At 40.4% G+C, this 72,089-nt stretch overlaps 1 protein-coding gene across 1 annotated transcript; it reads left to right on the top strand.

Annotated features, from left to right (window-relative positions):
- Nucleotides 1-27,024: 27,024 nt before the first annotated feature.
- Nucleotides 27,025-48,605, top strand: LOC148024891 (uncharacterized). The gene is made up of 6 exons (XM_087694560.1): nt 27,025-27,425; nt 27,510-27,621; nt 46,639-46,769; nt 46,898-46,969; nt 47,975-48,118; nt 48,246-48,605. The coding sequence occupies exons 1-6, from the start codon at nt 27,198-27,200 to the stop codon at nt 48,369-48,371; spliced, it is 813 nt and encodes a 270-aa protein (XP_087550686.1). The 5' UTR covers nt 27,025-27,197; the 3' UTR covers nt 48,372-48,605.
- The last annotated feature ends 23,484 nt before the right edge of the window (nt 48,606-72,089 follow it).

Raw genomic sequence — 72,089 nt, 5'->3', positions numbered from 1 at the left:
ACATACCACTTATTGTTCAAGTGTTTTAAGCAAGCACTAATGGCTACCTCTCACATAGCCAATGCGCTATCCCTCTCTACGAGTGTAGTGAGCTTACCTTGATGCCTGATTGAGTTGCTTCCTCTCTTAAGCACTCCGATAGATCCACAATTCATGATGCAAGCTCAAGTATCCTCAAGCCTCTTCCTCCAAGCTCCATTCTCCATAGCCACACGCGAGAGAAGAAGAAGAGGAGAAGAAGAGAAGAAGAGAAGAAGAAGAGGAGAAGAAGAGAGGAGAAGGTGGAGAGCTTTAGCTCCAAAATCCCTCACTCTCACAAGCTCACTCCCTCACTCTCTCTCACACTCCCCCCCTCAAGCACTCACAAGAAAGCAAGAGAAGAGGAGAGAAGAAGAAGAGTCCACTTTGCCACACACCAAAGAATGAGCTCTCATTCACTTTTTGAACTTTATATACAAATCCCTAAATCCCTTTTGGGTGGTCATCCCCTTATCCCCTTTTTTACATGGTCGGCTGTGGCCATCTTCCATTCCACTTTTGCCTTGGCCTTGTCTTTTGCTTTAGATTTTTTGGATTTTTCACCTTGTTCGTCTAAGGGTTAACACTATTTTAGCATAGGTCCTCTTCCGTTTGGCACCTTTTTACAAAGATTTAGAGTGCGCTTTTATATTTAAAGTGCACCTTTCCTCTTTTGCACTTGCATTGAACTTTTAAGGTTGCCCTTGCACTTTTGGCCTTTTTTTCTCCTATTTCTTTGGTCGAGCCACCTTTTTTCACTTTTTCCTGCGTCCTTTTAATTTTCTTTTTGCTTTCTTTGCATTGGGGTTAACAGCCCCACCAAAGTGTAACTTGCCTATTTAACGAATCCCAATGGCACAAGTTTTTGGTAGTCCATTAAGAGATAATCATGTAACTTTTGTTCTAAAGATCCTTGGAATAACCAAACTCTATAACTTAAAACTACTTAAGCCTACTTCGTACAGGAAGCTCCAGCTTGACCGTAGGAGAAGCTCCATCTCAACTCCACAAGAATCAACCTGAAGGAGGGGACTACCTTATTACTATGGACTCCTATCAACATTATCTAGCATCAACTTAAGGTGATCACTTTGTTGGAGATGACAAGCTCAACATGTGCAAACACTAATGATGGACCGCTTGGTTAGATGGGTCTGCACATATACACTTAGTATGTCGGTGGTCATTATGATCCTCACATGGCCACTAACTTATCACATATCATATTTAGTTTGTTGCACCTACCTATAATTGGCAAATTATATTACTAGTCAATTAGTATAATCAATTATGCATTGTTTGACTTACTAGGTCACTTTTCCTTATGTTGTATCTTATCTATACTTTGTGTACATTGTATCGTGTAAGAAAGAAGAAGAAGAAACTAGCAAGATAATAATTTGGCCTCTATCTCTCTTCCAGATTTCTTGATTGATCTTTCTCTTGTGTGTATGGTATGTGTTTGGTGTAGAAGCTCAAGCAAGTCCCCCCACCATGCAATTCTTGATATGGTATCAAAGTGGTGCCATTGAGATAGGCTAGTTTTGAAGGTTGAAGTGAAGGAAAAGAAGTAAGGATTTGAGCAAGTAAGCAATGGGTAAGAAGCTCTTCCATTCTTCCACTCTTTCTCTTGGATAGAGCCGATGGAGGCACTAAAAGCAGTAGAGCAAAAATCTCAGATGGCTAGTTTTTTGGCCATCAGAAGGTCGTTTCAGACCTCAGTTGAGGCCCCCAAGATTGTGAATAGTAGATTCAAGATATACAGTAGATTCAAGATATACTGTGATTTCAACAGTGTCAATCGAAAGTGGGTACATAGGTTACAAATTTTGAATCTGTAAGTTCTGAGATGTTTGTCAAGAAGCAAACACAAGGTTTATATGAAATAGGTTCTAGATTATATATACTTTTGAGCAGTCAATCAAATAGATACTTGATGTATTATTGTGTACTTGTTGTGAAAGGTTGCAAAAGACTTGCTTGCTATTTTATATCAATTTTGTAATAATGGCTGAGAACAGTGAACGCCCATCATTGAGAAGCTAGACAAGAATAACTACCCATCATGAAAGTTCTGTGTGATAAAATTCCTTATTGGAAAAAACCTTTACAAGTTCGTTTCAGGTGAAGAAAAGGAGCCAGAGCTGAGTGACCTTACAATTGTTGATGACTTAAAAGGCATGGAAAGAATGGAATGCAAAGGGAAAAAATGTGATATATTGGTTATTTGTAGTCATTGCTTGAGAATACTATGTTAGGGCATATAAAAAATGCAAAAACTTAACACGTAGCTTGGACAATCTTTGAGAACATGTTTTCAATCAATGCAAAGGCACGAAAGATTCAACTCAAGGAAGAGTTGGATACTTTGAAGAAAGGGAATATGTTTGTAAATGAGTATGTTTTAAAAGTGAGAAGCATTGCATATGCCTTAGTAGCTATTGATGCAATGCTTGATGATGATGATTTGATTTCATCTACTTTGGGTGGCCTCAATAATGAGAAGGCTTTGGAAATCATTTATTACTTCTGTATATGTATAGAAGCTATTTTCAATTTTTAATGAGTTGGTCTCTCTCATGATCACTGAAGAAATTAACATGTAGGGTGAATCATCAGAAAGAAGTGGTAAACAGATCCAAGCATTTTACTGAAGTTCAAAGAGGAAACATGGTAGATCCTCTTCAAGAGACCATGGTATGGGATGTGCTAGTGATAACCAACAAAACGAGTTGAATCAATGGTTTGGTGAAATGTAGGTTTTAGGAGGGCCATGGAAACTTTAGTGGTAGAGGGAGCTCTACAGGAAGAGGTGGATAGCAAAACAGAGATCCTTGCAATTCTGGTATTGCTTGTCATTATTGTGGCAAAATAGATCTTACTATAGCCCATTGTTATGCTAAGAAGGATGGCATTCGTGGTGGTAAATTGTTGCAATGAAATTATGCATAATCTTCATGATAGAATGAAGACAAAAATGAGCATATGTCTATGATGGAGCATATGATGAATGGTGTTATAGGAAAGAGGACACATTATGATGTATGATATGTTGATTCAGGTGATCTAATCATATGATTAGCCATGCTAAATAGTTTGGAGAGATGCATGATTTACAAAATCTATAGTGAAAGTGATGGTGAGAGAAAGAGAGAGAGACAATGAGATGGAGAAGGAGTCACACACTTTTGTACACTTGCTTACACACTTTGCACTTAGAGAGGGAGTTGAAAAGCTCAATGGAACCAACTATGCCATTTGGAAAGTGAGGATTGAGTCATTTGTCTTCTTTCAAAATTGTTGGGAGCTGGTCTCTATGGATGGTCCAAAAGTAGATGAGGTTAGTAGTGGAGAAGAATTGGCCAAATGGGACAAGGAGGTCATTTTTATTGTCCACATGATGAAGTTGAGTGTCAATGATGATATTCTTAGCCATCTAATGGATGTGACAACTTCTAATAAATCTTAAGAGACCTTGAAGAACATATATGAATCAAACGCATATCAAGGTAAAAAGGCTTGAGATTGGAGCTTACCAACACAAAGAGAAAGGAAGGAAAGAATGCCACATGCTTCATCAAAAGAGGTAAGAATCCACGTCATCAATTAATTTACCCTAGGAGATGAAACGATAGAAGATGAGCTATCCACAATCATCATTCATGGTTTTACGAAAGGATATGAGTGACTTTTACAAGGCCTCATCATTCTGAGGCAAAAATCACCCTCATTTGATAAGATAGAACACATTCCTTTGAAAGAAGATCAAAGGCAAGTAGCTATAAAGTACATTCATAATGATATCTCTACAAGTACCTCTATAAGCACAACTAACAAAGCCTTCTTTTCAACAAGAGGAAAAGGAAGATTCAACACCCAAAGAGGAAGAGGAAGACATCAATCTATCCCAACCACAACAATGATCAGCAATCTCATAAAGATAATCATTTTTTTAATGGAGGAGGAGACCATTTCTCTAGAGGTAGAGGAAGAGGCTATCATGCAAAGAAGAAGGGCTAGATTGCATGTTGGGACTCTGCATGTCACTTCTGGCAAGAAAATAGAATTTGTAGTTAAGCCACTTGTGCCTTTGGCTGTACATGCTATACCTACATTGAAAGAGGATGTCATGGATGAGTTAGTGAAGGAGATACATGACCTATAGCTAAAAGTAACAAAGTTGAATGAAAAGGGGTGGGTTGTAGCCCCTAAGCCTCCTCAAGAGGGCTTTGTTCATCAGCAATATAAAGTGTGATAGCCTTCACCATGAGAGGCGTGCTTGTGACATCTACCATGATGCATTAGAGTGGGATTTAAACTTTTGCAAAGATGGAAAATTTTATGCAAAGGAAATAGGTCTTCCTATTGCTTTGAACGGAGGAATGCAAAAATTATTGAATGATATGGTTACCAAAAATGCATAAACATCAGTGCATGCTACCATGTTTGGATTGAAGATAGAGAGAGTTCATGGGTATGTTATGGCTAGTCAGAAAGCCAAGATATGGTCTCACACGATACATGAAAATGAGAAGGGCAAAGTATTAAGGAGTGAATTATCTAATGCAGGTACAAGCATTCATGACATGATATGATGGGAGTCACTAGTTGATTCCTTCTTAATGTATGCTTATCTAGCTAAATTGCAAAATACAAATATAAGTGTGGAGGATAAGAGAAAGAGGGATGAAGATACTATGGGGGCTTCAAAAAGGGTGACATGTAGAAATCCCAAGCAACCCAAGGCTTCAGTTCAATCTACTCCTAAGCATGTAATGGAGGATGTATACCAGGAAAAGAAACAAGGTGGGAAACAAGATGGGAAGGAAAAGGGTAAATAGCTAGGTTACAAGCTGTAGTTCGACATTAAGACTGTAACATATAAAGAAAGTGCTTGGAGAGCATATTCTCAATAGCATGATAGAATGTAATCTTGGAAAGGTGCTTGGTATTGCAAAGCATGAGTTTCATGATGAAATCGCTGACATTATAAAGAGGAAAATGTAGTTTCTTAGTGATCCGACAAATGATATGATGCAGTTGGAAGGAGAGCTTTGTTTGCAAGGCATACGAGCTAATTAAGGAAAAAATACATATGTTATTTTGGAAAGGGTTTATGCTATAAATGATATAGCTATATAGAACTAATGTATTGGTAGAAAATTTAGTTATTTGCAACACTATGCTTAGGGAATCAAGTAGATGCAACACATTGATGATGAGGCTTCATGATTTATTCCTAGAAGTCATTATACTTGAAACCATTAGGCTTGGGCAACAACAAAAACCATGGTTAAGGTTAGGGAGCTTGATACTTCATGCATTGCACATGGATTAATGTAATTTTCAAGATTTTATATGAAAGTGGTGCATGGTTGATTTATGTTGATCATGGTTAGCAATGCAAGCAGCAAACAACTCATTAAGATATCTATATGCAACATGTCCAAATATTAAGATAACCATTGGTGATGTAGAAGAGGAGTATCATTTCTTTCTCTAGGATAGTTATTATTATCTAGTGATTTTTGGATAGCCATACATCACAACTATTCATATGGAGAGAAAGGTATTAGATGACGAATTGGCCGATCCTAGAGTTAGAAGTAAAGATGGGAAAAGGGTTGTTCAAATTCTCACTGTATGTGTCAATTACCTGAGAAATAGAGGCACATTAAGGGATTATCAATTCCCTCAAAATGCAAAGGAATTTAAAGAATTGGGTTTTCAGTAGGTACTATTGTAATGCAGGGCTATAGTAGTGCTATCTAGAGGAAGATCTCACCTCCTAGTGTGGGAAAAGATGACTTTTTTGTTGGTATTACTTACTGAGCTAACAATACATAGTTATGGACATTTTAGGAAGATGATTCCATGTGCATGGTTGAAAGAGTGTACATATGTAAAGTAAAAAAGAGCCGAAAAAGTATGATTTATTGGCTACAGATGAGGGCATTTTAGGCCTATATGAAGAGCTAGTTTTTCTAAACACTATGGCTGAAATTTCAACAATGGTAAAATTTGAAAATATGGATGAAAACATGTTCCAAGTCATAGAATAGTTTACTCAACATGAAGATTTATGGCCAAAAGAACATGTTGATGCAATCATGGAAACAAAATATAAGATTGTAGACAGAAAGTTCAAGTTGATTGCAGTGCCATTGCCGCTTGACAGTGATGGGATGTATAAGCTAGGATCTAAACAATTGAGTTTGAGAGATCCAAAGGGCATTGGGCATTAAATTATTGTTGAAACATTGAAAGAGATAATAATTAGTTGTAATACATTTATTTTGCTTGCAAAAAGTGGATATTATCGAGACATGGGAAGCTTTTGCATTTTAGTAAACTAAAATAGGTTATGTGGATTTGAATGTAGTGGCTTCAACAAATATTTACTATTCCACATGTCCATGGAATTTAAAGCCAATTTCTATGCCATGATCTTATTTTCCTAAGCTACTAGAGTTGCTTAATGAGAAGATATGGATGAAGATTTTTAAGCCATCCTCAGCACATACTCAAATAGATGGTTTGTTGTGCCTAAGAAGAATGGTGCATTGAAATTTATCCTAGATATACACCCAATCAACAAAGTGATGTTAGTGTAGGTCCTATGGTTGATGAGTTTTCTGAGGCATTTTTTGGTAAAGCAATTTATTCTTTAGGGGATTTATACTTAGGGTATGACTAGTTTGAATTGGCAATGGAGAGCAAGGATATCACTACCATGAAGACACCCTTGGGATTGGTACAAATGTGTACTCTTCCTCAAGGTGCAACAGACTTTGTGGCACCTATGATGAATGTGGTGAACAAGGTCTTAAAGGACTACATACCATAGTTAACTATGACATTCTTTGATGATGTACCAATAAAGGGTTGTGCAGAGGATGAATTGAATGAGCATGGTTGCAAGAGTTTGTTGCCAATCGTATCGCCGACTGTGAAAAGATTTTGGCTCGCTTAGAGAAAGTGCATTTGACTCTTTTGGACCAAAAGTTTGTGTTTGGAGTTGAAGAGGTATTGATTGTGGATCATGTGTATGGGCCCTATGGCAAGAAGCCTTCACCAATGAAGGTAGATGGGACTGATAGGATACAAGATATGTGTTCCAGCATTTCAAAGGCCATAAGGTCTTTAATGGCATGTGTCTTTTACTTCATATGGATACCACATTCTACACATGCGGGTGATAATTTGTATCAATTATTACAAAAGGGAGATTGTTGAATTCTACACTGACATTAAGGAAGGCTAATTATTCAAAGGTAAAGTCAATTATCATTATAGTGGACAGTAGCCCGATTGGAATTGGATAGGCAATTAGGAAAGATGATGAGGAAGGGGATAGATATGCAATCAGATTTGGAGCAAAAGTGTTAAATTAAAGAAAGAGGAGTACCTACAAGTGAAATGACAGTTATGGGTGTTGTGCTAGCCCTTAAATGCGACAAAGAGTACTTGATACGTGCTCACATGGTTGTTGAAATGGATTGTTTGTCATTTTTGTGGAGGATTGCTAATTATGCTAGTCTAGATATTATCATGTTAAGGTGGATTGTGGACAAAAGCCTATTATGCCTATTGATGTGAAGAGATGGCTATTATACATGGAGTGTGTTACCTTGGAAAGAAGGGCTAAGTAGAGAGGAATTGCTTGCTCTGCACATTCGACTATTAGAGCAGAGACCAAAAGACATTGAAACAACAGTTATAAGATTGAAGGCAACAAGGCTTCATGATAAGAAAACATTTGACAAGAAGCATAAACTTAGGCCAAGAGCAATATAGGAAGAAGAATGGATGTTGATTTATGATAGGAATTTAGATAACTAATCTAGCACTATTAGGAAGATGTCAAAATGGTGGTTTGGTTTATATGTGGTGAGATACATGTATGATAATGCTATCTATTCTCTTAGTGAGTTAGATGGGACAACATTGAGGATTCCAACAACATGAAAGTGGATCAAAGTCTTCAAGAGACGTGAGTCTGATGCATATGAAGTAGAAGATTGGATATAGGTACTTTCCAAGACAATATTGGGGAGAATGATGAGGCACTAAGGTGGATGGGGGAATCTAGAGAAGAATGATAGTCTATTGGCACATGCTAGAGGATGTGCAGGTTTGAAGGGGGTGGATCATATGATTTTATGTCCATAATATGAAGACTTATGAGAACTTGTAGTTTCATGCATTTAAGAGTCTGCACACAGGACACGACAACATAGGTTAAATGAGAGTTGGAGACACTATAGAGTCTTGACTCAATGCATTATTTACAAGCAATAAAGTTAAATCCAAGAGGGGAAAGGGAAGTTAAATAAGTTTGTGACTAGGAGTTTGTAATGCAAGCTGAATAGTATTGTGAAATTTCAATATGAAACTTTAATCATTGGACTCAACAATTGTTGCATATGCTTGTCTATATAATATACATGAGCTTGAAGTATATGAACAACCTTCTTTAGGGTGATTTTGGGGTAGCATAAAGGAGGTTTTTTTTTTTGTGGCTATTTATAATAGTGAACTAGGGTTAATTTCATGTAATTAGGATCATATAGGGATTTTAGAGGATTCGGGGCTTATTGTCACTTGATGTCACGCTAGTTGATGGTAATTACTATATGCTACATATTTCCTTGGATTAGAGATGAGATTTGAAGATTTTGTGGTTGTATATGTTGTGACTATGGCAAGTGCTCTTTGAGAGCGAGGAGATTTCTCTCATAACTTACAAGAGAAGAACTTGAAAGTAAAATTGAACTAGAACTTGATTGCAAGATAACTCAACTACAAGAGAACTTGATTACAAGAGAATGCTCACAAGAGCATGGCTTGATTACAATACAAGACTAGAACAAGACAAGAACTAGAAGAGGAATTACCTCATAGGGGCCTCATAACTGGTTTTGGCAAGACTAAAGAGCTTGTAGCCCAAGACCCCTATTTATACAAGAATTGAGGAGGTTAAGGGAAAGCTTCTAGATGATGAAATCATTGATGAAATAAGCATCATTGACACAAGTTATGCCATAAGTAATATTGATGTAGGCATTGGTACAATCCTCGTCTAGAACTTTCTAATGGATTATCTAAACCCTTGTATACAAACCAAGGGATGTCCTTACTTGAGCATTTGTTACATTACCTCCCCTTCCAGCACTGAGTTTTTCGAGGGGCCATGGTGTGCTTTTGAATGGGCCTTGGCTTGGTTGGGTGTTGAAGGTGAAACTCACGAAGTTTAATCGGAGCTCTTTGAAGATGTGAAGCTAGTTTCACATTCATTCACTTGCATCATAGCCCTTTCAATGGACAAGAAGTTGGCTTAGTTGGAATAGGTAATGGTTGACGAAGGCCATGAGGTCAATGATGAGAAACTTTAGCTTGATTATGCATGGCACAAGAATGTACAAAGTCCTTGCCTACTTTTCACATATGTAACCACTAAAAATCCCTTGAAACTAGCTCAATTATCTTGTTAATCCCAAAATGCCATGCTAAGGGGAGATCATGTCTCTTTTTTAATATATCCACTTGCGAAGGACTAGGATGAATATAGAGAAGTCCTTTATAATAGAGCAGCCCATCAATGTCTTGTAAATCCCTTTGATTTTGTTCTTAGCCCCCTGATGTAATTTCCTCCTTATGTCCTTGGCAAATGAGTCTTTTGTAATTTCCTTCTTGACCTTTAATAAGAATCCTAAGTCTTCTTGATATTTGTTGATATAACTGCCCTTAACTTTAGTTACTTGGGTTTCAAGTTTACTGAATTCTATTGGTCATGGACTTCATCACCTTCTTTTGATGCTAGGTAGAATCTTTGAGATAAAGCATCTAGATTCCCTTATTGGTGGCTAGGCCTATAGGTAATGACAAAGTCAAATCTGGATAGGAAACCACTCCATCTTTCTTGGCGACAATTCAAGACACAAGAAGTCATAAAATATTCTAAATTCTTGTGATCCATATATTTAGTGATCTTATCAGTGGCACCTTCAAGTAGGTGTTGCTAGGTCTCCAAGGAGTCCACAATAGCTAGAAGTTCTTTATCATGAATTTCATAGTTGATTTCTGTAGAGCATAGAAATTTCTCAAGTGAAAAGCTATTGGATGAACTTGATTGTCATCATCGATCTAGGATAGAATAGATCCAAGTGCAGAATCTGCAGCATCTGTCCCCAAGATAAAGGGCTTCAATGGATCTGCATATGGATGAGAATGGGCGTTGAGGTGAAGGCTTGCTTTAATACTTGAAAAGCTTGTTTAGCCTTTTGATCCCATGCAAACTTGTCCTTTCTAGTTAGTTGGTTAGAGGGGCAATAATATCAAAGTAATCCTTAATAAAGATTCAACAAAAATTTGCAAATCCGACAAAGCATTGAACATCTTGCCTAAATGAAGAAGTCTCCAATTCTAGGATAGTTTGTACCTTCTCACGGTCCATAGATATTCCCTTCTTAGAGATGACATATCCTAAAAACTCAACTTCAATTTAAATGAAAATAACACTTTTCCAGCTTTGCATACAAGTCTACTACTTCTTGCAATTTATTTAAGACTATTTGACATTATGCTTAGGCTCCTCTTGGTTCTTAAAAAATATCAAGATGTCATCCAAATAGATCACAATAAATTCGTCCAAGGATTCTCGAAATATATCATTCATTCTATGTTGGAAAACTACTAGAGCATTCATGAGGCGAAATGGCATGACCACATATTCAAAACGCCCATACCTTGTGTGAAAAGCATCTTTCATTCATCACATTCCTTGATCCTAACAAGATTGTAAGTGCCATAAAAATCTATTTTGGTGAAAACTTTGGTTTTCCCAAGTCGTTCAAAAAGTTCTACAATCAAGGAAAGAGGGTAGAGTGATGGACCTAAAAACGGGCCGGCACTGGCTCATGCACTAGCCGGACCTCGTCACCACGCACAAGACAACCCCTCAGCCTCGCGGCCAGGAGCGTCTATCAAAATCTCTGCCTTCCTACACATTGCGTTTGTAATACGTTGTAGTCCAACTAATCCTAACCCAATATTACTCCTCAGAGGGAGTCCTTTTCACATAGCCAAAAGGCTCGGAACACATACACATGGGGTTCCTCCTACGGCTGAATGCCGTCAACCCTCTGCGACTCTCCTACACCTTGGGGATTGGCCCCTCGATGCGTCGCTCAACATATAGACATTTCGCACAAAAGTCGCTCAAGGTACCAAATAAGCGTATCCAGGAATGTACCATTGTCCTTACTTGATTTCCCCTTTAGGATCCCACGACTAGCCTACAGCATGGGTATCTCACTGCCTCCCAACGTAGGTCATGTCATAATAAACCAATTGCAATGCATGTCCAGGAGCTGATCACTGATACTTTTAAATTCTTTTCATGCTCTATGCATTTGGTGGATGCCTAGTGCTCAAACATTTAGCAAAACAGCATTGTGCACAAGTGCAAATCATTCTTTTAATGGTTTCCAACTACCGTTCGTGCTTCGTTGCATGGGCTTAGCACCGAGGTGATCCTCGTGCTACTAAGCTCTTGATCTTAATTATCATCCGTCCTAAATGCTATGCATAGAAATCAGCAACTTTCCCATCATTTCACACGGCATTTAGACATATTTCAACTTCTCTACCCTTCCCCGTTTAAATAGTGCATCATTGGATAGGTTTATAGGGTATTTTCTCATAATTTTATGTATAGAAAGCGGAAAAAAACCACACTAGAACAAGAAGGTGGGGTTGAACTGAGGCAAATCCTCATGCTTCAGTCCCCACAAACATTCACAAACATTGCTCTTATTCATCCTTATTTTTCGGAACCCAAAATGTATTTTTCCCCTATTTTTCATGGTTTTTCCCTATTTTCCCTTATTTTCCTGCATTATTTAATTGCTGGAAATTCAAAACAGGTTATGGGCTGTGGCCCTTAGTTCCTTCTTGCAGAAAAATGAGAGTTTAGTTGATGTTCCTATCCATTTTTCCATTTTTATGCCAAAAACCCTCATTTTTCCTTGTTTTTTCATGTTTTACGTGTTTTAGCATATTATTTTGAACCACAAAATGCATATTTTTCTGATTTTTTTATCATGACCAGCAAGAACTCATAGAAAACAGCATCATGAACAATTATTATCCCACATGAACACCATTTCATCCACCAAAAGCCATAAAAACTCAAATTTCCTTTGAAAATTTTAAATTACCGCTTATTTGCGTGTTTCGGGTTTTGTGTCCATGGCTGTAGATTTGGAAAACAGCAACACTTCATGTCCAGCAACATCACAAATCACCATTCTCAGCCCGTCTAGCAATCCGATCCATGCCGGACAAGCCTCCATCATTCTTTCTTCTTCCTTCTTCTTCCCACATGAACTTGCCTTTAGAAGAGAGAGAGGGAGGAGAGAGAAAGACTAGAATCAGAGATTTCCAAAGAGGGCATCATTCGACGGGCGAAGGGCGGCGAAAGAGTCAGGATACAGAGGGTAGGCAAGGGCCATTGTCAAATGGGGGGGTTGTGTGCAGGCTGAAGATTGCCTCCTCCTCTCTCTAGCGCATTTTTCGGCGCAGTCTGATGGCGCCTTCTTCTCCCTCATCCCACGTTTTTTTTCATGCATCTCTTGTCAATTGGCATAAAATGTTGGGCTCCCAAGAGTCACTTACTCATTTGGGCCAAATTTTGTCCACCTCCTCGTATCTTGACCGGTTTCTTGGCCATTTCCCCGTCCGGACTCGGAATCGAGCTCTGAAAAATCCTGGGCGTCCGGCTTAGCATCCCGCACTGGCCAGTAGCTTGTGTCAACCCGCACGACTGTCTGAAAAATTATGAAAAATCAACAAGTGTCACTCGGGCGCCTTTAAAGCACTTTGGCGCTTAAAATCGTCCTAGATCGAGCCGCCGCCTTTGACAGTGAATATTTTTCCCTTGATATTCATAATTTTTAGCTATTTTTAAGCACTTCCCGTCACCTGAATTCCGCTCTCATTGGCGACCACGGGATAGGGCGACTCAGCCCGTCGAATCCACGAACATATCTGCACATAAACAACCAAAGAAGCATCAAACGGATACAAAACAATTATCATCATAAAACTCAGCACAATGCTCCCCCTACCCCTGACAGAACCAAGGCATAACATCCACAAGGAGGAGGCCTAGCATCATCTAATAGAAGATCCGAAGTGAATCACTAACCAACTGCTCCAACACAGCCAAACTAAAAAACCTATCAAAGAGGTTGCCCTAAGTGGTAGTCTGAACTACTTACCAACTAAAGACAACACCACTAGGTGCTCCTACAAGGCGAGGACTCCTATAGCCTGATCAAAGAATATTTTCTGTCAGTACAGTTCTTCTTTGAGGATTTTTATTGGATGAACATACTTGGGCATGTAAAAAGGAGGGAGCTGAGCGTAGTGACCCAAGGAGAACAGGGCATCGGTCTCAGGACCTGTCTCGGCACCCAAGAACCTACCAAGCCCTCGCAAGGCGACACTTAATCCTTTTCTAACGCTCACTTTTATTTTCGCTCCAACCTTCCTTGTTTTGATATTAGTTTTCCAGCAAGAAGCCACCCCTAGGAAGACAAGGTATCGGCCCCGGGTCTGACTCGTCCCCAGGAACCTACCAGGCCTTCGCAAGGCAATGAGCAACTGCTTATATATTTCCATTTCTTTTCTTTTCTTTGATAGGGGTTAGAACCCCTTTTTACACACCTTCGTATTTATATTCATCTTTTAGGATATTCAGGATTTCTTGGCATCTTCATTATGATCTTCTAGCAGGCTTCTCTAACTGCCTCACTACTAACAAGAACTCCTAGAACGGCTGCCTAGCAGGTTAGCAGGACAGGGCCACTAGGACTTCCTTCTAAAACAGGTCTTTCAATGCCTGACAATGTCTTTACAGGAGGCAATGACTACTCCGACCTCCCTCAAATATACTTAGCCTAAACCTGGGACTTCATGCCTTGGTTGCCGGTCCTCAACAAAAAGTATCCCCTCAACAAGTACAAATACACATATAACAGGAAAGAAAGGTACTCGTAAAGGAGAAATATCACCTGGAGTGGCCACAAGAAGCTTCCATCGTAGCAAAGGCTCCTCCAGGCTCCACAAAGTTCCACAACCCCCGAAACCTGTCCAGCACAACACTAAACAAAACCCAATTAAACGCACCCGCACTAGACAGGAAAATGGCCCTCTTGGCCTAATGAAATCAAACACTTCACTACAAAACTGCATCGGCCCTCTTGGCCTAATGAAATAAAACAATACTATGCATAACATCCTCCTGGAAACAACTATGATGGACAGCAAAGCATACTATTCCCAGGGGAACAGAGGCTCGTAGCCCTAAACTAGGTGCATTAAATTATGACCCATCCCTCCTGCGTATATCGCAAGAGGTGTTCGCATCACATGTCGTCTAACCAGTCTGTGGGTCCAAGATAATAAAGGCAGATGAGTCTCGCTTATCCTCTGCATCACCCAAATCAACCATCGTCTGCCAAAGAGGGCATGCTCAGAAAGCATACCCCACAAACGACCAGGTCCTGTCTCATCATCAATAGATATATCGGGACAAGGGCCACAATTAAAGAAGAGGTCTTCTTCATACGCAAAATTAGCCAAAGAATCGGCAAACTGATTCCAATTCCGTGGAATCAGCTGAAAAGATACTCTATCAAATTCGTCTAGCAGGGCTATGGCAGTATGATGGTACATACAAAGGATGGGGTTTCGTACCATGTACGTCCCATTGAGTTGATTTAAAACCAATTGAGAGTCCCCTTTTACCAACAACTGACGGATACCACCCTTCTTCGCAATATTCAAACCCATAATCAGGGCTTTGTATTCTGCCATGTTATTGGTAAAATTCACCCCGAGATAAACAGCTAACTTCATGACAATGCGTCGTCGGGGGTCTCGGATGACAACTCCTACACTTCCTTTTTTGTATGGACCCCTGGACGCCCCATCAAAGTACAAGGTGTACGTCCATAAAGGGTTTACACATCCCGCCATCCAGAACTCTACTCGTAATTATGGTAATCGAAATTCAGCATATTCAACGGGTGGACTATAGGCTCCATCCCTCCATCATCATTGAATTCAACAGGGATACTCGTCAAAATTTGCAGGCAGTGATGGCAGAAGACTTTGATTTCCCAAATAAATGTCCCGCCTTCTTGCTCAATCACCTTGTATCCTTTGCTCCACCAAATGAGCTTTCCCTGATGATATCTCTGTTCCAAATATGGGTGTTCTAAATAAGGGATCAGACGACCCATCAACCTCTATCACGATTTCCTTGCAGATGTTTGATCAATCTTGCCTAGACCTGCAAGGCAGTCATAGCATTAGTACAATCAGAAGTAATAAGGTTTAATCTTATTAAGATTAACCTTATTTTTAAATTCTATCCCCTCAAGGTCAGCTAACAACACTGTAGATTTATTCTTTCCTATCCTAACGATCCTATAGGGCCCATCCCATTTGGGCTCTAATTTGCCTGGAAATAATTCTCGTCGTGCGTCATAATACAGAACAAGCTGTCCTTTCTTGAAGGTGTATTTCTTGGCTTTGAGGTCGTGTAACTGCTTCATTCGGCGCTTCGCCACTTCTTGGTGCAATAAGCTCTGCAACTTAAGCTCATCTAAATGTGCCAGTGTCGTCAAGCGCTCAAAAAGTGCATCTTCATCACTCAAAGAATGATTGATGGTAAACCGAATAGTCGGCAGCTCAATTTCTAAAGGCAAGACACACTCCTCCCCATATACTAACTTGAACGGGGTATGGCCAGAAGCTCGTTTGAAAGTCGTATTATAAGCCCACACTGCCACGTATAACTTTTTATCCCAATCTCGTTTCTTTTCCGACACGATTTTGGACAGGATGCCCACAAGCTGCTTGTTGGTACTTTCAACCTGACCATTGGCTGGTTGTCTTGTTATGCTTGATTTGCCACATCTCTGTCAAACCTTTGATCACCTTATTCAGGAAATGGGTTCCGCGGTCTGACACTAATTCTTTCGGCGGACCAAACCGGCATATTATCTGCTCTAAAAGGAAACTAGCAGTTTCTTTAGCATCATCTTTCCTTGTTGCATGTGCTTCTGACCACTTTGTGAAGTAGTCAGTTGCTACAATGATGTACCTCTTTTGTGTAGTCGACGACGGAGTAATAGGACCCACAAAGTCTATTCCCCACTTCTCAAATGGAAGTATCGCCATAATAGGGGTGAGTGGTCGTTTCCTATTCTCTCGACTATCATGGCGTTGGCAAATATCGCATCGCTTAACATACGCAAATGCATCCTGGAAGATGGCAGGCCACCAATAACCTGCTCTTAAAGCCTTTTGTGCTGTAAGCCGTCCAGCAAAATGGCCACCGCAAGCAGAATCATGGCACTCTTCCAAAATGAATGGCACCTCGTCAGGCATCACACACCGGCGATAAATATCATCAACCCCTTGCCGATATAATGTACCTGCGATCAAGGCAAACTTTAACGCTTGCTGCTTAATTTTCATTCTCTCAGCTTTAGATAATTCGGATCCCGCCTCTCCTGTTGATAAATAATGCGTTATTGCAGCATACCAGGAGGGAATAGATGCCGTATCTATCTTAAGTAACAACTCCATGTCACTACCTTCAGCCATAGATTCTTTCGGCTCCCCAAAGTCCACAAGACATTCCACGATGCCTTGCAACCTTGGTGGCTTACTCTTGATTTCATAATCAAATTCCTGCAAAGTGATCAACCACTTTGCTAAACGATCAGGCGGTTGTAACTTATTCATCAATAGTCGAAGTCCCTCCGCCTTCGTATAAAGCACGACTTTCTCATAGAGAATGTAATGCCTGAACTTCTTGGTCCCAAAAACCATCGCTAGACACAATTTCTCCATGTAAGTGTAATTGATTTCGGATACCCCCAGCTTCCGACTAGCAAAAGCAATCGGGTGGTACCACTTCTCTTCCCAAATTTGGGCTAAACAGCAGCTGATACTATACATGGTGGCTGCTGAGAATATATAGAACACCTCACCTCTTTTAGGTGCTTTTAAAACGGGCGCTCTTGCTAGCTCTTGTTTCACATCCTCGAATGCTACCTTACAAGGGTCACCCCATACAAACGAACAGCTAAAGGACAATAAATTTGTAAGTGGCAACGTTCTTTCTGCTAAGGCGTTGATGAATCTACGGTAGTAACCAACCGAAGACAGAAAGCTATGAACCTCCTTCAGAGTGCGTGGTGGACCCATGGCAACTATAACTTTGACCTTCTCGGGGTCTGTCGCAATTCCTACCGAACTGACCACATGGCCCAGCAATAGCCCATAAGGTACTCCAAAAGCACACTTCCGTGGGTTTAGGGCGATGCAAAATTGTCTACATCGCTCAAAGCATTTTCTCAAAATGATCAACTGCCTTTCTCTCACGGTGGCGGCCCCTAAGTCATCAATAAACACCCTCAACTCTTCAGGGGATATATCACCGAATGTCTTATCGGCTGTTCGTTGCCACGAACCAGGTGCATTGCATAAACCAAAGGCCATCACATGGTACGCAAAAGTACCAAATACAGTGATGAAAGTTGTTTTCAACTTGTCCTCTTCTGCGATTGCCATTTGGTTGTATCCTGCAAAGCAATCCATAAACGAATATATCTCCCTACCCGCTAATTGATCCAAAATCTGGTCAATAAATGGCAATGGGTAGTAGTCCTTAACTGTCTGCTTATTCAGCTCCCTAAAGTCTACACATAAACGGATTTGATTATTCTTCTTCTTTTTAATCACAACTGGCGAACACCATTCCGTGTGTTGCACAGGAAAAATCAAACCCGCTTTTCGAAGCTTCTGTAACTCTTCAAACAGGCCGTCCCTTAATTCGAAAGGCATACGCCTTACTTTCTGTCGGACAGGACGACTGCCCTCTTTCAACGGAATTGTATGAACAGCAAGACTAGGAGGAATGCCTCTCAACTCATCATAACTCCAGGCAAAGATATCACGGAATTCCTGGATCAAGGCCACATAGTCCTCCCTTTCTGTTGTACTGAGCATGGATCCTAATTTGATTGGCCGCGAATCATCAAGCGTACCAAGGTCTAGCTCGATAACATCTGCATCTCTTATACGATCTTGGCCCTCTATCGGCTCGTTCAAAGTGACCTGATAGATGTCCTCCGTGGTGGATCCCTCTTTGGACTCATCACTCGATGATGTCTCACTGGCGGATAAATCTTCTAATGTCTCCAATTCTGTAGAAGATAGAGGAGCTCTCTCACTCTGCGGGGACTCAGGATAAGCATCAACCACCACACGCTGGGCACCTCTGCCGAATATCAATCGACCGGCGGGTATATCCACTTGGCAATCCGCTTGCAAGATCCAAGGTCGTCCAAGTAATACTTGGTAACTTGGCCGCCCTGCAAAACGAATCACCCTAAAGTCCAACATGCACTCTACATTTGCAACAGTGACATGGACCTTAGTAATGCAGCCTTCCGGCTGTCTCAAACTGTCATCTGCCATTCTGAGAATTGTGGAGGTATCTTTCTGAATCGCAAGACCTAACCTTTCCATCAGTTCAGAACTCATAATGTTAACAGATGATCCCGTGTCGACAATGGCATAATCTACTAATATCCCATCGACAAAGGCTGCAACCCTTGGGCAATGCTTCTCAGCATGCTCGAACCAGTCATCACCAACTCGCGCAATACCCAAAGGTTCTACGATATACCCGGTACGTAGGATCTTTCTAAATTCCTTGCGTACTCCTGGGGAAAGCTTAATAAGCTGTAAGAGGTTCACATCCGGCTTGACTTCGCAAAGAGAGCTCGCCAAATCGAATTCATGATAGTTCGATAGAGCTTGCTTTTCACGCCAAACCATCCGCTCTTTAGGTCGCTGAACTGGCTTTATTGCCTCTTTCTTAACTTTCACCTTCTTCTTGGGTGGTTCCTTATCGGCTCTACTTTCTATGGGCTTCAAAGGTCCCCCTTCCAGGGCAGGATCCAGAACTTGCGTTCCTTTGTCACCTTGTTTAGGGTTTCTGTCGACAGGCTTATCCATGTCGGCTTCTCTACCCTTTTTACCTCTTGTAAGGACAGCTCGTAAATTAGAGGTTTCAGCATCATTAACGCGTACAGCCTCAATCAAACTAACCCCACTACCACTTGGTAGCTCTTCCACTGTAGTCTTTGGTCGTTGAAGTATTTGTTTAGGCCCATTTTCTGGCTGGGAGTCATTTCCTTGGGCACGATGATTGACAGGCCCTGGTTGCCGACTGCCACGCTGGAGAGAACTGATCTTACTCCAGCAAGTAGCTGCTAGATGGCCAGATTTTCCACAAATGTCGCACTTAACATTTGGGCAATTCCTTGGATAATGCTGCCCGCCACACCATTTGCAACTAAACCTCGAAGGTGCACCCTCCTCTGGGTATCTACTTCCTATCAAATTTTGTTGTTTTTTAAGGAAGTTGACATCAACGGCTATTTGTCGATATTGCTCCGTAATCATGTCGGTATAATGCTTCATCATGTCCTTAACCTCGCCAAGAACATTGGAAGAACTCGACTCATAGCCTTGGTCATTACCATGTCATTCAATTGGCCTAACAATTCGATTAGGCACTGGTTGTTGAGTCACAGGCATGGTGTTAGAATTGACTGCCTGGCCTCCACCATTTGGAGCTATTTGACTGCCCGTAGGCATCGACATGTTAAGGGGAGCTGGTAATAAAGGCACATTCTGCATCATGTTCCCTCTCCCATTAGGGTTAGCCATCGCTATCCCTTGACCACTACTGCCATTGGCTATTGCTATATTGTTTCCCAATACTAAACCCATATTCGAATTGCCTCGAGAAGCATAGGCTGCTTGTAGTCGGGATTCCACCTCTTGTGCTCGTGTAATGGCAGTATCTATATCCCCCAAGGGGACACTACTCAACTGCAATTGGATATTAAAGTCCAAACCATGTAGGAAATATTGCAATTGGGCAGCTGCAGGGATAGGAATAGAGGTGTCCAACTTACGGAAGACCTCTTTTATCTTCTTTGCATAAGCACGAATATCCTCGTGTGGATCTTGGCGGGTCACGTTGAGTACACGCAACCAATATTGCCCACCCCTTTCAGGGGCAAACTCCCTTCGAAAAGCTCCATAAAATGCATCAATGTTCAATATAGTTCCGGCTTCTAAACCATGATACCATATAGCGGCTCTTCCTTTGAGAGTCATGTTGAAGAACATCATTAAATGTCCTTCTTCTTGGATGCGACAATTAAACATCAGCTTTTGAAACTCCCTAATGTGAAGTTCCGCATCTTCCTCAACTAACCCATTAAAAATGGGTAGCGGGTAACCTAGAGCCGGCAAATCCGTCGTTCCTGCTGGAATTGCAATAGGCTGCGCCATGACAAGGATTGAATTTGCACTAGGAATAGGGGACGGTGTGGTTACACCTCCCGTACTTGACGTGGACTGGCTTATAGAAGGAAGGGGAGCACTAGAGCTTCCACCTTCTCCTAACTTACTGCTCGTGGTTCTAAGACCACTAGATCCACTTCCTCGTAAGGGTTCAACGCCGCTACGCTTAGGAGAATATCTCCTAAAAATTTCAGCACGTCGCCTAGCTCTTTCGTCTCTTTCTTGCTTTTGGATTTCTGCTAGACGATGCTTATCAATAAATAACGGATTAATCTCAGTATCCTTTGGCATAAACTGCTAGTTGGTCCCTAAACAACCAGGATTCGAGAACCGCCACTTTTAAGCGGCTCCCGGCAGACGCACCACTAATGGACCTAAAAACGGGCCGGCACTGGCTCATGCACTAGCCGGACCTCGTCACCACGCACAAGACAACCCCTCGGCCTCGCGGCCAGGAGCGTCTATCAAAATCTCTGCCTTCCTACACATTGCGTTTGTAATACGTTGTAGTCCAACTAATCCTAACCCAATATTACTCCTCAGAGGGAGTCCTTTTCACATAGCCAAAAGGCTCGGAACACATACACATGGGGTTCCTCCTACGGCTGAATGCCGTCAACCCTCTGCGACTCTCCTACACCTTGGGGATTGGCCCCTCGATGCGTCGCTCAACATATAGACATTTCGCACAAAAGTCGCTCAAGGTACCAAATAAGCGTATCCAGGAATGTACCATTGTCCTTACTTGATTTCCCCTTTAGGATCCCACGACTAGCCTACAGCATGGGTATCTCACTGCCTCCCAACGTAGGTCATGTCATAATAAACCAATTGCAATGCATGTCCAGGAGCTGATCACTGATACTTTTAAATTCTTTTCATGCTCTATGCATTTGGTGGATGCCTAGTGCTCAAACATTTAGCAAAACAGTATTGTGCACAAGTGCAAATCATTCTTTTAATGGTTTCCAACTACCGTTCGTGCTTCGTTGCATGGGCTTAGCACCGAGGTGATCCTCGTGCTACTAAGCTCTTGATCTTAATTATCATCCGTCCTAAATGCTATGCATAGAAATCAGCAACTTTCCCATCATTTCACACGGCATTTAGACATATTTCAACTTCTCTACCCTTCCCCGTTTAAATAGTGCATCATTGGATAGGTTTATAGGGTATTTTCTCATAATTTTATGTATAGAAAGCGGAAAAAAACCACACTAGAACAAGAAGGTGGGGTTGAACTGAGGCAAATCCTCATGCTTCAGTCCCCACAAACATTCACAAACATTGCTCTTATTCATCCTTATTTTTCGGAACCCAAAATGTATTTTTCCCCTATTTTTCATGGTTTTTCCCTATTTTCCCTTATTTTCCTGCATTATTTAATTGCTGGAAATTCAAAACAGGTTATGGGCTGTGGCCCTTAGTTCCTTCTTGCAGAAAAATGAGAGTTTAGTTGATGTTCCTATCCATTTTTCCATTTTTATGCCAAAAACCCTCATTTTCCCTTGTTTTTTCATGTTTTACGTGTTTTAGCATATTATTTTGAACCACAAAATGCATATTTTTCTGATTTTTTTATCATGACCAGCAAGAACTCATAGAAAACAGCATCATGAACAATTATTATCCCACATGAACACCATTTCATCCACCAAAAGCCATAAAAACTCAAATTTCCTTTGAAAATTTTAAATTACCGCTTATTTGCGTGTTTCGGGTTTTGTGTCCATGGCTGTAGATTTGGAAAACAGCAACACTTCATGTCCAGCAACATCACAAATCACCATTCTCAGCCCGTCTAGCAATCCGATCCATGCCGGACAAGCCTCCATCATTCTTTCTTCTTCCTTCTTCTTCCCACATGAACTTGCCTTTAGAAGAGAGAGAGGGAGGAGAGAGAAAGACTAGAATCAGAGATTTCCAAAGAGGGCATCATTCGACGGGCGAAGGGCGGCGAAAGAGTCAGGATACAGAGGGTAGGCAAGGGCCATTGTCAAATGGGGGGGTTGTGTGCAGGCTGAAGATTGCCTCCTCCTCTCTCTAGCGCATTTTTCGGCGCAGTCTGATGGCGCCTTCTTCTCCCTCATCCCACGTTTTTTTTCATGCATCTCTTGTCAATTGGCATAAAATGTTGGGCTCCCAAGAGTCACTTACTCATTTGGGCCAAATTTTGTCCACCTCCTCGTATCTTGACCGGTTTCTTGGCCATTTCCCCGTCCGGACTCGGAATCGAGCTCTGAAAAATCCTGGGCGTCCGGCTTAGCATCCCGCACTGGCCAGTAGCTTGTGTCAACCCGCACGACTGTCTGAAAAATTATGAAAAATCAACAAGTGTCGCTCGGGCGCCTTTAAAGCACTTTGGCGCTTAAAATCGTCCTAGATCGAGCCGCCGCCTTTGACAGTGAATATTTTTCCCTTGATATTCATAATTTTTAGCTATTTTTAAGCACTTCCCGTCACCTGAATTCCGCTCTCATTGGCGACCACGGGATAGGGCGACTCAGCCCGTCGAATCCACGAACATATCTGCACATAAACAACCAAAGAAGCATCAAACGGATACAAAACAATTATCATCATAAAACTCAGCACAATGCTCCCCCTACCCCTGACAGAACCAAGGCATAACATCCACAAGGAGGAGGCCTAGCATCATCTAATAGAAGATCCGAAGTGAATCACTAACCAACTGCTCCAACACAGCCAAACTAAAAAACCTATCAAAGAGGTTGCCCTAAGTGGTAGTCTGAACTACTATACGAAGGGGTCTATCTTTTTTCTTGATGAATAGAATTAGAGCACCCACTGGAGATTTTAAGTGATGTATGAATCCCTTGGCAAGGTTCTCATCAACATATTTCCTAAGCTTTGCTAATTCATATTGGAATAGCTTATAAATGGAGCCGACAGCTCCTTCTTGTAAATCTATTGCACAATCATAAGGTCGGTGTTCTAGTAGCATATTCGCATTCTTCTTTTCAAACACATCCTTGAACTCTACATATTGAGCTAGAGGCCTTTATCCTTTAGTTCTCCATTGGAATAGCATAAATAAAAAAGGATGGATTCTTCTTTGCTTGATTTATGAACACCTTTGCTCCAATGTATATTGGTTGAGAATTCTTCCTTTTATTATATCACACTGGCCTTGGTTAACATTTCTAGACCTCCAATTGATGTTAAAGCTATGTGATTTTAGCCAAGGTAGCCCAATAACAATGAAACTATTTAGGCAATGGATGATGTTGAAGGCTATATCTAATACAAGACTTCTTAGGGCAACTTTTATGGATTGAGTCTCGTACATGACATCTCTTGAAGTAAGAGATTAACCATCAATTACTTCTACACATATCATCTTTCCTTTCCTTAGAATTTGAATACCATGTTGCTCTATAAATTTCTTGTCCATGAAGCATACTATGGCTCCAAAGTCTAACAAAGCTTGTTCGTTTATCTGTCTTCCCTCCAAAAAAATCTTTATTGGTAACATAAAGCTAAATGGATCTACAGATAGAAGGAGACCTTCTTTTGGGTTTCTTGAAGCTTCGTCCAGTTGCATGGTCTTATTGAGGTTGAATGTCAATGTTTCCCAAGAATGATGAAGTAGTGGTGCCATGAATTCTCATCCTTCCTTTGTTAGGACAATATTTAGCTATGTGTCAATTGGTTGCAATACATGCATAGTCCATTAATGCGCCACCTTTGTTTCCCTTGAGTTTTCAATGGGTTGAACCATGTCATATCAAATTGCATAGGCTTTGCCTCAAATACTTGCCCTTCTTGCACAATTGGGTCTTCAAAAGTCTTCATCATGTTAGAATTCAAAGCAACTTTTTGATGTCTTTCTTGTCTTCTCTCAAATAGGTAGTTGTCACTTTTAATTGCTTGAGAGATGAATTTACTAAGTGCATGATGCACCTTTGGCATGGCAAGAAAAAGATATTTAATGTCATCTTTTAATCCCAAATTGAATTTAATCCCAAATTGAATTGACTAATAAATTAATCCTCATGCCATGTTAAATTGCATGTGAGTTGTCAAAATTCTGATGCATAAACTTCAGAGTCAAGTCTTGATACTCGTCGTAGATCTCTAATCTTTATTTTAGCTACTCTTGCCCTGTCTACTTCTCCAAATGTGGCAGAGAACTCTTATATGAAGGCCTCAAAATTATATAGCAATAGGGATTCCTTCTCAAGCAAGTGGGCAAACCAAGAGAGAGTTGTACATGAGAGGAGAGTTCCTAAGAGGTTTGACTTAAGAAGCATCATTTGGGTAATAGTATGGTTACATACATATAAACAATCATACCTGCTAGAGAAAACCTTTGAATTTTAACATTGAACCATCAAATTTCTCTGGAAGATTGACCTTTGGTTCTTTCCTATGTTGACCATGAGGGTTGCCAATAGTTGAGGGACCTCTAACTTAATGTAGGCTTATCTCTTGAATTTCTTGAAGTTGTTATTATGGGCCTTACATAGCTAAGCCCAAAGCTTGTGGTTGCTCTACTTGTAGCTTTGCATTACTTTCTTGAAGCTCTTGGATTTGCTGCTAGATGCTTTGTAAAGAAGTAAGAATACCTTCTATCATATGGACTCCATTATGACTGGGCAAGATCGTGGTAGAAGGGTCTTGCCACTTGTGCGAGCATAACAAGTGCTCTTGGAGAGTGAAGAGATTACTCTCACAACTTACAAGAGAGAATCTTGAAAGAGAACTTGATTGTTGCGAGATAATACAATTACAAGGGAATGTTTACAAGAGTGTGGCTTGATTACAAGATAAGACTCAATACAAACAAGACTAGAACAAGAACATCACTAGAAGAGGACTTACTTTGCATGAGACTGAAGGGGTTGTAGCCCAAGACCCTTATTTATACTAGAATTGAGAAGGTACGAGGGAAGCTTCGATAGATGATGACATAAGCATCATTGACATAAGCGATGACATAAGTAACCCTTCTAGAACTTTCTAGAGAATTATTGAAACTTTCTTAGAATCATTTAGTACTTTATCGAATATTCTAGCATCTTTGAGAAACATCATGACACCAGGGGTTATACCAGCTTGCATATGAACCAAGGGATGTCCTTGCTTAAGCATTAGTTACATTGCTCGAGCATCTGTTACATCATAAAGCCTATGTATAGCAAGGTATTATCCTGAAGTAGGATTATCTTTGAGTTCTCATCTCATAGCTTTTGGGTAATCATCCTAAGGTATGGTATTGTGCTCATACAATAAGTACATGTATTAGACTTACTCAGTCAAGCATTATATGAATGAAAGGGCTTTGTGACAGCTTCAGTAAGAGTTTTTTGATTCTCGGATTGATTCAATATTCTCTTTTCTTATTCTTTTCAAATCATATTCTTTGCACCCTTCTCTTTTAAATCCCTGTAGTTAAGGCATTCGACTTAATACAACCCCCCCCCCCCCCCCCCCCCCACACACACACACACACACACACACACACACACACATAATTAGGAAGTTTTAGTCATATGATCGATTGATCTTGAATTTCCATTTTAATTTTGCTTAGAAGTGGGTCATTGATCATGGTGAATTGGAGTGGGCTAAGGGAGCACCCTTGTCAAATAGATCTCCTCATGATAAACGGTGGTGAGACCAGCTCATTGATACTTACACAAGTAGTGCCATTGGTGAGAAGAGTCCCAAACCATACCAAGAAAACAATATCAGAGTTCAAGGCTTCCAAGGTGGCCATAATAAAAGACCAATTAGTCCTAAAATATGCCCTGTCAAAATCGATATTGACTAGCAAAAAAATCACTCTATGTGATCATATCTAGATCCATGGAGAAGACTAGATCCAAGCTATTATATTGTGAATCTTCCTCCCACAAGAAGACTAGATCCAAGATGCTATATTGTGATTCTTTCTCCCGTGAATAACGTTTGCAAGCACAAAACCTAACCCTTAAGGTAAGTGTTTTGATGTGATAGGTGCCAAGACAGATAGGTGAGGTAAACACAATTGTTGGGTTCTTAAGATTCGAACTCATGTGCATGCACGCATGCATATGCACACGCACATGCACGTGCGCGCGCGCGCGCGCACACACACACACACACACACACACACACACACACACAAGCCGGTTACACACCAAAAAAGGGACGTCCACTTTGTAAGATTTGACCAATCAAAACACTTATTTAAAGGTTGACGTCCGCAATCCTTTACACACTGGAGAGGACATGACCTGTTGTTTACCTGCTAAATAGGTGAACTCCCTGCCCACTTTTGGACGGGGAGTCTCCCCTGCCCACTTTGTAAAGTGGCGAACAAGGGTGTACTTTTTGCATTTACAACCAATCAAAAGATTTATAAGTTTATTCTTTTTTATTTTTTTACAAACTGTGTCCCTTTGGTGTGTAAAAATATGACGCCCATGTTCGTGCCCAATTTCAAAAAGTGCATGCCCACACTCTGGGCGGGGGTTGGCCGTCCATTACTTGGTGTGTAACCAGCCTCACTCACTGGTGGCGGCGTAAACCGACTCGCACTTGAGGTCATAGGCGCCTGGGGCAGTGTCTTTAACTCACACAACCGGCCCTGCCAGACAGTTGTCGTTCAGGCTTAACACAATTGTCGAACCTCGAACGTGCGTATCTCCACAACAGACTCGTCGTAAGAGCCGGACGCCCCCGATTTGCGAAGGTGTTCAGCCATGGCGGGAGCCGCAGAAGGAGGGGACGAGAAGCCAGCAACCGCAGCAGCGACCATTCCCCCAGGCGCACTGCTCGACTCTGCTCGAGCCGACCGCGCGGTCTGGCTCCTCAAAGTGCCTCCCCGGGTCTCCTCGGCATGGCAGCAGCACACTGACCCTTCCGGCTGCCTCGCCAAGCTCGTCATGTCTCTCGATCCCACGAAACCAGACCAGGATTCCGCTACTCAGGTGAGGCCTTCTTCTTTGTATCTTATTGAAGTAATAACACAATAGGCATTTCCTAGGGTTTTTACCTTCTGTCTTTCTCGCCAGTTCAGCTTGGAGCTCTCCAACACAGACGTTCCCGCTGGCGTCCCCAAAAGCTACGATCTTAATTCCACCAAGGACGTCGTTCCTATGTATGCGTTTGGTGAGACGCCTCAAGGTTAGTTGACAATGCACGATTCTTGATGATTGGTTGCGTTTCAGGTATTAATTAGGATCATTGACTTTGTAATTTGGAGTTGGAGTTTCATAGCCATTGAAGTATGCTATTCTATATGATGTCACGGTAGAGTGTTTTCTTTATTCTGAAGCTGAGCAGGGCTAGAGTTAGTGATGATGGTTACAAAACTTGATAATAGGCCTTAAGCACAAGTGTGTCACATGACATTGGATATTTAGCTAGGCAAACGCTGTGCTAGGATAGCTAGTGATGTCTTCGTACTTTTCCTCTATGTGAAGTCCACGAAGTTACTCATCAAGTCCCATGGGTGATGTCCTACACGTAAACATTGGGCTCATAATTGCAAGGTTGCAGGTCTAAGTCTATAACTGTACTGGATGCATCACTTGCTTCAATACTAATGTTTTACACACAATGTTTTCATGTAGTTTCTTGCTCTTCCTCACTCAAATACTAGGTTGGTCATCTTTTGGTAGTCACTAAAGTCTAAGGAGAAGGATATTTGTGTGATCAAGCTTGGTTATTCATTTGGATTGAGGATTATTCTTGCACATAGCAGAAAACTAAAATTTCATTGTTTCCATAACTCTAGATTCTCCAAAATAGACATTGTAGTCTCCCAATAAGCCAAGGAATAATCAAGATTGAAGGCACAACTTACAAGTTCACAACATTGATGAGCCAAAAAGATTTCAAATTTGATTTCAAGTCATTTGAGCCAAGACACAATTGAAGCACATCATGGCATAATAGTAGTTTAGATTTTAAAATATAGTAGCAGGCTGAAGCAAACTATATGGTAAAAAGATTACACATGATGATCATGGGTAAGATGCACCCTCCTCATCCTCCTCCTCATCAATATCCTCATCCTTATCATTTTTCTCCTCCTCATTTTCCTCATCATCATTATCATGATCATCCTCTCCTTGATCAACAAGGGAAGCATTGCTTGTTGTAACATTGGTATTATCCAACTCTTCTTCTTGCAATTCTTGAATTGCAAGAATCCTATTAGTATCCTTTTCCTTATTAAGCATTTCCAAAGTAACCTCATTTTTTTCCCATCCTCTTTCTTTGAGCTTAGAGACAAGGTGAAGGTTTGTGTGGATTTAAACAAGTTTCTCCGTATGCTTTGGAAGTAACTTGTTTCTTCACTTTGTATGTGTATCAAAGAGAAGGTACTCCAATTCCTTTCTGAAGGAGATGAATCAGTACCTTAATCACCATTTGCTACAAATGAGGTGTTTCCCACCACTTTACCCCTTGGTGCATCCTTGCCACATCCTTTGCAAGAGGCCGTGCATATCCACCTACCTTTGACTTATATATATCCAATTTATAACATAAAACACCTTGATTTGCTACATCACGAAGAGTATATAGTGATCGGGAGGCACAAAGATTGAGACAACAGGTATTTCTTAGGCGGAGAGACAAAGAGTATGAGAGAGAGTAATAGTAGAGAGTGAACACGCTTGTAGGTACAATGATGAGTGTGTATCTTTAGGTTTTTAGATAGATATATATGTGTAAGGAAATCCTTCATGTCAAAGCTGCCATGAAGACTTTGCTTTAGTGAGTTCAAGGCATGAGTATCCCTGCTAGCAATCAGCATGTCATCTACATACAAGACCAAGATAATCAGGCTGCCATTTGTTACCTTCTTGGTGTACAAGCAGTGATCCACTTAACTTCTATGGAAACCTTGAGACGGCATAAATGTATCAAACTTACAATACCATTCTCTAGGTGCTTGTTTCAGCCCATACAAACTCCTTTTGAGTTTACATACCATCTTTTCTTTCCCTTTTTCCACAAACCCTTTAGGCTGATGCATATATATGTCTTTATGCAGATCACCATGTAAAAATGCAGTCTTTATATCCATCTGTATGAGTTTCATATCTTCAATTGCAACCAAGCCCAAAATGGTTCTCAATGTAGTCATCTTGACTACAGGAGAGAAAATCTCATCAAAGTCAATTCCTTGCTTCTGCTTGTATCCCTTTGCAACCAATCTTGCTTTGTACTTTGGTGAGGAACCAGAAGTGACCATCTTGTAAACCCATTCGCATGGAAGTGTTTTCTGCCCTTTAGGCAACTGCACTAAGTCCTAAGTGCCATTTTTCTCAAGAGATTTCATTTTTGACAACATGGCTTTATACCATTTCTTGCTGTCATGTCTGTCCATGGCTTCCTTGAAGCAAGACAGTTCACCATAGTCTATCAACATGACATAATCGGCCACATTGTTTGCACCAGGAACAAATCTGTCAGGTTGTCTAGTAGCCCTAGACGATCTCCCAACCCAATGATCATTGTTTGCTGGCTGTTTTTGCAAATTTTCATTTTCAACATGTTGTCCTAGCATTTCAGCTTGCAAATCAGCATTAATAACTTGCTGTCTTGGTTGTTTTTACACATGTAGTGGCTCATTATCATGGGCAATAGTTGTCTGATCATTTTCAACATTATTTTCTGCATTTACAGTAGGTATTTGCTATTGTACAACGGGTACATTTTGCTGTCCAAAAAGGTATTTCTTCTCGGAATACAACCCTATGGGCCTCCTTAGTCTTTTTGGGCTGTTTATGCATGTGATCTTCCCGGAAGATAACATCATTGCTTCGTACTACTTTTCTTTTCTCGGGATTCCATAATCTATACCCCATTTCACCCTCGTTACCATATCCTAGGAAAATGCATTTACAGGACTTTGGCTCAAGTTTGTTGCGTTTTTCTTTACGAATGTGCACAAAATTCTTGCAACCAAACACTTTCAGGTGAGCATATGAAGGTGGCATGCTCGACTACGCTTCTTGGGGAAACCCCCCCCCCCCCCCCCCCCCAAAAGACAGCCTCTGTCCAAAAACCATGGGGTAATGCAGCATGAGATAGCATTGTACGGACCTTATCCTGTATGGTCCGATTCATACGCTTTGCAACTCCATTTTGGGGTGGATTATGAGGGGCAGTGAGCTCCCTCTTTATCCCTTTGCTGTCACAAAATGCTCGAAAGACCTTGGACACATATTCCCTATCATTGTCAGAGCGAAGATACTTAATTGTCTTATCTGTATGATTTTCAGCTAATGGCAAGAAAATTTTAAACTTGTCACTTCATCCTTGCTACGAATAGGGTAAACCCATACCTTCCATGTGTAAAGATACAGCCATGCTGAAACTGCAATTGTACACTGTTAATACCTGCAATGTTACATGCATAGTTGTCCCCAAGATGGACAACACCATGTTGACCCCCTGTATAGGCAAAGAACCACTCTCGATGAGGGGTGACATGAAAGGAAGCACCTGAATCGAGAATCCAGGTATGTATGTCATCATCTGTATCTGCAAGTAAAGCATGTGCACCAAAGTGTGAAGAGACAAAGAGTATGTCACTCCCACTATCAGTGTCATGAGTGACTACATTTACCTCTTCAATTTTTACACTGCTCTTCTTAGGCTAACTGTCGTTTTTCTCTTCCTTGCTATCATCTGTCTTCTTGCCCTTTCCTTTTTCTTTCTTCCATTTGTAGCAGTCATGTTTAAAGCGACCCTTCTTGCCACAATGATGGCATTCAACATCTTTGCCACGTGATTTACTGCGTCCCTTGCTATCATATTTGCCTTTCTGCTGTGATTTGCCCCCAGTATGCAAAGCATTGTAAGACTTATTGGATGCATTATTCTGTCGATTCATTTCTTCCATGAGTAGAGCACTCTTTACATCAACATACAAAAGAATCACATTAGAATTGCTCATAGCAGTCCCGAATGTATCCCAACTCTCTGGTAGAATGCAAAGCAAGAACATAGCCTTAAATTCTTCATCAATCAAAAACTTCAAGGCAACTAGCTGGCTGAAAATGGAGTGAAACTCACTCAAGTGAGTAGACATTGCTGTACCCTCTTTCATACGCAAATCCATAAGCTTTTTCAGCCAATAAACTTTGCTTGCAGCACTCTTTTGTGCATACAGTTCTTCCAGTCGAGTCCATATAGCATATGTAGAATCCAAACCTTCAATGTTAAACATCAAGGCATTAGAAATCGATAGCTCGATGGTTGAGCGTGCAAGCTCATTTAATTCATCCCAATCTTCCTGTTCCATGTCCACCGGCTTTGTCCCTTTGGTTTTGATTGGCTTTGCCTGCTTCTTTTGCAACATGATATTGTAGCATTGTTTTTGCCAAACTGCAGAGTTATGTGCTCCTTCAAGCTTCTTTATGTGCATCAGATTACTGGTGTCATTGCTGCCAGCCATGATTCTCAGCCCAAATGTGACCAAAAAACAGCAAATGCAGGCCCAAAATTGTTACCCAAGTGGCCAAGGTACAAACAAGTACCAACCAGCAATAAATGGCCACGTAGAAGCACAGATTTCAGTTCTGTAAGTAAATTTTCAGAGGCACTAAACCATGTGCTACAGCATTCCACAACTGATTACAACTGTTCCAAGGGCATATGCATCACATTACATGAGAAATCCCAAATTTTAGCTGCAATTTCTGTTGTACATGTATGCACAGGCATAAAATTTGACATGAACGGTCAAAAGCCCCAAAATTTTTGTGCTCAAAGCATCAACCACACATTTGCATTTTCTCTGTCATGCATAGAACAGACCAATTTTGCCAAAATAGAGCAATTTAAGCAAAACCCCCAAATTTTACCAAGTGTTGATGTCCAAATTGCGTGGAATTCAACTTGTATGTACATAAAATGACCAAATGCTACACAGATTTTGCCCAAACTGCAAAAGCCCCAAATTGCACGGGGTCCAATGTGCATCAATGTCGAGAAATTGGGTAAATTTCAGCCCAATTTGTGCATGTACATTAAAAGCCCCAAATGTCAAGGACAAAATGTCTCAAATTTCTGCAATTTCTGAGACAGATGTCACCGTTGCATCTCGCTCATACCAAATCTGGACAAATCCCCAAATTTTCCAAGTCTAGCGTGTACTAATTTTAGTGAAATTGAAAGAATTTTACTAAAATGTGAAAAGCCCCAAATTCCCTGGGAAAATTGCACCGACTTTGCAATTTTTGAGTTGGATTGTCCAATTATGTTGAGATCCCCAAATTTGGGAAAAGCCCCAAATTTCTGGGCCTAAACTTGCACAGATTTGCACAGTGTGCTTGCGCATGCGAACACTCGGAGGAGAGGAGGCAAATTCAAAGGAGATTTTGAAGAAAAGATTTTTTTTTTTTTTGAAAGATGTGATGGGGTCCGTTGACCCCGTTCAACTGTGCCACCATGTGCTGGACGTGTCCTGCCGATTGCTGACCTGTCACGCGCTAGACTATCACGTGCCGACTGTTTCCCCCGTCACGTGCTGACTATTGTCCCTGTCGCCCGTTACGTGGTAGTTGACTGTAGCATGCTTGTCGACTGTCCGCTCGCCTGTCGACTGTCCGCTCGCCTGAGTCTTATCGCAAAGTATCGTCTGTCACGCACTGCCCGTCTTGGACCTGTCGTCTGTCACGACTTACCCAGTCTTGGACCTGGTGCTTGTACACATGTCACCTCAACTGTCGACTGCTGTGCAGAAGCAAGCTTCTTCTCTTGTGCAGACTTGATTTGCACCTCTTGAGAAATGCGAACACAGTTACCAATGCTCTGATACCGGTTTGTAGTGATTGGAAGGCATGAAGATTGAGACAACAGGCGTTCCTTAGTTGTGGAGAGACAGAGTGTGTGAGAGAGAGCAATAGTAGAGAGAGAGCACGTTTTTTAGATAGATATATATGTGTAAGTACAAGTGCTAAGGGTGTGTTTACACCCGAGCACATTTAAAGGCACGAGGGCCTTTATTCCCAGTAGAGTACCTCTCAATCACATTCATCCAACCTTCATGCACTTTATTATCACCACTTGGATTCTTTGATCTCCATATTGGATGCAAAACATAAGCAGTTGCATGTAAAGGTGAGTGCAACATATCCCATCTATCGACACAAAGATCCTTAACTTGCTGCAATTTACCAGCATCCACATCCTCAATGCGCTGTATCTTCTCAATCATACGATCTGTCAACTCATGCACAAGCCCTATACACACTTGCATTACATTTTTTGGCCCAACATCCAAGATTACATCTTTTAAAATCTCATAGATGTACTCTCTGACTTATATTGTCCACTTGTGTCTATTGCCTTCATGAACATAGAACCATGTATGGAAGATACCATGACATTAATAATGGGTCTATGACGAGTGTCGGACCATCCATCGCATAAAACACTGGATCCATATTTCTTTCACTTATTTCGAATGTCAAGCAACACTCTTATCAATGCATTTGACTTCATCATTAAGTTGCCTTGTGCGAAGCATGTGGTGAGAGGGGGGCTTGTAGCTTGGTCCAACTTCCCTTATTGCTTTCACACTGTCTAAAAAATATGGACTCCTCACTTTCTAATGAGGAATGTCTTTAGCATAAAAAAACTTGCGAAGGGCAACATCAGCATTGTGCCTTGCTTGCATATTCCAAGACTTCTCCAAGGCTCCCTGCGATTTGCCCACTTTTTACTTCTCGGAGCTTGATGGCTGAACACTATAAGAAACGGAACTACTTGCACCTGCAGCTGAAACATTAGGGGCATTTGCAAGTAAATTGTCCCCTTCCACATTGCTTGATAGTTGTTACAAATTCCCACTTTTTTTTTTCTTTCTCCCATTTGTGTCAGCCTGATGCATAAGAATGGGGATGAAGCTTCATTAGATGACGACATAATAACTAATAAATCTTGCTGAAATGTCAATTTCAGTTGTAAAATCTGAAATTTCAGAGATTTTTAAGCCAATACCAAACGGCAAATGAGTTCAATGGCTATCTCAGCTTGTTAATGTCTAAAATTTCAGATATTTTGGACTTCTAACAAGAAATTTCAAAGATTCTCAATCCAATATTAAAGGGCAAAAGCATTCAACGGCTGTCTCAGCCTGTTAATGTCTGAAATTTTTGAAAATTTCGGATATTTCAGACTTTAAACAAGACATTTTAGAGGTTGAAAGATCAATGCTAAAGGGCAAAAGAGTATTTCTGAATAATTTGAGAGTTTACTAGTTTTTGATGACTGAAATTTCAGACTTTTACTCAAGAAATTTGCAGGCTGCAGTAATTGGGACTCAAGTCTTAGGAGAGAGAGAGAAAGAAAGAAAGAAAGAAAGAAAGAAATATTAACGTCTACATAAGGTCAATGTGGCCTATGAGACAAAATCCAGAGTACATCCATGTCTAGTGTCATCTTATCAGTAAGGTAAAGATAACATTACAAATAAGTGGGTGGCCTATGAAACAATACTGAAAATAACTATATGATGGCACTATACTAGGGTTGAACCATGTGTAGTGTTATTCCATCAATAGAAAAGAAAAGGAAAGGAAAGGAGAACCGGATCTGATAGAACCATGTACAAAAGTGTGGTGGGGACTATGGGCTATAGGTGATCTCAAGATTTGCACATGATCTCAGCTATGATGCGGTCCCTAGCTGCTTCATTGATATTCGTGGTGGTGAGTCTACGGTGTCTCGTGATAATGGCTCCAATCCGACTCTGGTGTGGCCTCCTCGGACGTGGTTGTCATGCTCGACGAAGGGAAGTGGCTTTATCCAATGTGACACCACGGTGTGGCCTATAAGGTGTCTGGCGGGGTGGCTCTATCTCTGCTAGGTTGGTAGTGTCAGTAGGGTCGGATCTGTAGAAGAAGTTTGTCACTGCTCTCTGCGTGTGTCCCTCTGGGTGAGCTGGCTTCCTATCTCGTAGTAGTGCAGTTCGGCGCCTCTCGAGCTCCAGGAGGAAAAGACTTGGGCATCTCTGGTCCTCGTACTCCACGACGCGACGAAGGGTTCCAAATCCATCACGGAAGAGGCAGTGGTACCGTCCTCGTATGTCATAGTATATTGTGCATCTGCATATGTAGTGCTCCTCTGTCTCAGGCTCTCAACCATAGAGCTGGCAAGTCCTATCCTCTGCTAGGGTATTTGTCCATTTGCCTGTCTCCATCTGAAGGCTATGTGAGGAGGTGTGAATGCGTCCGATAGCAACCCGTACGCTATGGGAGAGATGAGTGTCCATATATGCTGGCCGAATAGTGAAACCATCATCAGAGAGACACAAGAAATGGCTCCTGTAGAACTCCATCCTTGATCCTAGAGGGAGTGGTGGATGGATCCATGTCCTTGCTGTCTCAATCCTCAAGATATCAGCTCTGATCACCTGGTTCAACTTTGATCGGCTGAGAGAAAGTGTAGGGCAATCAAGGCTATAATCCAAAGGTGGAAGACAGTCAATATCTAAACCATGTAGGCTCATCCAAATAGTCATCTGTGAAAACCAACAGTTCTTCTCGTCACCAGCTGCTAGTTATCTAGATGAGGTTAGTGCCAATCTAGAGTATCTATGGCGTGGAAGTTCCCATAGTCTGTGCCAAAAGGTCACTGACCTAAAGAGTGCCTCCGTAACTATAGGTGTTGCCCCTAGCTCTGCTCTGACAATGGGATGTGGTGTGGAGGGCTTACTTTCTAATCATGCGTGCTATCATCATGATCAATGGCCTTTCCATGCTATCCCAACCATCATAATAATCCCTCTCTATTCCAATCTGATCAGTGAGTGGGCTAAGATGCCTGTGGTACAAGCTATAACTCCATACCTCTGCTCCATATAGTAATGTAGGTGTGACTAGGGTGTCAAACAACCAGAGTTTGGTGCGGGGCTCCTAGAACTGTATGTGAGCACATTGACTCTCGAGTGCCCCTAGTGCTGCATATCCATGTGCCAGACGTGCCTCTGATGCCCTTCTCAACGAAAAACGTGGGCCAGAGAAGGTGACTCCCAAATAGACATATTCCCTCACATGCTCCAGTATGTCTCCCCCAGATGTGAACTGGTACATAGATCTAGTCACCTATGCTGCTGAAGTATTGAAAACCATGGTTTTGGTCTTCCCAAGGTTCACTGTGATGTCTTTATCTCTACAAAAGATGTGCAAAGCATCTAGATGGCATTGCAATCCCTCCGTTGAATCTGAAATGAGAACAATATCATCTGCATAAAAGTAATATTGGTATCAGCACCCCTGCCAGGTTGGCTCTAGCTCCTCCTCCTCGGTCTTTGTAATCAAACACTTCATCTATGTATAGATCAAACAATGTGGGTGAAAGTGGACATCCTTGTTTCACTCCTATGGTACTGTCAATCCTCTCTGATAGCCCCCCAGGTGCTCGTACATGATATGTCATTGCCTCATATAATGCATAGACACCCCATCGTATACCCTTTGGTACTCCAATGTCTTGCAATCTCTCCATGGTGCGTGTGCGAGGCACTGTATCAAAAGCTTTGCGAAAGTCTACTAAGCAACAATAAATCCTCTTGACCCTCCTCAATAATGGCTCTAAGTGTGAGAATATGGTCCAGCGTGGTATATCCTCGTCTGAAACCTGCCTGTCCTTGTGCTCTCTTGCCATACATTTCAGCCCACTCACTGAGTTCATGCTCCAATATAGATCCATATATCTTGGCCAAAGTATGACCGATCATAATAGTACTGTAGTTGCTAGGAATTAGGGGATCACCATTTTTAAATAGCGGGATTATAGTATTGTCTGACCAACTCATAGGGAAACGTTCACATACTGCTCTATTGAACATATGTGCTAATATGGGTGCTAATATGTCACAAGCATGTGAGAAATGTTTTGTTGCTAGTCCATCTTCATCCTGTGTCCTCCCATTTTGTAATCTATAAATTGTATCCCTAACCATTTTCCATGTGAAGAATGACCATTGTGTTGGCCTAGAAGCTTGTGGGGGCTGCATAGGTGGCTGTCATGGCAGGTTATATAGTTGTCTCCCATAGTCAAGCCACTCATCTGGTGATGTAATCTGTATGGGGGGCTGTCTTTCATGGAACATCTTCCATGCGCTTTTGCTATCCCGCCCCAAAAATAGCTGATATATCTCTGCTTCTACTTTCGCCAAGTAAGTCTCGTTTCTTCTTCCGTACAAGGCGTTTGAAGAATGCCTTTGCTTGGCGATGTGTCTGAGTGCCTAGCTCCACTTCCCTCTGTAGTTGAGCTCGTGTGGCTCTACACTCATCATCATACCGGCTATTTTGGGGAGCAGTAGATCGTGTGGGTCTACATTGGGGCAAGGTGTGTGGGAATGCATACATGGGTGATCCACGTATGGCCTCTGCTAAATCCCTTGTACATTCTTCCAACGATCTACTCAAGTCCAATGTATGTAAACTGGTCTGCAGAGAACCACTATAGATGTGTGAGGTGTCTTTTGTAAAGTAGTACTTGGGATGTTTAGGGAGGCATGGTGTTTCATGTTTCATATGTACACAAGAGATCATGAGTGTCAAAACAGCATGATCTGCTGCTATGCCAATTGGTCTCTTAGATATCTTAAAGTTTTGGATGTCTGGTATCAATGTTGGTGAGCCTATCAAGTAGTCCACAGTACTTGCCCCTCCTTTGTTACTCAACATGTCAAATTGTCAGATCATGGCCATTGTGGCAGACCATTAAAGATGGCTAGTCTATGTGCACTTCCCAAAGTCAATAGGTGTGTTCCGTAGGTACTCACTTCTTTATCTTGGACTCTCCTGCGTAGGCCTATTTCATCTATGTCGATCTCTTTGAACATTGCATTATCATGCATATAAAAGTCACTCTATCTATCTTTGGTGCGTGCATTGAAATCTCCTACTAATAATATGTCCCCAATGCTAGCATTTCTCATGATATCCTCATAAAGTACATCAAAGGGTGATCCATCTCGTGTGGCATAGGAAGAATTTGCAAGAGGAAAGTAGCATATTGCGATGAATATATCCCGTGGTCTTCCTACATGTATCCTAATCCATAAATATCGTGCATCATCATCTCTTTTCATTACTTGCACTATCTCTTTGAGATCATCCCAGTATAGTATGGCCACACCTCCAGAACCCCTAGTGCTTCTTGGTTTTCTAGCTGCTAGATAAAATGCACTTTCCCGCTTGTATCCCCGCACGTCTGGTAGTCGGCTGCCTTTTACATTGGTGTGTTTTTGTGTACATTGCTATGTCTATGTTTCGGAAGCTATCTTCAAAGTAACCAGCATCCAAGCATAGGGCTCCATTACAATTCCATATTGACATCTGAAGTGTCTCATAGGCCTCATACCGTCATGAAGTCCTTTTGTCAGTGATGATGACTCGTCCATCCCTATAAACAGCCCACTTTCCCTCTTTGTGAGCCTCCAATACCTTGCGCTATTTGTGTTGGGGTAAGGTCCTCATCCAAATAAATCTTCTCACCCTTGAGGGCTCTCCTCTTGGAGAGGAAGGCCTTTTTTTTCTCTGTATCTCCAAAGCGAAGAATTAGAGCCTTGGACTTAGAGTCCTCTTTTCCCACTCTCCAATCATTGACGATAGGTACGTCAGAAGCCCCAATTTTGTCAGCAAGTGTCTTAGCATCTTCCTGTGGGCTGCTCTTCTCCTCCCATCCTACTACCCGTACATGTAAAACCCTAGCTCGTCTCCTAGCCTCTTCTTCCAAGGTAGCATACATTACTTCGGTTTTGTTCAGTGATGTTCCCTTATTCTTTTTTACTACCTCAATCCATGGGCTGGCTTCTTCTATCTGCTTCTGTGTTGTCTTTGCCACTTTTGCCCATGAATGAACCTGCCTTTCACATGCCTTCAAAGTTTCTTTCTCTTTTTGTAATTCTTCTTGCTCGTTCATTCCTTTTTTCTTAAATGTATTCGGTTCTTCCCTCAGTTCTAAGATTTTAGATTTGTAGGCATCTACAACATTCAGCATTTCAGTTTTCAGCTTGTGCATCTCGGACAGCATTTGTGCCTGTAAGTCATTCTTAATCTTTATGTGCATGTCTTGCATTTCTGCCCTCTGATTTACAATCAGTTCGGCTTTGATCTGCTCTCGTATTTCTTTCTCCAATTCTTGTCTCATAGTTCGTAGTTCAGAGCGAATCATGAGATGAATTTCTTTGTATTTCTTTTCATTCATAGTGCGTGAGGTCTTTCCATGCCTATCAAATGCTGGGGAGACTGTCCAATCACGGACCCTACGGCCATACGTCTTGTATCGTGTGTTCTTAGAAGGGGTGTTGAACATTACTTCCATGGACGGTTGTGTTAGTTCTTGATCAGATTCGTCTCCCAGATATTCATTTTCCACGGTTTGATGCTTGCATTTGTCTACATTATCCATCTCTCACACATTTTGTGCAAAGCCACTCAACTTGTACTTTGTATTGTCAAATCAAAGCAATTTCTGTGATTCCTGCAAATTTCCAGGGTTTCCCTAAACCCTTACTAAATTTTTGTAAGCCCAGTAATCTTTTACGAGCCCAAATGCTTTCACACTATTTAGAGTCACTGTAGAAATACAGATTGTAGTCCTAGTCAGTGTATTACTGCATACTCTAGGACATGATCAAAATCAAAGTCAATGCATTATTGCTTGGTCCACAAGCCAGTGCATCAGTACATTCACCTAGGTCTGCATTCATGTCATTCTGAGTACATTCATGTTATATCAATCTGATTACGTTTGCAACCTCAGTACATTGGCATTTGGGTCTGTGTCAGTACCTTGCTGTCAGTACATTATTGCATACAGTACGCCTGCGTCAATGCATTCAGTACATCTTTGCAACACTATATTGCTAACGATAGGTCTACCTCACGCCATGTACATTCTTGCGCATGACAAGTCTGCCTCATGCCAGAGAGGTGTCTGCCTCACGATAGGTCCGACATCACGCTAGGTACATCGCATCAGGTCCTCACGACACGTCTGTCAATAGTTAGTACAAGTGTCAAGTGTCATCCGTCAGGTGTCAGAGAGGCGTCCTCCGTCAGGCATCATTTGTCAGGCGTCGAGCATCATTCGTCAGAGAGAGGGAGTCCGTCATCCATCAGGCGTCAGAGAGGCGTCCTCCGTCAGGCGTCTGAGAGCTCCCGCCACGTCACAGCATCCCCGTCATGTCAGAGAGCTCCTGTCACGTCACACAGAGAGAGAGAGAGAGAGAGAGAGAGAGAGAGAGAGAGAGAGAGAGAGAGAGAGAGAGAGAGTCCGTCATTCGTCAAGGCGTTAGAGAGCTCCCGTCACGCCACAGCATCCCCGTCACATCGGAGAGCTCCTGCCCTGTCACAGAGGGAGAGAGAGATGCCGAGAGAGATTCAATCTGAAATTTCAGATAGACAAAAGCAGCAGCACATGTGAAAGTGAGAGAGAGGCACAAAACAGGAAGAAAAAGCGTACTGTTCAGTGTTTAACTTTGAAACAGCCCTGTCAAGGCTAAAGGCTGAGTAGATCACATGCGCAGTCCAAGAAGCTGTTTCTTCACGATCTGGGGCAGAGAGAAGGTAGGTGACAGTGAAGCGACACCTTTCTGGCTGAAATCCCATTTTTTTTTGTGCTCCTTGCTAGGCGACAGCCTTTTGGCTGAAATCGTCACCCTCCGTTCCTCCCTCCGATATCATATGTTTTTCAGATGTCTGCAAACTGAATCAGATGCGTTTGATAAAAACTATGGTTTGAACATTGAGTCTTGACTTGGGGAAGTGCTGTGCATAGCTAAAAGTAACTTTGGTTTGCACTAGAAGTGTGATGCACTCGGGCACCTATTAGTAGATTAGTCAGCTCATGAGTGAGTGGGTAGGGTTTAGTGGGTTGGGAACTAGAGATTATTTTCTTTTTTTTTTTTGGTGCCTTTTTTTAAAAGTTTGTTGCCATTATTTAATGGCGACCAGCATTTATTATTATAATTTTTTTATTTGTTGATTGACCTGATCTTGATATTGGCATATTTTTGGTTTTTTGTGCTGTGGCTCCCTCCTCCTCAGTTATTCATTCACTTGCAGTCTTCTAGAGCAAGTCTTGTTGGAGGGAGGAAGTTGGTGCTAGTGCCTAGGCCCCACACAGCAGGTGACTTGTTGTTGTACATGACTGTCTCCTATCTTGGTATATGGATTCTATTTTGTGAGCATACTTTTGAGTTCTCTCTGTGCAGTGTTACTTGCGTTTTTTAAATTTCTCTCTTTTCTTGCAGTCTCTCTTTCTCTTCTCTTCTGTTGTGCAATCTATTACATCAGTCTTCTACACTTCCATTGTTGCACCCACTTTTGACATGGTATCAAATGTCCGTGCCAGGTCTGGGAGTGCTGTTTTTGCTGTTGCTAGTGTGCCAACTGCTGATTCTGATCTTCCTTGACTGTTATTGTCTAGGTGACCTGATTTTGGTGCAAACTGGCTTGTTTCCAGCTTCAACTGCCTGCATTTTGTGCTTAGCTGCTTGCTTTTGTGCTTACGTGCTTGCGTTTTCATTTTTGCATTATTTTATTACTGGTTTCTTGCATTTAAATCTTAACCAGTCTGCGTTTTGCTGTACAGCTGCTGCATTTTGTGCATTTAATGCTCCTTCCAATTGGGTGACAACATTTTCAGGCTTTTGGCAGCAATTCTTGGCTATTTTATTTCTATTGATTCTTTGTTTGCTATGTTTGATCAGGTTTTTCCTATTTCAGCAGTTGTTTTTGTGATCAACTATATTTACACTGCATGTGAACTTGTGATGAGTGCAGTTTGTGCTATGTTCTATCTATACTCTATCTTTAATTCTCTTCTTTGCTTTATCTTCTTGTTCTATCCTCTCTAAATGACCCCTCCCTACTACTTTATTGATGATAAACTTTATGGCTTTGACTAGCTTACATGGAGTGCTGTTATGAAAGTTTGTGTAGAAATGATTATGGTATGTAGTTTTAGAGGCTATTGTGCAGCCTCACACTCCAACTCCTCTTCCCAAATCCCAACTATGTGAAAGTTGTGCTTACATGGGATATAGATGATGCTCGTGCATACTTTGCTCTTCTTCGATGCATTTCTAAAGAGGTTCTACTAGTGGTCACCTCTCGTAGGACATTTTCAAAGGTGTGGGAGAAGCTTGAGACATTATATGAGGCTATATCAACCATGCATGTAGTGACCTTGTATGGTCAACTCCATTAGGTGGATTTTGAGCCAAAGGAGACTATTCGGTCTTTTTTTCTTTGTATAATAGAGATCTAGGATCAGCTTCGATATATGTAGTCTGCTCTTGTAGAGGCTCAACTCTTAGGGACTGTTCTACAAGCTCTCTTTGGAGTTTGATGAAGTAGCCAATGCTTTGAGGGTCGAGACATCTTCACAACTATTGAGTTTCACTCGTACGTCCTTGATGTTGCTTGAGCATGAGACATCCTTGAGATTATGGGGGAGACTTTCATCTCCACATGGTGGTCATGATGAGGCATTTGCAACTTCAGAGAGGAGAAATATCAAGAAGATGTTGAAGGCACAATGCTGTCACTGTGGAAAGAAGGTCACCTACAAAAGGATTGTCAGGAGTTAGCATCTTTGTGGAAGAGGGAGAATAAGTAGAAGTAGGATACAAATGCCTTTGACGAGCCATCCTCATCCTCATTCTCCTCTGACTTTGATTTAGATTCTCTGGTCAAGAAGAGGAAGGGCCCTTCCCACCCCCTTTTCGAGGAGAAAAAGATAGACAAGCTCATGGTGGAGCTCCAATTGTGCCTCGCAGATGCACACACACACACTCTCTCTCTCTCTTTCTCTCTCTCTCTCTCAGTCTCATGGAGGGTCAACTAATGCTTTTGATTCTTGAATTTGTAGAAGTCATGGCTTCCTTAGGATCAAAGAGTTCGGGTACAAAATGATCTTAGTGGTGGGATGAGGTTGAGAAAGTGGACCATTATGCAACGAAGGGAGGGCAAAGAAATGGGAATGCAAAAGGTGTGAGCAATTGAAAATAGGAGGATCCAATTGTGTGAAGCCTTACTTGTGCCATGTTGACATTGGAGCGCAAATAAATTTTTGTCTGAACACTACACTTGAAATGCGAAGGCAGCTCTTGGCAAAGTACCTAAGTGAAGAAGACAAAGCATGTGCAAGGAAAAAGCGAGCAATTGATGCTTCTTTTTTTAGTGGACAAGTTGATGATATAGTCATGGGCAATGGAGCCATGCATGGGAGACTTGGAGCTTTTGCATTTTTACAGTCACATCATGGAAAATATAGCAAGCAATAAACCTTGGGAATAGCTTGGGATTCTTGTAAAAAAGAGAAGGTGGATGTAGTTGTGGCAAGGTTTTCTACCATGATCATGTTGCATTCAATGTTATAAGATCTCCCTATTTCCTTGAGATGGCCTAGGAGATTGTAAAGTATGGTCCAACCTATAAGCCTCCACCATATAAGACACTTCGTGCCACTTTGTTGCAAAAGGAAAAGGATACAATTGAATGTGCTTTGGCAATTGTGCAAGAAAGTGGAGTGAAGAATGGTGTCTCTTTGATAGTTGATGGATGGAGTGATACTCGAAAACGGTCCATCCATGGAATGGTTACTTATTCCCAAGGAAAGATGCAATTCATTTCCTCACAAGATGCCCCAAGCACAGGAAAAAGTGCAAATCAGCTTGTGAAGGAATGGGCTGAAGGTGTTGAAAAGGTTGGGGCTGAAAATGTAATCCAGTTTATTGTTGATGGTGAGGCAACAAACAGGGCATCGTGTATGAGACTTGAGGAGAGATACCCTCATACCACAATCAGCCCATGCTTTGCTCATTGTTTGAGCAATTTGCTGAAAGACATTGGCAGCTTGTCGTGGATTGATCCCTTTATCCAAAAGGGCAAGGATATAGTCAATTTCATCCAAAGCCATTAGTTCATTCTTAGTGAGTTTCGCAAGAGATCACCCAAAAAAGACCTCTTAAAGTACTTTGAGACACGCTTTGGCTATAACTTTCTCATGATGAAGAGACTTGAGAAGGTAAGCTTACCCCTAAAGCAATTGATAGTAAGTAATGAGTGGATGGGATGAGCCGTTTCTAGATCAAGGGCTAGTATAGCAGTGTAGAACATCATACAAGATTGTACATTTTGAAATGAATTGAAGAGCATCAATATTGTCATGAAGCCAATCATGCGCTTGATGCGAATTGTAGATGGATGAGAATTGTGTGTTGGAAAGGTTTATGCGGGGGCAGATGGCATGATTGAGAAGTTAAGACAGCTTGGTTTGGATGATGCAAAGTATAAAGAAATCCAAGATTTATGTGAGGCAAGATGGAATGCTTATCACTCACCTATGCATGCAACAACATATGTAATGGATATGGAGTTCCAAGGATGTGATCAAGAGGAGGATGAGGTAATGCAGTGTTGGGATGTAGTGGTCTCTAGGTTGGTTCCCATTGACACTAAGAGAAGATTGGTGAAAGACAACTTACTTTTTATAGAAACAAGTTGGGAAGGTTTGGGCTTGTTGATGCACAAATTTAAGATTGGGGCTGCCTTATGGTGGGAAGATTATGGGGCACGTACACCTGAGATTCAAACATTAGCAGTGTGGATTTTGTCTCAAGGTGCAAGCTCCTCTCCCATTGAGTAACTATGGAGTGTATTTGGGCATGTTGCATCTAAAAAGAGAAATAGATTTGGGACAAAACAAGTGAATGACTTGATATTTGTGAGTGCAAACTTGTGCTTGCTTACAAATGTGTCTTTCCTCCAGACAGAAAAGTTTATAGCTCTTGATGAAGAAGAGTCCTTAGATGATGAGGATGGAGAGACACCTATGCCCACAAATATGGCTAATTATTAGGATGCTTTGGAACTTGCAAATGCTGATTTTGATGATGATATGGCTTTCTTAGACAATGTGGATGATAGTCTTTTGGATAGTCTTGCTGCTTGTGGCAACCATATATGATCCAATGGTCACTTCAAGAGACTTTCAAATTCCAAGCTTCCATATTCTATCCATTGTGGTTGTTACTTGATCTTAGATTATCATGTAGTATGATCTTAGATTATCATGTATTTTGGGTATTATGTGCCATTTCAAAGTAATCAGCCTTTCGTCTATGAAAAAGACTTTCCTGTTTTGCATATTATACATGCATTTTTCAAATAGCTTTTATGAAATATATAAATGTATATTTTAAAATACATAAATCATATATATAGCAGAGGTCGTTCCCCTTACGTTCCCGTTCCCTAGGGGGCTTCGTTCTCGTTCCTTGGGGACCTCGTGTCCTTGTTCCCATTCTTGTTCCATTGCTACTATGGTATAGATGTGTTGGGCGACATGCCAAGAGTCCAAGAGTGGTGACCACACAATGAATGTGCACAATAGGGCCTTGAGTCCCATAAATAGGACTCGGCTGCCCTAACCCTAAAGTAGCCCTTAGTGCATTTTTACCGAGTCACTTTGTGACCATTGCTACTAGTGCCCATTTGGATGTCCAAGGATGCTATAGGCTTGCTTGTTTGGATGATTCTCGGCTTTTGCACCATTTTGAATGCGCCTCTAAACTAAGGTATGTCTGTTAAAAATTCTGGGCTTTAGATCTCACTCAAATTAGAGTGCAACTCCTAGTCATTGAAGAACTCTGAGTGGGTAACAAGGGACCGACTATCTGTTTGGTGGCATCTAGCCCAATTTCTAGTGGGTGCACATGATAGGAGGGGAGGAGCAGCAGATGGAAAATGAAATTTCATTAGGGATGTGCATCACATGCAAAAGTTGCTAGTAAGACCGTGAGATATGGTCTGATTCCAAAGAGACCATCCCATTTTGTTATGTGAATTGTTTTGCTATTCTTTGCTTATATAAATGGTACTAGGAAGTTCTTAACATGCTTCTTCTTAGTAGATGGTGCTAGGAAGTTCTTAACATGCTTATTCTTGGTTCTATTTGCAGTCTTTAGTAGATGGATTTGTGGAACAGTCATATTCTGTGCTTATATAAATGGTACTAGGAAGTTCTTAACATGCTTATTCTTAGTTCTATTTGTGGTCTTTAGTAGATGAATTTGTGGAACAGTCATATTCCAATTGCAGCTCCATGCTTCAAATTTTGCAAATATTTATGTTTAAAATATTTTCTTTTCAGGTAAAGTCTCAATTGAAGGAAAAGTGGGATACAAATTTGACATGAAGCCAAATAATTATGTGAGTGCTGAGTATAGAAAACTTTGCAGGGAGAGGTTGGACAAGTCCAAATTAAAAACGAGAACCACTCAGGTTGATGTCATACTTTCTCATGCCTCTGTTAACAAACCCTAACTTGCCCTTTTGTTAGCAAGTTCTCATTTATTTGCTTGTTTAACCTTTTTCCTTGGGGTTTGGGGTGTGATATGGTTAATTCTCAGGTACTTGAAAATGATCATGGAGGGTTTATAAGACCATCACCTATGATAGTTGGACCAACTTATGCTATGAAGGTAAGGCAGATTTTTGAGTCTGATCCAAAATGACCAAATAAAGAGAGTGCTAAACAGAATCTTTTTATAGTGTTGCAAAGGTGAATCAAGCTACTTGTAATGCATGCCTACATTCTTCAGAATTTCTTACAGTTAGCACTTGAGTAGTAAAATAACTATTTTTAAAAGCTCTAATAGATGATCCATCATAAGCTGCACATAAGATTTAATCTTCTAAAAGATTTTATATGCCTCAAGGAAAGACATGGGCACCTTTAGTTCTAGTTTTGTACATGGTGATGGAGCAAACAATAGTAAAGGTTTTGTTACTCACACATGGTGGATACTTCGCATTTAATGCAATGGTACTACAAGTTTATAAACATGTGATACTTTGTCAGATCTGTGAACTTGGCTCCATTTAACTCATCTTGTACCAGTCCTTTCTGACGCATGTATTGCCTGACGGAATGGATTCTTGTTTCCCACATCTCAGCTACATGGTTGACCATCACTGCATTTGACAGCACATCTGGTCCGGCCTACTTCAACAAATTTTCACTGCTTCCTGAACAAGAAACCTTGGTTTTGTGTACTGCACTCACATCAGTAGTTGTGTATGCCCCTGTTTTAAATCTAACTATGAATTTAACCCTTTTCCAGCTGAAGTTTTTCACTCACCAATTCTAAATCAGATCCGATCCCTGGCATTCTGTAATCAATCTCCGGGGATGTGATATTCCTTGACGATTTCTGTTGCGCAAGGTTTCTGGCATGGAAATCTTTAATTTGTCTTACAGTCTATGTTAGAGAGTAGGTATTACCTAATAATGTAACTTAATAACAGGCATCAATCCTCTGCATTTATTGGCTTTTCACTTTTCATTTCTTTATGTGCTTCCTGCACAAAGGATGTGGAAGTTTCATGTGCTTAAAGCCTTTTGAACGGATTTTGTTTTTTCTGTGCTAGGTATCTTGTTTGTAAGACCCTTAAACTTACAGCTGCATCTTTATACTTGAATGAAGAGAAAGGCTACAGTTGCAAAGGCTCCAGAGACAAAGAGGATAAGGATTGAGCGTGGTCAACTGGAAGATAAGGTCTTTGACCTGTTTGAGCGGCAACCATACTGGACATTGAAGCAGCTTGTTGCTGAAACAGAGCAACCTGAGGTGCGATCCCGACTCTAAGCCACTAGTCTCACTTATGAAGCTGTTACTTGGTTAAAATAAAGGCTGATGTTGACAGATGTATTCAACTTGTTTGTGCCTATTTTATCTTGCTCTATGCTCTTTGCAGGCGTTTATGAAAGAGGTCATGAGTGACCTTTGTGTTTACAATAAGAGGGGTCCCAATCAAGGAAAGTATGAGCTGAAACCAGAATATATTCGGAAGCCCACAGAAGAAGAAAAGCCTGCAGAATGAAAAAGCAGCTTGAAAGCTATTTGCATCTCATGCAAAGTGTATCTCCATGGTCTTAGAACCATAGTTGCTGTACGTGCTGGAATCGAAGGATTCTTACTGCTCTCATGGAGATGGAATTATATCGATGCATTTTGCTAGTCTGGTATTTGGAGGGGACTCTGCAAAATACCAGAGCTTGCTGATACTACTGTATCATATCCTGACCTACGTGAATATGTTTTGGAGAGTCTTTAACTGCTGTCTCATTAATGTGTGCATGGAATTGAACAGGAGTGGGGACTGTTGTGTCATTGCAGTATTTTTGTGTATCACATACTCCTAGAAACTGATATAACAACAGAGGATCAAAACTGGTGCTGAAGGTTATTTTCAATATTGGATTGTTATTGCGTGCCCGTAAAGCTTCTGCATTTCTTTGAAGGGCCATAGGATTTTTAACACATGCACTGCACTCGTTGATTCAACATATTTTTTGATTGATAAGGACTGTTGAAGATCATTTCATATGAAAATAAAAAGATAACTATGTGAGCACATGGAGCCGAACATATCATAGTAATAATGGTTGAAGTCCAATCAGCACAGCATTTGGGGTCGTTGCAACTACTTTGAAAGTTCTTTAATAGGCATAAACAACATATGTAAAATAGAATAGACATGAACCTAGTTACTAACAAATGTCATGTTAATTAACATAACCACAGTTAGATTGTCAAACACCGAGTCAAAAGTCACTTCATTGGGTCATATGCGGTGATTCTTTAAGCATCTTCCAAGGTTTGTCTGCCCCATTCCTTGTCCCACGTGCCTCCATCCTTCCTATCTTCTTACCCACACTAAAGTGGTGTATGCCTGCTGCTGTGCCTTCACCTCTTTAGTGCATCCTCCCCTGTGCTTTCCTGTTCCACCACCTTTCCCACTTCAGCAGGGCCTGTTTACCATCTCACTTACTCCCAAGTCATCAGCCTTGTGTGGTCCTCTGTAGTGAACAATTATATTTGGTTTGAGTGATGGAGTATGCTGAGACTGCTGCAATTGGACTTTCACATCTGTTGTGCTCAGCTTTGTGATTGGTTTCCCTCTCCCGTATTGGCACCTTCAATGTCCTTGGGGCAGTGGTGTAAGGCATTATCGTGTTTATGCTCACCTTTAAGAGGCTGCTTAGGGTGGATGTGCACATTTCACGCAAATGTGTGCTGACATTCCCTATAAACGTGCAACATGGTTCGAGGTCGTTACTGTCTTATACCAGTCCCAACCTTTTCTTGTGGACCACTTATTATTATGCCTTTTGATGTGCATGGTTCACAAGATGTCTACTTTCTATCGGGTGGTCAATTGTGTCTTGATCAAAATGTTGCATGTGAGGTGACTGGTCATCTTGAAGGAGTCTTAGTTGAGAATCCCTTTACAGGAGTTAGTCTTTCAAATTGGGTCATTGACAAGTTGTCTTTGTATAGTGGGTTCTTAAAACTAGGTTTTTGTCACAATCATAGCTTATTTGAGCGCTTGGTTACTCTGTTCTTCCCAAGCTATTCTCGTAAGAATACAAACTTGACAATGTGTATGGTCGTAATTCATGTGTAGATAGAATTGCTTCTTATGTCTATTTCTATTTGAGACTTCAAGAATTTTAAATGCCCTTTTGGCATTCTCCTTTGGGCTTCATTGATGGGTACATTGATGAATGTAGGTGTGTCGAATGTTTGGGTGGTGGTGGTGGGTACTCACTAGGTCATTGTACATTGACAACATGCCAAGTGACATTGCTCTCATGTGAGATTCAAGGTCATGTTGCAATTGAGCTATGCTTTTTGGTGCCATGATTTTGGTCTCTAAGCAGCCAATTGCCTTGTTAGGTGAAGGGTGGTGTAGCGAGAGACTATTGAGCGTATAAGCCTATGCTTGTGACGAGCGATAGTGATTCTTTGGAGTTAAATGACATGATGAACCAATAGGTATCATTTAAGCACTAATAGTATCCTAGTATGCTTGGGTGGTCGGTTGTAACTCTTTGTTTGTAGGGGCTTCTCTTGGTTCATACAAATCTTGTAATAGGAGCTCTAGAATGGGCCTTGGTTGCACTTATATGAGAGTTTTGGTTATGTAGAGTTCTACTTTCTCTTGGGGATATGCTACTAACCCCTCTTGGAGAGTTTAATTACTACATTTTGTTCGATAATCCTAGTTCATGATATGAGATAGTAGATGATTGATCAAAAGTGAGGTAGAAGAAAATTTGTCACAATGGGTAGGCAATGGTGGGCTATAGTTGCTATTAAAGCATTATACTACTTCCATGATGGATGCCTAATGATAAGCAATTGTATGGTATCTATCAACTTTGCCATGCAACAATTGCAACACCAAGCTAGTAGCCAAACTCCATTATAAATCTTGATTCCCCATCTTCCTCATACTCCACCATACTCAAGAATAACTTGTTTAGGTAACTTTGTCATTATTAAACATCAATAGTGTTACCTTCAATGGAGTGTTTGAACTTAGGAAGCCAATTGTTTTGTAGGAGGTGGGAGAAGTTGTTGGATTGATTGATATTTAGTTGTTTCAAGAAGAGATGCTCTCTTCATTAGAGCCTAATTGTGTTGGATAAATACTTTCAAGACGCTTCACTGCATGGGAGTACTCGATTGGCAAATATGGTTGAGTGGAAGGATGTAGAGCTCTATTGGATGAAGCTTTTGAGTGCTCAATAAGCATATACAATTGAGTGGAAGTTTGTGAAGGTGTATTGGATGATGCTTTCTTTTTATGACACCATGGGACAATTATAGTAGGGTGCACTCTCTAGGTTGAGCTTGATATGGAGGGTTTTTGCATTAGGATCTCAACAATTGTGCATCATACTTTTAGAGGATTAGAGAAGGGAGTGAGGGTTGGAAGGCCCCTTTCTCTTTGTAGTGGGTGATAGAGATGCTTGGACAAACATTGCCCTCCTTTGAAGAGAAGGGTTTTACGTAGGGATTTGACATAAGTTTAGATTCTTTTTATGATTATTATGGATAGTTCAAATATGCTTTGAGGAAGGATGGGCTTGGCCACAAATTACTATGGGTGGTTCTCTTAGGAGTAGGTTTTGGCACAAGTGCTCTAGTGTTCCAATTATTGGGATGAGGTGAAGTACTCCCTTCCTTTGTAGGAAACCAACTTGATGTGGATGCTTAAGAGACTCAATTGGTTTGGCTTATTTCCTCCTCCATAAGGGGATATGCAAGAACTCAACTAGTTGCAACCCATTAAGCTTTTTTAGTGATGTTATGGCCGTGGCAAAGATTGTCAACAATAGGTTACATAAAACTTCGCTATATACAATATAGGCTTTCTTCAAGATTAAAATATCCTAGACATCTTCACTTTTTTAAAGGCTACAAAGTGGGTTCAACATTGTTGCTTTTGGATTTTGAGATAGCCTATGATAGGGTAGATTAAGACTTCTTGGAGGGTACAATGATTTGTCTAAGCTTTCTTCAATTGTGACTATTAGGGTCTTAACACTCAATAGATTATCCAATAAAATAGTGATTATTGATGAGTGAAAGGTGTGCTCCCTTGAAAGGTTGGTTTGACAAGGCTAGCCCTTAGCTCCTATGAAATCATCCTTTAGGAAACCCAAAGGGTAGGTATCATAACTATGAAATGAAAAATAAAACTGTCAACACACTCAACATAGGGGAGCTAGAATGCTCCTACTTGGATATACAGGCCCAAAGCTTGGAACCTCTTGTGGCATTTCCTTAAGGTTATGAGGTTATTATATTTGAGTACAAAGAACACGATTTCTATTGTGAAACCTTGTCTCCTACGCCCTAGTAGACTTTAACCAGCATCTTGTTCTTGTATCCACTCTTCACATATTAGTCTAACACTCCTTGCTCACTAAGTCACAAGTTGTTCTAAACTAACTCGTATTAAAAACACTAGAATAGACTAGATTTGCCTTGAAATCCTAAATTTTTACACAATCTCTTCAAAAAGCACTTGCATGTAGACTAAGTCTAATATGTACAACAAACTTTGTGCCCATTGGAAATAGAAACTATTGAACATAGCTTGCATGCACCCTTGGACAATAGGTCTATGCTAAATAGAGAAGCTTCATGCTCTTTCCACTCGACCCTACATAATGCTATCTAGTCTAGTCTTGTGCATAGGAAAGAGATGGTATAGCTAGTCCATGCCAAAACTACGAGAAATTGGAAATAGCACTTGCACACAATCCAAGACAAATTTCCCATGGAAGTGATGTGGTGAACAAGATCTAGCACTCATGTATAAGGAAACACTAAGCCTAGTGGACGAGATCAATTTACAAAGAGAAGTAAGCCCAAAGTCTTGTAGGAAGATTTGACCTCTCATGAGGCAAAGCCTTTATGAAAAGATTTGCAAGGTTGCCTTGTGTTGGCAAATAGGTAAAGTTGATCTCTCATATCAAGAGCCTCTCCTTGACATGATGATAATGCATCTCAATATGCTTAATATATACATGGAACATTGGATTCCATGCAATTGCTAATGTGCTTTGATTGTCAGTGAAGCTGGTGGTGACACATAGTTGTCCAACATTTAAATAAGCCAAAATGCATTTGAGCCAAACACACTCGACTCTAGTTATAAAGGCAGTTTTGTACTTTGCTTTATGATTGGAAGTGGCCATAGTGGGCTGCTTCTTGCTCAACCATGATATGTATGAGATGCCAAGCATGAAGCAAACACTACTTGTGGATACATGAGTATCATAACAATTGGCCTAGAGTCGAAATTAGAAAAAGCACATGGGGCTTGCGATAAAACAACCCAAGCTGCTGAGTACCACACAAGTAGCAAAAAATAGACTTCATTGCTTGCCAACACCTAGTGTTTAGGCTATACATAAATCAATTCATCTATGAGATTGCAAATTGAAGGTCAGGCCTTGTAATACATACATAAATGAAGCATCCAATAGGCCCTTGATAGAAAAGATAGCAAAGTAGTCTCTAGCATCATAAATGATCAACTTCAAATGTGTCTCCATAGGAGTAGCAACAGGCTTGTAGTACTCAAGAGACCAAATCTTTCCAATAATGTTTCAATATACTTTGTTTGATATAAAGTGATATATGCATCACATTGGTTAAGCTGAATGTCCAAATAATGATGTAATAGGCCCCAAATTTGACATGTCAAAAGTTGAATTCAACTTAGCCTTAAAATTAGCATTGTGTGTCTCATTAGGAATAGTGAGCAACATGTTATCAACATAAAATATAATGATTAGAGGCATATCACCCTCATGTCTAACATGTAAAGTTATCTTATTTGGACTATTCTAAAAACCATGTGCAGTCAAGTATGTATGTATCTTCTCATGCCAAGCTCGAGGTGCTTGCTCTAGACCATACAATACTTTTTTCATTTGCACACTTTGTTTTCTTCCCCCTTTTGCATAACACCATGAAGTTGAAAGCCATAGACTTTTCCATGCAAATTACCATTCAGAAATTTAGTTTTGATATCCAACTAATGAACATTCTGACCATTATGAGTTGCTAATGCACAAATGCTATGAATAGTTGTCATATGGCAAGTGGGAGCAAAGGCCTCATCAAAATCAATGGCCTTGTGTTGAGTATAACCCTTTGTCATGAGTCTAGCTTTGTAGTGATCAATACTACTATCTAGCTTGTGCTTTAACTTGTAAATCCACTTGATACCAATTGTGTTCTTGTTGGGAGGTAAATCACATAAGAGGTGAGTTCCATATTTTACAACAACATCATAATTAGATTGCATAGCCATCTATTTTCTTGAATTTTGTGCCCCTTCAAAAAACATAGGCTCTTCTTATCACATAGATTCGAAACAACCAACACATAACAATTTGATGCATAAGAGGCACTACGAGAGCCTAAACAAACACGACTAGTCAAGAGTGTATCCAACTTATGATAATGCAATATTTGCACCAACCATTTTAGTATTGTTCTAGACTAGTCAATGCTTACTATCTCATTAATAAGTGCATCATTCACATCTTTATTAAAAACATGCTGATTTATGGTGTCATGAAAAGCCTACATAGGCTTAAAAAAATTACTTCATATGAAGCTACATGTGACTATGCACCACTAAAAAGTGATAGCAAAGTGTCATAGATATCCATTGAGCGTATGTGTGTCTCTTTCATACATGAAAGTAAAGGTTGAATAACATTTTCCACAAAGACAACATCACGACGGCTGACTAAGATACACTCACTATATGGATGGTACAACTTATAACCTTTGCTTTAATCACTATATCCAACAAAAATCTATTTCACAACCTTTTTATCCAATTTCTTACATTGTTGCATTGGTACCAAAGCATAATCCAAACAAGAAGAAATATGCAATTAAGAAACATATGTATTTTTGCTATGCCAAGCCAAAAACTATGTGGCAAAGCTTGACCCTTAATCATGTATTATGCCATCTCCATGCGAAATCTGTTCTTTGTCCAAGCTACACTATTTTGTTATGGTGTATATGGCAATGTACATTGTTGTTTAATCCCATGCTTAGCTAGATATGTATTAAGTTTCTCAATCAACAATTCAATGAAATGCAAGTTTCAAGAGACCATAGAAACTTTAGAGATAGGGGAAGTTCTAAAGGAAGAGTGGATGGCAAAACAGAGATTCTAGCAACTATGGTATTGTTTGTCATTATTATGGAAAAACAAGTCATATTGCAACACATTGTTATGCTAACAAGGATGATATCCATAGTGGTAAATTATAGCAACAAAACTATCCATCATCTTCATGACAAAATAAAGACAAAAATAAGTATCTATTTGTTATGCAACATATGATGAATGTTATTACATGAAAGGAGACACATTATGATGTATGGCATGTTGACTCAAGTGCATCTAATCATATGACTTTAATGGTTTAGAGAGATATAGGATTTACAAAATCTAGGTTATATGCAAATGGATGATGATTCCCCCCCTTGATCAAAATGGAGAGTGTCCACTTTACATTATGATAATTTTTTAGCTTCACTGACAAAATGCTTGAAGCACAAAAGCACTTTTATATTTCAAACTATATATCCATACATGCATGGAGTAATCATCATCAACAAAAGTCATGGAGTACAAGTAGTTGCTAAAAGAGGGTGTTGGCATTGGACAATAAACATCAATGTGTAGTTTACAAAAAAATCTCACTAAATCACCTTTTGGAAATGAAGCACACTACAATTTATCCAATGTGTAATTTTCACAAATGTGTTTTTCAAGTGTCTCAAGAGTAGGCAATGAAGACACTACATTAGATTCCTATAGGCACATCAAACTAGCAAAACTTAGATGATCAAAGCATGCATACCAAAGTCTTCTGATAATCAAAACATACATGCCTTGTCTTCTACACATTTAACATAGCTATTGAGCTTGTACGGGCCATGACATAGTGAACTAAAACTAGATGCAATAATGTATTACCACAAGAGAGATCATGAATTGTACATCTATCATCATCATCAACAAACTTCACAATCAAGCCAATCTCAACAAGTGCAAAAATTGATACAGTAAATTCTTCTTAATCTATGGTATATACAAAGCATCCATAAGTGTGAAAGTACTACCATTAATATTAGTCAACATAATTTTGCTAACTCCTTTCTTAGGGTCAAACTCAAGAGAAGTGAACAAACCACATAGAAAAGTAATATGCTTAGTGGCATCACTATCAAAGGACTGTATATCTGAATCCACAATAGACATGCACAAATCATGTAAAGAAGGATCATAACTACATTATACACTAAATGCATTGCATGTCTTGAACAACATTCACATATTTTGACTTAGAAGGAGAGGCATCTACAATAGGCATACTAGTCTCTTTCTTCTCAACCACTTTCACAACCAATTTAGGATAGTCCTTAATGACATGATCTTTTATCGTACAATATCTACAATAGACTTTATTCTCATTCTGTTCTCATCCTTATTAGCCTTCTTTGTTGGAACAACATTTGCATATTTTTACTTGCTGGTAGAAAATGCAAATTTTTATTTACTTTTCTAATTAGCCATAAAATCTTGAATTGCAATATGCATAACGTTCATGTTTTGCCAATATTTTTCTTCTTATAGTAGAATAAAAACCAACTCATCGAATGGAAAAGCATGTAGATCACCTTTCCTTATCAAACAAAGAGTAGATGAAAAACTCTAATAAGAATTAGGGAGACTATTGAGAATAGTTTGCATAAGTGAATTGCTTGGCAAAATCTTGTCTATAGCAATTGACTACGTAAGATCTTTTATCTTTATAAAAAACCTAGGCATGGAGTCGTCTTCATCCATATGCTCACTCTTTAATTTCTTGTATAGGTAAGCAACATGGCCCTCATTTCTTCCTTGATATAAGCATGCAAGTATATCTCAAGTATCCTTAGCTGTCTTGCATGAATGAATGTGTGAAATCATGGTAGATATAATAGATATCACAATCAAATCATAAGCCTTTGTACCTCTATTATCCAAAAAAATTCACTCAAGAGTGGGTGGTGGTGGTCCTCTAACATTAACTAGAAAAGAAGTGGAACTTGTAGCATCCTCAACAACACCTACATCTGTTATTCCATTGGGCTTGCAACTTCCAAAACACCACTATGGTGTCTTTCAATTCCATGTATAATGTTCCAAAGCCCCTTTATAACACACACACACACACACACACACACACACACACACACACACACACACACACACACACACACACACACACACACACACACACACACACACACACACACACACACACACACACACACACACACACACACACACACACACACAATGCATCATATAAGCCCATCATGGATAACTGGTTCCATCCAACTTGTCCTCAATAACCAATATATGGAATACATCATTGTTGTCAACCATGGCCATTGATTGTACTTGTTAGAAAAGCTACATGTATTGAAGAAGATATGCACACAAGCAATGTGTGCTATGTAGCAAAACATAAGCACAACAGAAGGAGACTATGAGAGCTCTTACCTGTGCAAAATTGATTATTGTAGAAAATTGTGCACAGAAGGATGAAATAGCTTGTATAGTATAAGAATAGTGAAAATGAAGGCCAAGATGAACCCAAAAAAAAAAAAAAGACAATGTCAAGCCCATATGACTTACTATAGTATTCGTTAACTTGTGAATGCTCGCCAAATCTCATCTCAATTTGAAGAAATCATGTAGAGGATATTGTCGACTTTTCCTAAGAGGTGAAGCCCGCTCTAACATTAATTATTGGATTCATGATTATAGGAATGCGCACATACAGCTTGGAGAAGAAGAAAATTGAGAGAGAATAACTTAAAGTGTATTGAGATGTATCAATAGAAAGAAAGAAAACAAGACTATGTTGACATCTCTAAAAGGCCAATGTAGCTGATTGGAATACACCAAAACATACAAAGAAATGTATCTCTCATCTCAAAAGATAAAAGATATGCTTATGAGACTAGATGCTAGTAGGTGATATATTCTATAAGAATATATATGTGGTGCAAATGTAAGTGATACTACTAAGAAACAAGAAAAATAAAGATAGAAATATTCTTTTCCTTAGTGAAGTTTCTCCCTTAAGTAGGAATGTAGCTCTCTGTGGTTGAAGTTCCTTGGTATTTGTCTTTTGTAGTGCTGAATGATAGCTCTAATCTATCTATGATAAGGGTATTTAGGCCTCCTTCTAGGTGGGTGTGGGCACCTTGCTTGACTGAGTGCTAGTGCTCTATCCAAGGAAATACCCCTTGAAGGTGAAGCTCCTCTATGACTTATCATTGTTGGCTATCTCTTAGTGATGGTGGCCAATCCCATGCTTGATTGTGTGGTAGTGAAAAAATTTGTGATACACCTGGTCTAATCATGCCTAGTTGTGGAGGGCTTCTATTTTGTAGAATAGCACCTTTGAAGCTCCAAATAAAAAAATCCCAAACATCTATGGTCCTCAAACTCCACCATCTGTTCACAAAGAGCCAAAACCTTCTCAAAATAGACAATTGTATCTACCTCAAATATCATAATCTGATGTGCATCAATAGATGTAATGCCCCTCTATCACTCGCTCTATGTCACAAAGTTGACACATGCGGTCCTCAATCTCCATACCCTTCCATCTACTTGTCTCAATCCTTAAGTGATGCATTGAGGTGTAGAGTTACCTAGTAGCTGTATGTAACCCATGTGGCAATAGCCAACTATCTATATAGCTTGGGGTTAGGTGATGAAACCATCTTCAAGGAGTTGAACAAAATAGCTTTGATAGTGTGCCATCCTCGTGCCGTATGTGGAAAGGGGTCTAACCTAGGTCCTCTTTGTATCTAATCTAATGATTTTCTCAAGGTTCACCTTAAGGTCTTTGCAAAAGACTGATAGTGCATCCAAGTGTCTCTGTAGTCCCTCGATGATTCAGATATAAGCACAATGTCATTTGCATAAAGCAATTTTGAGACCAGCACTTCAACTAAATTGGTTCTAGGACCTCCTTCTTTATCAATATAATCTGAGACCTCATCTATATAGAGCCCAGATAAGGTGGGTAGGAGTGGGTATCTTTGTTTCACTACAATAGCGATGCCAATTGAGTCTGAGATACCCACTGGTGCCCATGCCTTGTCTATCACTATCTCATATAGAGCGTAGATAATCCATTGTACCTCCTTGGAGGTACCAATATCTTGTAATCTCCTCATGAGTTTGGCACTAAGTATGCCATAAAAGTGAATAGGCATATATACAAGGTTGGGGGCAAAAAACCTCCTAGAGAGGGGAAAAATGCCTTGTTGGTCCTAAGTGAGTTCATACACATCACTATCAAAATATGTGTCATTGATGAAAACTTTGATATTGAGGTTTAAAGGCTCCAATATATAAATGCTCACTTTGCACTCACACATTAAATAATTTGATAATTAAATGATATCTAGTTCTAAACTATTAAACTCTTGCCACTAATGGACCTAACCCATATCTTGCACAATTTATATAATGTCTTGCTTGCCTAAAGAGCTAACCGAGCTGGGAAAAACATATCTTGGTAGCGCCTTATTGGAAAATTGCAAGTGTCCTCAGTTGCATGTAAGTGCAATTAAAAGGCTTCTAAAATTGAAATACATGGAATCAAATTATGACACCCATTGCATTGCACACAATTGTTGCCATAAATTTTCCCAAAGCCTCAACCAAAGTTGCCTTTAAGTGAAAAGCTTCAAGTAAAGTTGTGACGAAGGAAATTCGGTATGGCAGCCTCTATACTATGCCAAACTCCCTTCTGCCACAAAGTGAATGAGGTAAGGGCACCACCTAGTCATGGAAGAGCAGACTAGGATGCTATGCAAGAGGGAGAGGAGCTTGTGAGAGAGAAGAGAGGAAAACTGAGAGAGAGAGAGAGAGAGAGAGAGAGAGAGAGAGAGAGAGAGAGAGAGAGAGAGAACTACAAAAAATAGAGGAATCAATAAAACTTAAGAGGGCACAAGAGATGGAGAACCCTCAAGACATAACCAATATACACAATATAAACACCAATAGCATGGGCTTATTACACTATAGAGCATGCATAAGCTATAGTAAGGGAATGAACTGCATAAGCTCATGAGAGAGAATGGGGAAGGCTCAATAGGGCTGAAGAAGGCCTCTTGGCTCTCTTTTTTTTTTTTGCAAATTACAAAGGAGAAGGCCTCTTTATATAGGCCTTGAGGGTGTTTAGGGAGGAGGTTAAGATAGAATAGGAATTAACACCACCAAAGCTGCATTAAAGGAAGCTTCATCTAGATGTTTTGTTGACCAATTTTGTACTTAATCAAATTCCATCATAGGTGAGTTGTCTCCATTCTCCCCCCCATAGCTTGAGTCCAAGAGCTCTCCTATAAAAAAATATAGAGAATCTTTATAAAATAAGATCATATCTAGCAATTATGGAGAGAGAGTAGTGAGAATTCATACATTACTACTACAATTAAGGATGATTTGAGGGTGATTTAGGAGGAAAATTCTAATGTTTTATTATCTTGAGAGAGAGGAGAAGAGAGGGGAAAGGGTTGGGAGTCTAATGAATGATGTTTTATGGAAGTGTTAAGTGTGGGAAAGAAAGTGTGGGTGTGTATAAAATTGGGAGGTGGTCTCCACCACAGCTGGAAAAAGTTGTTGTCCATCATTTTGGCCATATCTCCTGACTCGTAGCTCCAAAAAATTATAAAAAAATACCAGCCAAAACTTCAGCTCACACGCTACAACTTTCATGTTGAAAAGTTTTTTTGGATAGGAGTGGAAGTATTTTTAAAGAATCTTACAAAATCATGTGCCTGATTTTTCTTCCACTAATGCTTCCAAGAAGGATCCCATTTGTTTGAATTATCATAAGGCTCCAAAGCCATGACATTATGAGCCTCACGTGCCCTTTTGGATGGCTCCAAATCCATTTCATGTCTTTTCCCTTTACCTTCCTCCATCGATCTTTACTCTTCACCCCCCCCTTGGTAAACTGGTCCATGAAATATTTCTATCGAGTGATTTCTTGGATTTCCCAAGAGGTTGTTCCCATCCTCTTCTTTATTTCAAACCTCCAAATGTACAAAAAATAAACAAAGTGTTAGACAAATAATTTTTTGTGATTTTCTCGGATCATATAGTCCCCCCCAATGTGGCTAGAGGTATTTATGCCTCTAGATACTTTTTGGTATTTGGAGCTGATCCCACCCTGATGTAATAGGGTTTTAAGCGCCATCCATTTACCCTGGTCTTGTGCACTTTTCCCTCAATGTCTTGAAGTTTGTAGGAGCCATTGTTGAAATTTTTTGTGACCCAAAACGGTCCCTCCCACCGGTAGAGAAACTTGCCATCCTTTCTTTTATCAAAGCAATTGTCATATCGAAGCACTAAAGATCCCTCCTTGATGTTTTTATCTGTTAGCTTCTTGTTGAACTTTTCTTTAGGCTTCTCAGCTTCCTGGGAGTAGTGGTTGATGGCTTCTTCACGATCCAATTGTAGCCTCTCTAGATCCATTAATCTTTGATGTAACTTCTTCTTTTGAGAGCCTACTGTGCCACCTAATACTCGAAGGCTAGCTAATTTCACCTCAATAGGCAAAAGAGCCTCTTGTCCATAAACTAGATGAAAAGATGTGAACCCTAACATGGTTTTGAAGGAGGTTCTGTAAGCCCATAGAGCTCCACTAAGGTGCTTGGCCCAATCCCAAGGCCTTGAATGTACCTGTTTGCCGATGATTTTACAAATCATTCCATTTACCTTTTCCACCAATCCATTGCATTGAGGGTAGTAAGGGGTAGAGTGTCGTCGTTGAATATTTAGCTTTTGCATGAGTTCACCCACCACATTAGCTCTAAACCTTGGTCCTCTATTTGATAGTATTTCAAGAGGGGTACCAAACCTACAACAAATGTGGTCAAAGATGAATTTACTCACTTTCTTAGCAGTGATTCTTCTAGTTAGCATAGCCTCAGCCCATCTAGTCACGTAATCTATCCCCATGATAATATACTCTTTTCCTGATGGAGTGCGTGGTAGAGGCCCTATGGCATCAATTCCCCACTTCTCAAAGGGTCCATAGACCTTGATTGGGGTTTGGAGTTCTGCTATGAGCCGTCGTGGTCCTGATTTCTAACATTCTCCACATGTTTGACACCAATATTTGACATCTCGGTGTAGACTGGGCCAAGTAAAGCCGGCTTGTAGAACCTTTCTACTTGTGATGTCGTGTGCAAAGTGGCCTCCACACACATCATCATGGCAAGCTTTTAAGATTTCTTCAATTTCCCATTTTGAAGGCACTTTCCTAAGTACACCATCCTTATCAAGACAATACAAACTATCATTTACCATGCGATATCTTGTAGCCTTTCGAGCTAGCCACTGTCTTTTTCCCTTAATCAGGTGTTTGGGAGCTTCTCCTTGCTCTAAGAGGTGTAGAATATCTTCTAAGTCTTCCTTGCCTTGCTGAAGTGGGGGTTTGATAGCCACTGCTCCCACCATTGACTCATTCAGCTTTGATGATGCTAGATGGTCGGCATCCTTGTTCTGGTCTCTTGGCACATGATGTACTTGTGCTTCCCTAAATCTTCTCATAAGAGATTTGGCCTCTCTCATTTTACTAGAGAGGTTTTTATTTTTGCATGCCCATGTACCTTGCATTTGCCTTGCCAATAGCATGGAGTCTGCAAAAGCATTCAACCTCTCGATTGAATTACTAAGACACCAACAAAGACCATGAATTAAAGCTTGATATTCTGCCTCATTGTTAGAGTGGACACCTTCCAAGATGATTCCTTCACCATAGATTTTAACAACAATGCCTACGGCTGCCTTATCCTTAGTTCTCTTGTATGCACCATAAAAGTAGAGGCTATAAGCATCTACAAGAGTCTTTATGGATGGGGGTGGTGGAAGGTCCTTTCTTTTCACCTTGAGATTTTTCTCATATCACCTATTTGTCAAAATATTAGCCAGGCATACTCGAGTTGTTTTTTCAACTTGCACTGTATAATCAAACTCTTGAAGTCGGACCACCCACTTTGCTATTTTGTCAGAGATTTCCATATGTTGTAGTCCATAGGCAAACATATCCTCCACAATGATGATCACAAACCTCTTTGGAAGCAAATATGGCTGAAATTTGGTTATTGCAAACACGAGGGCCAACACTAGTTGTTCCATGGAGGTGTAAGCCTTCTTTGAGGCTTTTATGAGGCGGCTGGCAAAATACACATGCCTCATGAAGGATGTTTTTGGATCTTTTTGTAGGAGAGCAGCACCAATGGCCTCTTCTCCCACGCTAGGGTTCACAAAGAATGTTTCTTCCCAGCAAGGCTGGAGGATTATAGGAAGTGACCCCAACATTTTCTTTATCTCCTTAAAATGTTCTTCACTTTGTTCACTCCATACAAGTGTTTCTTGGCGTGTCAGTTTTGCTGCAGGGGATATATGGCCTGAGAGAGTAAGTTTATAAATCTACCCAAATATCTTAGCTTTTGTAAGAAGGAGACTAATTGTTTGATGGAGGTTGGGGAAGGTAGAGCTAGCAATGTTTCTACCTTTTTTGGATCTACCTCAATTCCTTCAATTGACACTACATACCCTAGTAGTGTAACCTTGCTTTCCCCAATGTGACATTTATCCTTATTTAGTTGTCCACCCAACCTAGCTAAGCGAGTAAATCCTTCATCAACCTTGCATAGATGTATGTTCCTTGAGCTGTAAATACAACAGTCATCTATGAAAACCCTTATGGACTTACCAAAGTAAGGTTGGAAGACCATATTCATGAATCATTGAAAGGTTGCTGGGGCATTTGTGAGACCAAAGGGTATGACCCAAAAGGCAAAACAGCCCCATGGTGTGATGAAAGTGGTTTTCTTTTGATCCTCCTCTGCAATGCGAATCTGGAAGTAGCCAGAGTAGCCATCACACACTGTATACCGCTCATGTCCCGCTACTTCATTCAAGATTTCATCCTGAAATGGGAGAGGGAAGTGGTCCCTCTTTGTTGCAGCATTTAGTGGCTTGTAATCTATACATACTCACCACTTACCATTTTTCTTTGGCCTCACTACTACTGGGGAGACCCATTCTGAATCTCCCACTAGGTATATGAATCCTGCATTCAAGAGTCTCTTCACCTTTGTCAACAGTGCATCTTGTTGCACAACTCCTAGTCTTGTCAATCTTTGTACTACAGGTTTGCTTCCGTCTTTGAGCTGGATGTGATGCGTCACTGCAGTGACACCTGTAATGTGAGTATAATCAAAAATAAACAATGATGCATGCTTCTTGAGAACATTCACATAACCCTCCTTTCTTCATCCTTTATATCCTTGGATATCATCTTCTCTAGGCTAGCATCCCACACATATTCTCCTTAGATTCTTGGGTTGTCTTCTGATGAGGTAGGTTCTTTTAAGGTGATGTCCATAACTTCAAGAGTGCTATCACTCTCTCCACTTGAACTCTCTTCCTCTTCTACCGATGAGGAACATCCACTTGAGCTCCACTCATCGGCAGATGTTTCTAGTTCAAGATTCTCTTGACGCCCACTCTTCAAGTTGTAAACCACCTTTTGATCGTGGCCACCCACCTTACGTGGCCTCAACTCCAGATCCCCTATTGCCCAATCTTGCCTAGCTCCGATGCTCATAAGCCAAGGTCTCCCTAGGATGAGGGGATATCCTTCTCACTTTACTGGCATCACATAAATATCCACTGCTGCAGTGATTCCAAAAACAAAAACTCTCAAAGCTTTCACTACACTCACACATGTGACTGCATCATTGTTGGCCATCTTTGCCATAAAGGTTGAGGATTCCATTACTTCTAAGCCAAATTGATGCATAAGATTTTCTGTCATGACACAAACCTCTGCTCCACTATCGATGTATGTTTTTCGAATCCGTTGACCTTTGATTTGAGCCTCCACTAAAGGCACTATATCTTTGAGGCCATATGCCTTGATTGCACTAACCATTTTACCTTGCCTTGCCCTTGTGCTTACCATTTTTGACCATTGCCGTCATAGCTTTGGAGAGGCATGAAGTAGTTGTGGCCAAGTAATTTTTGGCCCTTGAGAGCTCACATCTGCTATCAGATCATAAGGTTGTGTCCGAGAACCCAAAGGGAAGTTGGAGATATCAATTTTAGACCTAGTTTGAGTCTTTCTCTTCTTCCCTTCATCTCTAGGTGCCCGTGATGTACTTGCCTCATTGATTGCTTCCTTGCTTGCCTCAGTTTGGCCGCTTGATAGGCATGGTCTCTACTATATCTACCTTCATCTTACCTCTCGCTATTTCTTCTTGGAGCCTTCTATCCCTGACCACCTCCTCTATTTTTATGACATTAACATTTGATTGAACAGCAGGGGTTTCAGCTTGAACATAAGGTGGTTGTAAAATTGCAGGTCGTGACTGCTCTTGCTCTTGAGTCCTAGCACAAGGAGGGCTTACTTGTTGTTGAGGACCTCTGGCAAGGTGATCATATCTTCTAGGGTGAGGACAATTGTACATGCCATGTCCATTTTCTCCACAGTTGTAACACAACATCTCCCTTGCTTGTCGCCATATTTGTGGTCGATTCCCACCATTCTCCTTGATAGGTCTTCTTGCACCTTGCACAAGATTCAGTCTCGAACCCTCTAGTTGATTAGTAAGATTGTTTATTTGTTGGATCATGTCTTCTTGACCTCTAACAAGGCTTGGTGCATTAGATACATTTGGGGAAACTTGAGAGGCCTCCATAGTTGTGATGTTGTTTCCCAAAATTGCTTGGCTAGCTTGGGCTTTTAGAGGGAATGCACTTTCTTGAATTATGAAGGACTTTTCCCAGAGTGTTTCTTTCTGGAACCCACCAACTTTGCTATACAGAGAATTTGCTCACCCGTGATTGTTCTTGCTTTAGTGTGTCCATCCTCAGTGACATATATTTCATAAGGTGTGATGGCCACCTTTTCAATCACACCCAATCTTTGAGCTAGCAACAGTTGAAGGTAGTCTCCATACTTTGTACCTCTACAAAATTCCACACCGTTCATGCATAGTTGTCTTCCTTTGATGTGGATTAGGCGAGAGAGAAAGAGGGATTTGATGATTTGGAGATGAGGACCTCCCAAAAGGGCCTTCACTTTGTTTGCAAAACACTCACCACAATTATGAGAACCTAGCAATTGATGGCAACATGATTTTTCCCGTTGTGAGAGAATGGAAATTCTAAGGTGAACAACTTTTACCCGCACATGTGACATCATCTGATAGGCATACTTCCTTTCTTGGGCTTCCTTGGGAGACCATTGTGGGAGTTATGGACTTCGACCAGCTTCAAAAAGAGTTGGTGAAGGCGTTGGAGAAGAGCCACTTGGAGCACTTGTTATAGAGGATGCACCACTATGTGTTGTATCGTTCCGCATAAGGAGGTAGAGAATTGTGGATGAGAATGCGGCGGGGGTACCAATTTATGACGAAGGAAATTCGGTATGGAAGCCTCTATACTATGCCAAACTCCCTTATGCCACAAAGTGAATGAGGTAAGGGCACCATCTAGTCATGGAAGAGCAGACTAGGATGCTATGCAAGAGGGAGAGGAGCTTGTGAGAGATAAGAGAGGAAAACTAAGAGAGAGAGAGAGAGAGAGAGAGAGAGAGAGAGAGAGAGAGAGAGAGAGAGAGAGAGAGAGAGAGAGAGAGAGAGAGAGAGAGAGAACTACAAAAAATAGAGGAATCAATAAAACTTAAGAGGGCACAAGAGATGGAGAACCCTCAAGACATAACCAATATACACAATATGAACACCAATAGCATGGGCTTATTACACTATAGAGCATGCATAAGCTATAGTAAGGGAATGAATTGCATAAGCTCATGAGAGAGAATGGGGAAGGCTAAATAGGGCTGAAGAAGGCCTCTTGGCTCTCTTTTTTTTTTTGCAAATTACAAAGGAGAAGGCCTCTTTATATAGGCCTTGAGGGTGTTTAGGGAGGAGGTTAAGATAGAATAGGAATTAACACCACCAAAGCTGCATTAAAGGAAGCTCCATCTAGATGTTTTGTTGACCAACTTTGTACTTAATCAAATTCCATCATAGGTGAGTTGTCTCCATTCTCCCCCCCATAGCTTGAGTCCAAGAGCTCTCCTATAAAAAAATATAGAGAATCTTTATAAAATAAGATCATATCTAGCAATTATGGAGAGAGAGTAGTGAGAATTCATACATTACTACTACAATTAAGGATGATTTGAGGGTGATTTAGGAGGAAAATTCTAATGGTTTATTAGCTTGAGAGAGAGGAGAAGAGAGGGGAAAGGGTTGGGAGTCTAATGAATGATGTTTTATGGAAGCGTTAAGTGTGGGGAAGAAAGTGTGGGTGTGTATAAAATTGGGAGGTGGTCTCCACCACAGTTGAAAAAAGTTGCCATCCACCATTTTGGCCATATCTCCTGACTCGTAGCTCCAAAAAATTACAAAAAAATACCAGCCAAAACTTCAGCTCACGTGCTACAACTTTCATGTTGAAAAGTTTTTTTAGATAGGAGTGGAAGTATTTTTAAAGGATCGTACAAAATCATGTGCCTGATTTTTCTTCCACTAATGCTTCCAAGAAGGGTCCCATTTGTTTGAATTATCATAAGGCTCCAAAGCCATGACATTATGAGTCTCACATGCCCTTTTGGATGGCTCCAAATCTATTTCATGTCTTTTCCCTTTACCTTCCTCCATTGATCTTTACTCTTCACCCCCCTTGGTAAACCGGTCCATGAAATATTTCTATCGAGTGATTTCTTGGATTTCCCAAGAGGTTGTTCCCACCCTCTTCTTTATTTCAAACCTCCAAATGTACTAAAAATAAAAAAAGTGTTAGAAAAATATTTTTTGGTGATTTTCTTAGATCAATTGCAACAATTATGATGAATCTGTTAAGTTACACCTCCTCCATCCACTTTGCATGCATTGTGAATAATTTTGAAACTTCACTAAATAGAAATGAGATACTTTACCTCTTATCTTCCTTTATTTATGTGCCAAAATATAATTCAAGACCAAAATCTCATTTAGTTCCTCAACTTTAGGCTAAGTGTCATTGAGCGAATCCTTTAGGACATTTGGTTGCACGGGTTTGAGAAGAATCACATGAAAAGAATTTTGGATGCTCTAATGAATTGATACTGCAAATCTCTTCATTACATAAAAGAATTGACTTATCCTCTTCATCAATAAGTTGCCAAACCTCTTCATTCCATGAGATAATCCTGTTATCCTTTGCAAACTCTAATGTGATGTGATGATGTCCATCTATTTTCTATGGGTGGCCGCCTTATGCTTTGCTTGAGTCCTTTGCGGAGCAAACCTTGCTTTCCAAACTTGACTGATCCGTGTGGATCAATGATAATTGTAAGATAGTCTCACAACACAATTTGACCATATGATCCACTTTTATCAACTTTCTCACAAAAATGAAATAGATGTGATTATTGAATCAATGTAAAACAATCCACTTACTATCATTCTCTTGAAAAGTGGGCGCAAGAATGGAAGCACAAGCAGAAGCAAGAGAGATCAAAAGCTATGGAGGTTCATGCAAGAGAGCAAAGAGAGATATACATTGTCTAGGAACTCCAATAGTCACAATGTGTGACCTACCTTCCCTTATTCTATTGTCATAGTAAGAATAAAGAATAAAGTGACATGACAGGCAATTGCCACATGTAGTGTATAGATGTGCAGTTGGTAAGAAGTATAATTAAATGTAGGTAGTTAGGGACAAGTGGACTCTAACACCAACAACCTCCCACTTAAGGAAAAATGTGCACAAGTGTGGAGAAAACAAGAAAAAAGTGACAAAGTACAACGTGTACATAGAAATACAATAGGATAAGGAATACATGCCATCTCATTCTACTTGATCATCTTCCTAAGGAAGGTATAATGTTGCAATGGGAGAATTTTGTTGAGCAAATCTACAAGATTCTCATTAGTCAAGATCTTGAAAAGCTCTATGTAGTTGTCCTCAATCACCTCTTTGATGAAGTGATAACGGATTTCACTATGCTTGGTTTTAACATAAAAGGCTAGATTATGTGCCAAAACTGAGTGGCACTCATAGATTTCAAATGCAATGTAGGTGTCATAGCAAGGTTTGCCACTAGATGGCCTAACCATAGAATCTTCTTGCAAGCCTTGGTGTTTGCGATGTACTTAGCCTTGGTAGTAGACAAAAGGCCATGCATTTCTACACCCTAGACATCCAAGAAACAACTCCTCGAACAAAGACTCCAACAAAGATGAGGATATAGCTAGAGGTGGACTTCGTACTATTTGCATGTCCTGTATAATCAGAGTCCAACTAGCCCAAAACTTTAGTATCCTGGCCACCATAACAAATGCGCATATTTCCAGTCTCTTAAGGTATCCTATGATATCCTTCATGGCATCCCGATGTTACTTGCCAGGTATTGCTATATGACAAGCCACAACTCCCATTGCAAATGCTAGGTCAAGTCGAGTAGCTATCATGACATACATGAAAATTTCCATTGTGGATGTATACAGGATCTTGGCCATTTTGGCATTCTCATTATTGATTGGAGACAATATGCTTGATTTACCTTTAGATGAGAAGGTAAAGGGCAACCAATAGGCTTATCACCCCCTATATATAGAACTGCTCAAGGACTTTATGAATGTACTCCTTCTATGGCAAGTAGAGTCATGTCTTAGAGCGATTGTGCATAGCACACATACTAAGCATATAAGAGGCATATCCCATGCCATTCATCTCCAAGCTCTTCTTGAGTTGAGTCTTTACAACATCTGGCTCATCATGAGCACAATCAATATAATATCAATATATAGCACCAAATTGATAAGGCTACCATCATAGGGCTTCTTCGTGTAAAGACATGAATCCATATCACCATGAGAGTAACCCTATGAATGCATAAAGAATTCAAAATTATGATATCATTCCCTAGGTGTCCGCTTAAGTCCATAAAGACTCTTCCTCAACTTGCACACCAAGTGTTCCCTACCCTTTTTCTCAAAGCCCTTACGTTGATGCATATAAATATCCTCATGCAAGTTTCCATGAAGAAAAGCTATTTTCACATCCATCTAGTACAAGTCCAGATCCATGTGCACAACCAAGGCCAATACCAAACATAGGGTAGTCATCTCGATCATAGGAAAAAATATCTCATTAGAATCAACTCATTTCTCTTACTTAAAATTGTAAGCAACCAATCTGGCCTTATATACTAGCCTGCGATGCCCTGGGGGACTCTTCAACTTGTACACCCACTTGCATGGCAATGCATGTTTCCCTTGGGAGGCAAAAGGAACCAAATCCCATGTATGGTTTTTCTATAGTGAATCATACTTAAACTACATGGATCTCTCCCAAGAGTAACTATCACTTTTCTATATGGCCTCATCATCAAAGTAAGGGGTCACCAAAATCTATTAGCATAACATAATCCATAGAGGGCTCAAAACAATTATAAGGACAATAGAATCTAGTAGAGAGTTTCAAAATAGAGTGTGGATCTAGTCCTCTCTATCCAACATCATGGTTCTACGCAATAGGTGGATCTTGGGCCATTGGAGCACTAGTTATAGGCTATCTATTGCAGCATGTACTGTGGCAAGAGGCTCCTCATGAAAGATCACCCTACGTATCTCAACCACCTACTCAATTTGCTTATGTATCCTATCCTCATGAAACACAACATCATGGCCGTGGATAACCTTTCGAGCTTGTGGATCCCTAAGATGATAGCCCATCTCACCTACATCACTATATCTAAGAGAAATGCATTCGATAGCTTTAGGATCTAACTTATTGCATTTGTCTTTGGGAATATTGCAGAATGCCTCACATCCAAAGACTCGAAAATGAGTATATGAGGAAGGTTTTCAAGACCATATCTCCTCAACAACCCAACCACCAAGGTAGTGCATGGGAATCTATTAAATGAGATAAAGGAAAATAGTAATTGCCTCAACCCAAAAATGTTATGGCAAGAATATTTGACTAAGGATACTATGAACTCTCTTCTTCTAAATAGTCTTATTTGTGCACTCTAGAACACCATTTTGGGGTGGGGTATAAGGGGTGGTCAAGTGACACTTAATACCTCTCTCATCACAAAACTTCTCAAAAACCTTAGGAAGTGTTGAAATGTAGCTAACACCTTTGATATTTGCATAATAGGATAGGCCCAAACTTAATGCAAATAATCATCAATGGACATCACAAAGTACTTAACACCACCTAATGACTGATAGGGCATGGGATCATAAACATGTGAATGAATAGAGTTAAAGGCTCATCCACATGCATAGAGCCATAATTTTTATGAGAGTTACATGTTTACTTGCCATATAAACAATGATCACAAGAGTCAAAATGTGAGTAGTCATCAAGAGACGGAAAATACTATAAAACAATGATTACTTTTGTTCCTTTAAGAGACATATGCCCAAGACGACAATGCCAAATAGATACATGATGAAGATTAGTCACGACCAAGACATGATGTATAGATCTCGATATAAGCAAAGGATAGATGTTGCTAACCTTGACACCTCGAGCAAGAACAAGACTACCATGAGTAAACTTCCATGCACAATCACCAAAATAGACATGGTACTTGTCATCATCTAATTGTACAATGGAGATAAGGCTTTTGGTTAAAGTTGAGACATGATGTACATCATGAAGCAAAAATGGAGCACCAATTCCAAATTGCAATCTCACATCACCTATACTAATAATATCCAATGCAATATCATCTCCTAGTCTAACTGAACATATGATAATACGGTAGATGTAATACCAATGATGATGTAGGGTAACATGAAATGAAGCCTTTGAATCAAGGAGCCAATATTGAGAGTAAGAAGATAGAGTATCGGTCAACTGAGTAGCATCAAGCACGATGAAACACCAAGTATGATCATCTGAGATGTAATCCAAGGCATTTATTTCTTCTATCTTAACATTTGACTTATGAACAATGCTACAATCATTAGAAGATTTGGCATTGTCCTGTGTTTTTCCTTTGCCTTGTTTATGTTATCATTGTGCATCTTATAGCATTGTGGCCTTATGTGACCCTTCTGCCCATAATAATGAAAAGTAAGTGAGGACTTAGGACCA

The sequence above is a fragment of the Lygodium microphyllum genome, chromosome 15 (genome assembly GCF_053477565.2).
Source record: "Lygodium microphyllum isolate KBCC chromosome 15, Lygodium_microphyllum_v1.1.10, whole genome shotgun sequence".
NCBI classification, from domain to species: domain Eukaryota; kingdom Viridiplantae; phylum Streptophyta; class Polypodiopsida; order Schizaeales; family Lygodiaceae; genus Lygodium; species Lygodium microphyllum.
This window is presented reverse-complemented; position numbering and strand designations above follow the sequence as displayed.

Excerpts from the sequence above, each read along its gene's own strand:
- LOC148024891 (XM_087694560.1), top strand. The coding sequence starts at position 27,198 with ATGGCGGGAGCCGCAGAAGGAGGGGACGAGAAGCCAGCAACCGCAGCA. Across the intron at positions 27,426-27,509 it reads ACCAGGATTCCGCTACTCAG|TTCAGCTTGGAGCTCTCCAA; the intron begins GTGAGGCCTTCT and ends CTTTCTCGCCAG. Across the intron at positions 48,119-48,245 it reads CTGAAACAGAGCAACCTGAG|GCGTTTATGAAAGAGGTCAT; the intron begins GTGCGATCCCGA and ends TGCTCTTTGCAG.